General features: G+C 36.7%; 1 protein-coding gene across 10 annotated transcripts; it reads left to right on the forward strand.

Moving 5' to 3' along the window:
- Nucleotides 1–17,177: 17,177 nt before the first annotated feature.
- LOC107873396 lies at nt 17,178–32,911 on the forward strand. Of its 10 annotated transcripts, XR_007056415.1 has the most exons (6): nt 17,178–17,661; nt 21,176–21,410; nt 22,011–22,093; nt 23,741–23,961; nt 30,658–31,443; nt 32,213–32,911. XR_007056415.1 is itself a non-coding variant. In XM_047413507.1 (5 exons), exons 2-4 carry the CDS (start codon nt 21,242–21,244, stop codon nt 30,871–30,873), a joined length of 606 nt encoding a protein of 201 aa, XP_047269463.1. In that variant the 5' UTR covers nt 17,178–17,661; nt 21,176–21,241; the 3' UTR covers nt 30,874–31,443; nt 32,213–32,911. The 10 variants fall into 10 exon arrangements, 4 of the variants coding, with proteins under 4 accessions (XP_047269463.1, XP_047269464.1, XP_047269466.1 ...); XR_007056414.1 differs by lacking the exon at nt 21,176–21,410; XM_047413507.1 differs by lacking the exon at nt 22,011–22,093.
- The last annotated feature ends 39,178 nt before the right edge of the window (nt 32,912–72,089 follow it).

Consider the following 72,089-nt stretch of genomic DNA (forward strand, 5'->3'; position numbering starts at 1 on the left):
ACTTCATGATAGTTGGTCATTTAAAGTTGGTTTTATGAGCTTATTGAGATGATTAATACTTGTTGGAATAATTAGATTGTAATGGGTGCCTTGTTTCACTAGTTTGCTTCATGATACTCTCTTAAATGAAGCTAGTGCACCATGTGCTTGATAAATGTCCATTAAATCCTTTCTTACTTATTTTGTGTGGTGGGTGGATCAAGTACGATAGTATGAACACCTTGAATATATTTGGAGATAATTTGGTGAGATGAGCTTGCTCTCTTGTGCTCTTATTCTCTTTCTCCAAATTCTTGATTGGCATGCCCACTATGTGTTTGTTGAAATGACAATAAGAGAGGAATGTGTTGTATGCTTGTGATGGCCAATGTGACTTTCCTTAGGATATGGTGTGGTCAATTTTTATGCATCGTTTTGGGTTCAATTGAACCTAATAATGAAATAGTTGGTAGTCATTGGTTGAGGGAGATTGTTGAGAAATAGGGCATCCATGGTTTTTGTTGGTCATTAAGCCTAACCGGAAAACATGAATTTTTGCCTTGCCCTATGATAGATTGGATGACATCATTCTTAAGGGTATTAGTCATTCTTGTTTCCATTGGAGGTTATGGATGTCCGATGAGCTAGTTTTTAGAAATATGAAGAATATGAGACAATGTCGTGCCTAAACAATTAAGTGTTGTAATAAATGAAACCCATGGACTCTAGTGATGAGTTACCTTGCATCTTTCAACAATTTTCTTTTCTTATCTTTATTTTCTTTCTTAACTTACAAAATTCCAAAAAAAAACATGTTTTACCTTTTGTCTTTTGTTTTGGTTTTGTTTTGTTTCTTTCCCATAGGTATGTCTCCAAGTAAAAACTTACACCGAGAAGCTAGAAAGGGTAATGCCCAGGATAAAGGCAAGGCAAAAGCTACGTTTGGGAGGGGTAAAGCACCGGTCTCCAAAGATACTCCAAAAGTTCCAAATGCCAAAGCTATCAATGATCGTCCATGGGAGGTAGGAAAGGAAGCGAATCAAATTTAGCTTGGTGTAGAAGGTTCAAAGGATTTATATGATGAGTGGGTAACTACTCGGGGGTTCAATCCTAAGAAGATATTTAGCATGAAGGAAGTGGACAACCATTTCCTCGAAATCATTGCCAAAATTGAAGAGCGGGGTTGGGAACTCTTCATGGATATGACGCCCCCTTCTCACCCATTATGCTATTTCCCAGCAATTGTTCAGGAGTTCTATGCTTCTTTGTTGTTAGGTACAATGAACAAAAATACAAAATTCCAATTGCCGCACAACCTTGGCTCGAGAGTGTATTGGTTCGAGGCGTGAAAGTCCCTTACATTGCATCAGAGATCAATGAGATCTATTTTGCTTGTGACTTAGATTGTGGTGCAGTGTAAGAGGTTGATAATTAGCGGATGTCAGAGTTATCCATGGCTTGCTAAGGTGATTTTCAAGGGTCTTCCTCAATGGGATAATGGTGTGGGTCAAATCAAGATGAGAGATCTTTTGGTTCAAGCCAAACATTGGCTTGGATTTGTGGGTAACTGTCTACTTTTCTCTAGAAATGACCAAGATATCATGGTTGATAAGTCCATTATTGTTAGGTGCATCATGGATAAAATTGCTATCAATTCGGGAGAGTTGATAGTGGAGATGATTAAGTTTAGGGCGAAGCAACAGGGTACTTTATGAGGATAACCCTACGGGCTTAAAAAGGAAAGCTTTAGTTTTGGTAGAATCGGGTACGAAAGGATTGCCGAGCTCAGAGGGGGTAGAGATTCCTTTGAATACAACACTTAATGTCGAGGCCCATCAAGACTCTACCGAAACTCCTCCATCACCGAGCACCACACCACCACCTCGGTCCACACAATTGGCACGATCTTCTACGATGATCTTTGCTAGGGTTGTTTCCATGACTTTGGCAAACAATGCTACGCTTACCTGATTAGTGGCGGACATTCCCCAATTTATTTAGGCTACTATAGCACTTTTTTGTGAACGTGTAGTGAAGTTAGAGCAGAGGGTGACCACGCTTCAGGCGAGGGGATATTGTGAGGGGGTAGCATCTGTGAGGGTAGACCGACCTTGATAGTTTACTGGCAGAGATTCACTCCAGACAGCCCTCCTTCGATCTTAATGAGGTGGAAATTGCTTTTCCACCGGAGACTTCAGGCCCAGTGCTTCCATTTGATGATTTGTTTGGAGAGGGTCATGAGGAAATTGATAATGAGGTCAAGGTTGATCTTTTAGAAGGGCTACCTAAGCTCGACAGGTTGAGCTCGCCATGCAGTTATCCAGGAATGGGGAGTATACACGAAGGGTTGGGGCTAGTTCTAGAACTCGACATGATGATGAGTCACCCATCATAGAAGATTTGATGAGAGGAGCCCAGTCTGACGAAGCTCCCATTGAGACAGTGTGATCATTCACCGACAGGGATCTGAGCACCTAGTGTGCCACAGGGAGTCTCTACCCTCCTTTACTCTCTTTTACTTTTGCATTGGGGATAATGCAATATTTTTAGTGGGCGATCGGGTATGGTTATGATTCATTCGATTGTCAGTACCTACTGCCTCAGTTTATGGCATGTGGTTTGATAGATTGTGGAGACATATTCTATTTTATTACTTTCAATGTTTATGGCATTTTTTTTATTTTACTATTATTGACATTGTTCTAGATGGGCCCTTGTCGAGTATTTTGATAATGATGTCAAATATTGTCGTTTTGTTTCTGAATTGGTGTCATGCGCTTAATTTAAATGTGGTATCCGATTGTTCGCATTGCTTTTGTTGCCATGTGTATATACATGTCTAGTACACTTCAAGGGTTTTCTTCGAAACTCAGTTCTTTCCTAAGGAGCAAATTTTTATTTTCTCTTTCTTTTGATCTTTTATTTTTAGTTTAAGTTTAGTTTCTTTGCTGAACCAAGTGATAATTCACATATGGAGGATGGTGAGGCGACATCCTTAGGTGAACTATCTAGTCATTTTGGTTAACTAGGAAGAAGTAAAAAATTGAAAATACTTCAAAAATGTCATTGGCAAGGAATAAAATATTTTTGAGAAAAAAAACCAAAAATATAGGTGTAAGATTAAGGATGTCTTGAGTTTTCTTTTGGGTGAGACCATTAAACTCAATTTTGGCTCTCTCTTTATGAGAATGAGTCGGTGACTCAGAGTAACTTATGAAGCCCAATTTGCTCAAATTGGTTGGGAGACGCACTTTTTGCTCTATGATTACGATGCCATGAGTGGTGAGATTTTTGAATAATTCTTGTACATTTTTGTAGTCTAGAACTTGCCCCGAGTGTATTCAAAGCAAAATTCTACGAAGATGACCCGAGATCCTTTTTGACCCATCTCATAGCCAAATTCTCACCTTAACATTGTTTCCTAGTTAACCCATTCGAACCTTTTTGCCCTTTGTTCTTTCTTATTGTAATGATAACCATGATAAAACACCTAAACCTTTTTTAAAACCTCTCTTTTGGCACTTAACCTCCTTTGATGCATTGCATGATTCTAAATAATGGATTATAGGCAAAAGCCTAAGTTTGGGGGGTCGTGTATTTGGAAGGAGATGATCAAAGAAAAGATAAGAAAGGTCTATGTAAGGATGTCAACACATGTTCTTAAAAGACGAGATGTGCTTGATGATAAAATTAAATAGCCTAGCCCGTAAAACTTGGAAAAAAAAAGAAAAATTAAATGAGTGAGGGGCTAAGAAAAGCTTATAGGTTGAAAATCTCTTTAAAAAGTCAAAGAAGTGAAAGAAAGAAAATGGTGGCTTTGAATGGGTTGGTAAATGCTAAACAAATAGTTAGAAAAATATGGGAAATGATTTGAAAAAGAATAAGGTGGGTGGTTTGAAACTTTTGAGGGTTGAAAGGATTGAGCGATTGCATTGAAGGAGGCCATTTAGTCACTTGATCCATATGGATTCCTTCCCGTACCTTAAACCTTTATCTTGACCCATAAGACCTTGGTGATTCCAAACTAAGTAAATCTACATTAGTGGCAAAAAATACAAAGGGCAAGCCTATGGTTCTATTCAATGTACTTGAATTTCTTTGTGAGAGTGAGTGTGAATTCTTTCTTTATTTGAGCTCCCTTAAGTATTGAAATGTCTTAGGTGTGTGGAGCTAACTCTTGCATATAGCGGCATCGGTACTTTTGGATAGAGGGTGATGTTTTACTATCGGTTTGGGTAAATGAGTAAAGTAAGTTGCATTGTGAAGATTGAGACAATCTTTGATGATTTTATGTCTTATCTTAAGATGTTTTGTGATTTGAAAAATTCATTTCATACAAACTTACATCCTTGCTTCATAAATATGTGTTTATTGAAAAGTTTTGATTTACTTGTTGCATGACATGTGTGGAAAGTGCTTGTAGAGTTTTGTTAGCCTATTCCTTTAGTATAGCTATCTTCTAGGTGGATTTGAGTTAAATACCCTATCTCATTGAATTATTCTTGGTTGCTTGAGGACAAGTAATAGTTTAAGTTTGAGGGGTTGATAAGTCATCAATTTGACGATTTGCTAGAACCCTTTTGAGCCTAAATTATCATACTTTTCCATTGATTTGATGGTACTCTCTTACGTAATGCCCATTTATGTAGGTAAAAGTAAAAAGAGAAGATTGGATAAGTCATTCAAGTCATCAAGAGGCCAAATGTGAAGGAAATGAGTCATCTGCTTTGCATCCGCTTCACATCTGCTCTCTGTCTGCTCTTCATCCACTTTGGATCTGCTCAAGAAGATTAAGAATAAGGTTTCAGTTTTTTAATTTTCATCAAATGTAGAGTAGGGTTTAAAAAGAGTCTTTTAGCTTATTTTTCAAGACCTAGTTTTCATCTCTTAGTAGGATAGCCTCCCTTTTAGCTCTTAGCTTCTCTCTTCTCTTCTCTTTAGCACTTATCTTTTCATCTTTTGAGAATTTTGTACTAAGCTTGAAAGAAAAATACATGGTAGTGATTTTTCTTTGAAGAATTATTGAAACCCCAAGTGTGGAATTACATTGTCTCTATCTCTTATGGATGAGATTAATAATAACTTTGGTATATTTTTATCCCTTTTTTCTATGAGTAGCTAAATTTCAATCTTGGGTCATGATTTCTTGGGTAGTGGTAGTACATGGGCTTTAGCTAATTATTTTTCTAATTAGTTAGTTGTGATGAGTGTTGCATTTATTTCATAAATTAATTGAGAGTTGGGGGTTGCAAACTCCAACCACCCTAGAACCCATGTCATTCTTAAAAGAGAGGACATGGGTGAGGAATAAATGCAACCAATAACTTGATTCATTTCATTTAATGATATCTCTTAGACATAAGGATGTCAATTGAGGCAATAGATGTGGAGAATTACACACTTGTGAGGTGTTCGAAAAAACCCATTTGTGAAATTTGGTGTTGTAATTAAAAGATTGACACTAATACATTGACATCTAGCCTACCCATGACTTTTAGCTAAAAGTTGAATAAATGGCCAAATACCCATGCATGATCCCATACCTATAATTGCAAAATCCCAACGCTTATTCTCAATTGAATTCACTCTTGGCATTTTTCAACATCAAGCTAGTGCACTAAAATTGAAGTAGTTGTCATTTATAAATACATTCAAACTAAATCCCCTATTTTAAATTTATGCTTGCTTTATTCACACTACGGGTCATCTTTTTGTAAACTATTAATACTCTTGAGTTTTGAATTCCATGCTTTCACTCCTTGTGTATTTGACCCCAACTTAAGTTGGGTTATTATATTGACAATGATCGCTTACACCCATTCAAGAGTGTAATTTGAGCGTTATCAAGTATTTGAGTGAAGGAATGTTAGTTTGTTCAGTTTCTTCTGTGGGTTTTAAAGTAGAAATCCAATGCTAGATATATGCTGCGCTATTATGAAATTACGGAATGATCAGGGCTAAAAAGGCTATTTCCGTGACAATGATGATCCTCCAAAATCAAGGACAAGTTATGTTCCACCTCTCGACGACTCAAGAATTGTTAGTTTAAAATAGTTTGAAAGATAACTTTTCTTCAAAAGAATTTGGTTGCAATTATGCTTTCAAGAGATTGTTGAAGACATGTTTTTTTAGATGTATGATGAATATATTTGTTTTGGGTTATGGAAAAATTAATTATATTGTATTAGGTTTTATTCAAGTCACTAATGTATCTTCTTTTATGTTTGTTCATTATGTCAGTAATATGTATGTGTTTTAATTTAACATTATAAAATGTGAAGTATGTCCAGTACATGATAAAAAGTGAAAATCTTAAAAATTCCACGTGTACAAAAGTGGATTCATCTTTCAAAGAAAGCTTCTAACACTCTTGGGACAATTTCAAACTAGAAAAATGTACGGGGTATTTCATTGATATTGTAACTCTTGTGATGTTTAGGTTGTTTGACTAGCTCCCTTAGGTTAGCACTTTCAAATTTAGTTATTCCTATCTTATATGATAGGTTTCCTTTATACAATTATTATAAATATGTCATTTTCTTCGTATTACTACTATATATCTCTTATATACCTTTTCTTTGTACTACTATTGTATATTTCTCAACTGCCTAATGTATAGAACTTTTGGCCATAGTTACTAGTAGAGCGTGGTAGTTTACTTTTACCTCTTTGTTAACCTTAGTGCATTTCGTTTCTTAGTTAGTTGCATGTAGTTTATATTCTTGTCTGACATATTATTTATACTTGCACTATCTTTAGATCTCAGTCGGTCGATGCCTACTAAGTATCTTGTGTTTGGTACTCATACTATACTTATTCACCCTGCAATTATTATATGAGTTATCGATTCTAACATTTACATCATGTGGAGTTGCCATAGATCAAAGATTTGAGGTGAGCTCCTAATGTCTGGGATTGTTCCTACTATCCCTCTTTTATTGGACTAATCTTTATTTTGCATTCAGAGACAGTTTTTTTTTTTGTGTGTATATATATATATAATGCTTATCTTGTACTCTTGTTTTATTAAAAGCTCTTATACTAATTTCATCAGTTTTTGGGGTTGCTTCTCTGTGTTAGTCTCTTTATTGAATTCACTTTCCACTTCTTTCTATTTTTATCTTAATAGTTTGTTACTCACTGTTCCAGATTATGGGTTAACTTACTACAGGTAAGTTATGATAAGTGCAATCATAACCTGAGAAATTAGATTGTGATAGTTATAGAGAAATAAAATATAATATAAAAAATCGATTCTAGCAAAAATCAGGTTGATATAGTGAAATGTTTTTATAGTGAAGTGTCGTTATAAATAGGTTTGACTATATATGAAAATATAGAGTTGAGCTAATTTAATAATAAAAAATAAAAAATAAATTTATTACTAAAGTGAGCTGGTAAATGGATTAATTATTCTTTCATACATATATGGAAATTGAGCAAACCCATTTCTTCTGATCGAATATTACAGGGCCAAATTTTAAATAATTCCTCTGTTTTATTTTATGTGATATATTTTGGCATGGTATTTAAGAAAACAAAGGAATACTTTTGATATTTTTGATCTAAAATAATCTTTAAATATTTGTGTGGTTTTTAACTCATTACATTAAGGGTAAAAAGAGAATTTAAAGTGAAATTGTTTCTAATTATAGAAAGGTGACATTCTTTTTGGGACGGACTAAAAGAAAAGATATCTCATAAAATGAGATGGATGGAGTGACATGTTTACAATTCTGACTTTTAACTTATTAAGAATAATTTGGTAGCTGGTTAGAATTTCACGGTATTAATATGCAGATATTAATTATGTGAGTATTAACTATTTCATCTTTTTCTACTCCATATACTATTATAAGATATCACCATAACTTGTACATATACTTTCTCTGCTTTATTTTACTTGACTCCTATACTAAAAAAAAGAGATGTTTTAATTTACTTGTCCATATTATCAAATCAGAAGAGTTATTACCTTTTTTTTTCATAATACCGTTAGCATCAAACAAATATATAAAGCAATAGTCGGCAAATTTAGAGTTCTAAATTAAAGCATCATTAATAAGGTTAGTTTAGTAAAATGTACCTCTAGTTAATATATTCTTAAAGGGTGTGTCAAGTTAACACGAGTCACGTCATATGAAACAGGGAGAGTGTTAATTAGATAAAATTACATGGAGTACAAAACAACAAGTTATAATTAGCAAGCATAGCTAATTTTTAAAATAATTATCATTTGCAGCTAAGGTTTAGATTAAACAACGAAATATACATTTCTTTTCTTTTGTATTTTGGGAGATCATATACAAATCTCTAATTTCAAGAGCTTTCTAATTTCAGGACCTATACGTTTGTATTTGAATACAAAGCGAATTTCGTAGATCATATACAAATCTCTAAAGGAAATTTATATTCGTATATACAATCTCTAATTTATATATCTAGCTACCAAATTGTATCTACATCATATAATTAGACAAACTACAGCTATGACACCTCATTTAATGCCTAAATGTTAGCTATTTCTGAAGCAATTTTTTAGACTGCAAACCAAATGTGTATTAATTTTATACCTTATTTCCTACTCCCAGTGTTCCATATTCGTTGTTCAACTTATACAAGTAGTTGTCCCATATTACTTGTCCATTTAGAAACTTAAGATATAATCAATTACATTTTCCTTATTCACCCTTACAAATTATTTGTTTTGCAAGTGTAACCAAATTATTTATAAAGTTTCATCAAAGTATATAAAAGGAACAACAACAACAATAATAACATACCCAAGGACGATAAAGTGTAAGCAAACCTTACCATTACCTCAAGGAAGAAGAAAGGTTATTTCCAAAAAAACTATCAACTCAAGTGTAGCACATTCAGATACATCGAAGAAAAAAATAGTGAAGAAAATATGACAACTAATCTGCCACATAAAGATAATAACCAATCACAAAATAGTGTGATAGTTGAAACACAATAGACAATACAATGATAGATATCTATAGCTAAATCCTAAGCTATCATACTACAGTGCACAATAACACTCCTACCCAACTAACCTTCTACTCTCCTCCACATTTCCTTATCTAAGGTCATGTCGTCTGTAACCTAAATATGTGTCATGTCCTGTCCAATTACCTCACTCGATATTTCTCTAGTTTATTTCTACCCCTCTTCGTACCTACGATATTCAACTTCTCGCACCTTCTCATAGGGGCGTCTGAACCTCACCTCATCACATGTCCAAACCATCTCAATCTTGCTTCCCTCATCTTGTCGACCATGAAGGCCATACCCGTTGTATCTCGAATAAGCTCATCTTTGATACCCTTAGTATGTCCGCACATCCATCTCCGCAATATGCATCTTCAGAATATGAGAGTTTTTAACTGGACAACACTCCATCCCATATAGCAACATCAGTTTAATAACAACTCTACAAAATTTACCTTTAAGTTTTTGCGGTATCTTTTTGTCACATGAGACTCCTGTGGCAAGCTCCACTTTATCCACGCTGCACAAACACAATGGGTGATATCATCGTCTATGAGCCCATAGAGCCAAGATATTTAAAATGATAGGTCTTAGGGAGAGCCTATATGTCCAGGCGTACATCTACAGCTTCCTTATACAACTTTGATCCTCACTGAATTTGAACTCTAAATATTCCGATGTGATCCTACTCAACCTAAACCCTTTAGTTTTAAGAGTTTGTCTCCGTACCTCCAACCTGTCATTCACGCTACTACGCATTTCAACGATCAATACTAAGTCATCTACAAATTTTCAAATAACAAACACTAAGGCACCTTATCTTGGATGCCCCACATCAATATATCCATCATCAGAAAAAAGAGAAAGGACTAAGTAGGCATTTGGCCCTGAATATTATTAACAATATTTTGGAATACGTTTTCACTTTATTTCAGAATAGTTGTTTGGCCATAAATATTTTGGAATGTGTTTTCACAATATTTGAATTTTTGAAAAACTATTTTTGAATTCACTTTTTGCACTTTCTAATTTATTTAAAAAAAATTCTAAACTTTTTTATTTTCATAAAATAAATCAATTTTTGTAAACTCAAAACTTTTGTAAGATTCATTTTCACATTTTATAAATTTTAACTTTAAAAATACCACATTTCTAAAATACTATGACTGATACGAGAATAATGGCCACCTTAGCTTTCGCCGATATCATTCAAAGTTACTATGTAAAGAATCAAGCTTTGGTCGCATGGAGGGCACGGGATTATACTTGGAGGGGACGTTTTGAGCCTACTATTGATCAAACCCGAGTGTTGAAGATTGCTTGGAGAATTGAATACTTAAGGACTCTCAAGTTTGGACCACCTTTGTTGGTTCACGGTTTTGGTTCCCTTTATTAAGGGCATTTTGGTCACTTATCTTTGTCCAAATGACACTCCATGACCGTCCCTCCTCATTAAGGGCATTGGAGTCATTTTGTGTTCATTTTGTAATAGATTATAAATAGGCTCCTTTAGTCTTATTTTCATCAGTTTTGAATGATGAAAGATTGAAACATTGAAAATCTTCTCTCTTGAGAGTAGACCACCTTATTATAGTCTTAGTTAGGACTTGGAAAAGTCATCCTTAGTATAGGACTTGAAAAATCCAATATTGTTCTTTGCTTGAAAATGGTGGATCTTGAGGTGAGTCGATTACCTTGGTGGTCACTGTAAGAGTGTGGTTTTGATTGTTACATTCATTAGGGGTTAGTGTTGAAATACACTTAGTTCTTAATCTTGTAATAATCTTGGTCTCACTATCTATCTTTATTTTTTATGAAATTTCCCTTGTATTTGTGTTGAATCCATGTCTTGTTTTATCTTGTGTCATTGTTATCATCTTTATCTCCTCTCTTTAGTTATAATTTCATTTTCTAGCTTTGCTTCCCGTATCATTTGGTATCATAGCATGGCTTGATCTTGTTCCTACAAGATCAATCTTGGGCTTGCTTGTTAGGAAATAAAAAAAAAGTGTTAAAAACTGAAAATTCTAGAAAAATAACAATCTGTCCGTGTTTGTGTTCTTGGCCAAAATTGTGTTCTTGTTGTGTCTTGGCTGAGATTTGTTTGTTGTGTGACTAGATCTAGTAGTGTTCTTGTTTGTTTTGTTGTTTCTAGTGTTAGTTTTCTTGTCCACTAACACTTTGAGTCTAGATCTAAACTTGAGCTTGAACTTGTTGAAAGTTGTTGTTGTGAACATAAGCTTGGCCCATTGTTGTTGACCATTGTTGTGGTGGACTGTTTTGGCCATGTGGTTTCTCCTTGATGTTCTAAACTTGACCACGTGATATTGTTGTTACTTGGTGGCTTGAGAACTATTTTGTTGAAGTTGTAGTTGTCTTGGCCAAGTGTTGGAGATATTGTTATTGTAGATTGGAGGTTGCAGATGGAATTGTTGTTGTTCTTGAAGATTGTTGTTATTGTTCTTGGTGTGGTTGTTGTTGTTCTTGAAGTTCTTCACCTTCCTTTATATATTATTAGAACATAAAGTGAATGTTAGATCCTAAAAAGTAAAGGAAAAAGGTGTATGTACTTGTTAGTCTTGAAAGAGCCCCTCAACCACCAAAAGACTTTAGCCTTTGAGAATAACCACTTGATAAAACTGAACCAATACGTGGCTGCCACATCATCACTGCTACTATTCAATCAATATTTTTTAGCTCAAATTTTAGATTCTCAGTTTCATCTTATTGTTTCATTAGTATCATGTCTTGATTCTAGAATTAATTAACAACTAGTAATCACCTACTTAGTTGTAGATTAATTATTGAATTCGTTTCTTCGTGTCTTCGTTATTTGTGTGCTTTTCTTATTTTTAACTCGTAGTAACTTCTTTGTTTCAAGTTCGTAAGTAAATTTTATTTTGTATCTTGAGTCGATCAAACAAGAATCTATTCCAGCCGTCAAGTAGAATTGACATCTTATTGACTACCGGAGTATAATCAACTTTCAATATTCGCCGCTCTAAATTGTGAGGATCACAAAAGTGAGTGAATACGAGTGTTAGTGAGAAGCTTTTACTACTAATCTTGTTTGTTCATTTTGTAGGTTCAAAAGGTGATATAAGGGGAATATGTCTTCGATAGCCGGGGATTATTATGACTATAACATGGGAGACTATGGTTGTAGTGAGGGGTTTTATGGCTACGAAGTTGAGGAAGATTGCGGAGGCTATGAAAATAGTCATGATCAAAACTTAGGCAGATTTGAAAGTTACAGTTTTGAGGGAGAAAATGAGGTGAATAAAGTACCTAGTGCTTATGGTGACTTTGGAGATGATATAGGACCTCGTGATGGATCTTATGATGATGCTGGGGCATGTGAGGAGTCTTACACTTCTTACATCGAACCTAAATTTGGTGTTAGGTATAACCCTTTCGTTCGCAAAGCTTATGAGAGCTATGATGAGAGTACACGTGAGGAGTATGAAGATCCATATTCTCCACCTTGTAGTACTTCTTATCAAAGTCGATATAGTGTGAATGGTTATACTAGCTATAGTGGAAGTTGTCCAATGAGAAGAAAAGGGTATGTATCTCCAAAATTAAGGGGTATTCGTATGCTTTATAATGTTGATCCGAGAAGGAGTGTACACTCTAAAAAGGTGACCATCTGTGGGATACCAAACTACCTTGTTGTGTTAAATGATAGGTACTATAGAAACTACATCGTTCTATCCATGGTTGAATACTTGGGGTTGTTTTGCGAGCCTTTACTTGTTCCATACTTCTTGGACGGGGTTAAGGTTACCGAGAGGGTAAAAGTTGTCTTCTCCCAATATGAATACCATGAGGAGCTGTGGTGTGATATTCTTCCCTTGGCCTACGATCATGTATACTTAGGTGCCGATTGGTTTGCACGACATCAAGTTCCTAACGTGCAAAATTGGCCTAATGTTGTAAGAGACCAATGGGGGAATCGCCTTATGACTTACTTGCTGCCCAAGCCACGAAGAGTGCCTACCTACTCTAATCCAAATTATTATGAGAGATAAAATATTAAGAGGAGTAAGGGAGTGCAAGGTGGTAATTCGAGAGTGAAAAAAGGAGAGGTTGTGTGGAGCGAAATGAGGGAATGACCACCAAAACGTGCTAACATTAGTTGTCCTACTATTTCTAAGGGCATTTGTGTAGGTACCAACATGGCAAGCGAAGGTGAACAATGCCGAAAGAAAGTTTCTATCCAAGATTGTGGAGAACCTTGACACCATGACAAAGAAAAATATACTCAAGGACTTCAAGGTAAAATAGCTAACTCTTACACTTTTGTGCGTGTGAATGATAATTGTGTGACTAGTAGCCCATTGAGTATGAGTTGTAGCTTGCCTATATGTGAGTCTATTATTTCCTTTCCACTTGATGATAATGACATGTTATGAGTGTGGATACACTAGTTGATCCTATTGATGACCGAATTGACTCTTCTTGTAAGATTGATTTATGTCCACCTAGTGTTAAAACCATTGTGTTGAATAAAAGTACATTATCTTGTGAAATTTGTGTTGATCAACTTATGTGTGAAAATTGCCTACCACTTGAGGATGTGTATGATGTGATTAATGAACCTCAAGTGTGTGATGATGTTGAACTTGTTGATCAAAAGAATAGGAGTGAACCTGTGAGCTTACCCTTTGACTCTAATATTTGCTTGGATCATAGGGATAATCATGTGCTTAAGACATCTTTAAAACTTGATAATGAACTTTTAGAGAGTGAACTTACTTGTTCCAAATCTGCCCGTGGGATAGATCATTCTCTATTTAGGTATAATATCTTATTTAAAGATGATATAAACACTCCTAATGAACCTAGCGGTGAAAATGATGGTATAGCTTGCTTTGGAAGCTATAGCTGATATGCTAACCCACTATGCTGTGACAACATTCCTCCTAAATATGGAAATCTCTTTTTGAAAGATGAGAGTACTCTTAAGGGTAAGGAATGTGTAGTCCTTGAAAAGCCGAGGGCAAGGGTGTCATTGACTTCTTGGGGTAACATTCCTAAATGTTCATCCTTGTTTGACACACTTGTGCCTAAATTACATGAATTCTAACTTGTGGATGCCAAGTTGTCTAGTTGTTTGAAGGAAAGAATGTGTATGTGTTTAAATACGTGATTTTTTCCTATACTACCTCTTTGCCTATGATGATGTCCATGCTAGTTTTGGATTTGTTTTATGTCGAGGTAGGAAGTTTGTTGGTCTGCTATGTGTGTGTGTGATAATGCTATATGGATTTTATGGACTTTAGAAACAATCGAAACACCCCCCTTAGTGTTGTCTTTTGACGAGATAAAGAAGCAATGGTGTCTTATGGATCATAAGATGAAGGAGTTCTACCTTGTGGATTATTTGATGCCATTAGGACCTATGTAGTTTCTTTATCTCTTGCTAATTCCCTTAACCAAATCCATTGTGCACCTTTTATTGGGTTTTTAATATTTAATTCAAAGTATCCTTGATTATATTATAAATATGTGCAACCTTGGCATGTTGAGATGATTTATTGTGCTAACCCTAACCCTCGTGCCATGAGGAGTTTGTATTTGTTTCCCCTCTCTTCATTTTTGCAAAGTTTGGATTCGAGGGAGAATCCTTTTCAAGAAGGGGAGGATGATACGAGAATAATGGCCACCTTAGCTTTCGCCGACATCATTCAAAGTTACTATGTGAAGAATCAAGCTTTGATCGCATGGAGGGCACGGGATTATACTTGGAGGGGACGTTTTGAGCCTACCATTGATCAAACCCGAGTGTTGAAGATTGCTTGGAGAATTGAAGACTTAAGGACTCTTGGGTTTGGACCACCTTTGTTGGTTCACGGTTTTCGTTCCCTTTATTAAGGGCATTTTGATCACTTATCTTTGTCCAAGTGACACTCTATGACTATCCCTCATCATTAAGAGCATTGGAGTCATTTTGTATTCATTTTGTAATAGATTATAAATAGGCTCCTTTAGTCTTATTTTCATTGGTTTTGAATGATGAAAGATTGAAACATTGAAAATCCTCTCTCTTGAGAGTAGACCACCTTATTATAGTCTTAGTTAGGACTTGGAAAAGTCATCCTTAGTATAGGGCTTGGAAAAGCCAATATTGTTCTTTGCTTGGCGGTCACCGTAAGAGTGTGATTTTGATTGTTACATTCATTAGGGGTTAGTGTTGAAATACACTTAGTTCTTAATCTTGTAATAATCTTGGTCTCACTATCTATCTTTATTTTCTATGCAATTTCCCTTGTGTTTGTGTTGAATCCGTGTCTTGTTTCATCTTGTGTCATTGTTATCATCTTCATCTCCTCTCTTTATTTATAATTTTAGTTTCTAGCTTTGCTTCCCGTATCAATGACCAAACACAACTTTAACTCTATTTTCAACTTCAAAAACATCAAATAAAGTGAATATGTTTTTTATTTTCATGAACAAACGGGTCCTAAGAGTTGATCCCTATTGCAATCCCATTTCCACCGGAAAATGCCTCGAGTCTCCTCCTACTGTCCTAACTCTTTTCTTAGCTCCATCATACATGTTCTTTATCAAAGAGGAAATTTAGTAAATTTACTCTTCTTATTTATGATTTCTCAAGAAAAATGTAAAATAGAAAGTGGACAACTAAATATGGGACCTAGGGAGTAACCATCAACTATGGGTGTTCATGGGGCGATTTATGTCGGTTATTGGCCCAAACAAAATCAATATAATCACTTTTAAAAATTATTGAAACCAAACCAAGTACAGAATATATATCAATTTGGTTGTTATCAGTTTATGTTCGGTTTGATTTGCTTATTCGGTTATCAACCGACACAAAAAATTTTAAAAAATGGTTCATAGAAAAGACAACTACTCCTACAAGTAAAGGAATTTAAAAGAGATTAGTTGTGCTCTAGCCAAGAATATCAACAAAAATAAAAAAGACGTGTTTATTTGTCTTGATTTTGTTCTAAAGAACAATTTCAAAAAGAATAAATAAATCTTGAGATTACCATGTAAAATAGTAAGATGAAGTATATTACAAGATATTTAATTATAAACAAATTTCAGTAAAACATATATAAGATAGTTAAATCATTTTAAAAAACAATTTATTATGTATATATAATTATATATGTATATTTTGTCGATCTTATTCAGTTATTTCTTCGATCTTTTTGAATAAAATCAAATATTATCGACTTTTAAAATATAAAATCAAACTAAACCAAATCAAATAAAAATAAATTTATTTAATCAACTTGATTCAGTTCTTCAATTAGCAACCATATGTTACACTTATAATTAATTATACCTCAGGATTTAAAATTAAAAGTGAGAAATAAATTTTTCAATTAAGTAAAGGTCCTTCAAGTTTTAAAAATTAGGCAAAAGTTATTAAAAAAAAATTAGCCTTTTATTTTAATCCCTACAACAATAAAAATTATCTCAACAATTATAAGATTTAACCCAATAACTATATAAAATTATTGAACAACTGAACTATTATCAGGTCAGCTTATACAATTGTGAATAATTATCCGCACATATTTGAAGGACTTGACTAGGGGTGTGCATCGGTCGGTTCGATTCGATTTTTCTTATCGGTTTCGATTTATCAATTTTTGGTCCTTAACTATTCGTTTTTCGATTTAACCAATAAGAAAATACTTATAAAATAGAAATAGTAACAACTAACATAAAAAAATGAAATCTTCATTACCGCCAAAACCTACGCAATGCATTTTTTTACAATAATCTCCAAACTTGAATTGAATGTTAGTTAGGAAAAAAATTGAATCCTAATTGTTGGAAGCTATAAATGCATCAAACTTTTTATTATGATAATAGCCGAATTTTATATTGTGTCTTTATTGCCCTGAATAAGTTAATACTTTATGAATAATTAGTAGTGCATATAATCTATGTATATACACATATCTCTCCATATAGATAGATAGATAAACAGAGAGATTTAAATATATAATATAAATAGAGATAAAACAATAACTTAGTGTATCCTTATTGGATTATCAATTTAACCAATAACTCAATAAATTAAAATTGATATCGAACAATTTACTCAACAAAATTTTTTATAAAATTAATAAAAAATCATTAACCGATAATCCAATATCAATAATCCAATAATATTTTTATCAGCGCCACGATACGGTGGGCTTCACTGGTCACTTTAATCGGAGACTTGGGGACATTCTTTAACCTAAATTGACTCCCTCTTTAATGGTACCAAACTACACTTGAATCATTTTCCTTCGCCATCCTTGTGAGCTTGGAGCAGTTCATCTGTCCGAATCGAGCATGAACTAAGTAACAGAGAGAGGGGACGACAGAGAAGAAAAATGTTCCTACGGAGGATAGCAAGGCCATTAATGATGATGGCGAAAGTGAAAGAAACAACAGGTATAGTAGGTTTACAGGTAGTACCAAATGCAAGGGAAGTTCTAATAAATCTGTACAGTAAAACCCTAGAAGAGATCAAGGCGGTACTTGAGGACGAAGGATACCTCTAGGCAGTGGAGAGCTTCACCCGCCACCGACTCCATGTCTGCGTTGAGGAACAGGAATTGGAAATGATCGAGAAACGGATTGGTTGTGGTCAGGTTGAAGAGCTCATTGAGGAAGCTCAAGATGAACTTAAGCTCATTGGTCATATGAACGGTATGTATAGTACAGTCCTAAGTTCTGCCTTTTGACTTTTGATAACCGGGCCAATGGTCATGCACCTCGACTAAATCCAAATAATGTCGCCCGAGCTTTGTCCAAATTAATTAGCATTTCAATCACACTCATCTTATTAGGTTTTAGAGGCCCGCATTCACTCTCATATAATATCACTAGTATCACAACCATTATATGAAACCAATTTTTTCCCTTCCGGCAAATTTGAAACTTCAACTTTCATTGCATCCGATCACTATTTCACATCACTATTTCACCAAGCAGATACTCCCTCTGTCCCAATTTATGTCCACAGTGAATTTGAAAGTCAAACAGTTAAATTTTGACCATGAATTCGAGCATGGAAACTTTAAGCTTTTGAAATGAAATTTACATAGTTGGAAACTAGTAAAAAGTATGTGAGTAACAATAAGTGACAATTCAAGATGTTTAAAAAATATAAGAAAAAATTACGGGCAAAGAAATACTCATTTGAATCTCAAAATTTAGAAGGTGACTCTTCCCATCTGTCGTAGACTTAGTGGACAGAGTTAACTCGCCTTCAACTAGTAGAAGTAATGAGTAAATCGCCGCGCTAAATAGAGCATTGTGCCTCTTGATTAAAAAATTACATTACTGAGAAGGTTGATCCTTTCTTTTTAAGCAAAAGTTCATGAAGTTGAATTCCCAAATTTACAATTTTGATTTGTTTTTGAACTCTGGTCAAGAATACATTTTCTTGAAACGGTTCACTTGACTCAAGAAACTTAACTTGGACGTTCTAGAACTCATTAGGCTCAGATAGTGGGAGAGAACAAAGAGGCAATCCCTTCTCCAATAAAAAAACTTTCTCCTTACATTTGTTCTCTGTGTATTTGGAATGTTGAGGGTTTGTCTCACCTTTTATTAGCAATCCCGTGGAATTAGTTTTGTACAAAAAGATCAATGTTAGAATATGTTGTGATCTATTAGGTTCAATATGCTCTAGGGAAATTCAAAAAATTGGACAATTACCTTGAATAAGACAAATTCCTTAAGAATCGTGTTCTGAAATAAGCAAGATTTTGTTATGGTAAGGTTCACTGTAAGGCAACATTATGACTAAAATATGCAAGTGCTAAGAGATTATGCTATGATGCTATCATCGATGCACACTGGCTTATATCCAATATCATCAACTTCTTCCTTCTTTTGGAAAGTCCGAAGTACATAAACATCTACTTTGCTCACGCTTCCTGGCAGACCTTTATTGGGTCAATGTTTTCTCTTTCCCCTTCCTTGTTTGTCATATTTTCCCTTTAGAAATTTATTGAAACAAAAACCAGTATGCTTACACTCTACAAACTGGAAATCAACCTGATTGATTAGCAGTTTGTTCTGAAAAAAAAAATATTGTTGGAATTTAAGTGAGTCTCACATTGTAACTGGATCTGGAAGACCAGAAATATAGCCACTTCGTCTTCTACAGTGTTAGAGATTTTTTGAAGCAAGAAATCCTTTGTTCTTCCCTGCAGAGATGGAGCTACTTGTGTTCTAAACAGATTATTGCTTTATCTTTCTTCAACTTCTGTCTAAATTTTGTGTATTTCTTTGTGACATGTTGAAAAGAATAACAGGAATACAGAGTGAGGATGTGATGGTCCACTATTGATGAGACTTGAGAGTCTTACTTTTTTATTTAAATACATACTTTTTGTTAATAATAATAGTACAATGTAGGTGCCCAAAAGTTTGCAGAATACGTTGGATACATTCTCTTTTAAATATGCTGAGAGTCTAGCAAATCCAACATAGAATCAGTATCATATACATTTCTCATGTACTCCAAAATTTCGAAAACTGTAAGCTTCTGTATCTAAAACAGAAAGCTGTTGTTGCTCTTCCTTCAAGAGTCTTCACTTTTCTCCTGCCATACTGCGAAACAGTTGCACATAGTAACTGTTTTATACGAGGTTTTTATTTTCTATGGTGATCCTTTGTACCTCTCAATTGTGTACTCAGGGTGTCTCACATTCCCTCGTCGTGTTCCAAAAATTTTAAGTTGCACCGTAGTCAAATTTGAGTTCAATGCAAACGCAAATGTTTTTTTAAATAACTATGGTGTCTGGGCAAGCTTGCCCCCATCTCGACCATTTCCACATGATACCTCCCACCAACAGCAGGTACCAGGTAACTATTGGATATCAGGCACATGCAGTGGAAGCAAATAGATAAGAGCTCTTGCATGTAATATAGACAACCAACATAAACACATATTTTATGCAAAGGATGCTTGAAAATAATCAGGAATACCATTTGAAGTGTGAGCAGATATCTTGAAGCGAATCCGTCTTTGTTTCACATCGTTGTAATACCCGATCCGATAGTTTACGATATAGATAGATAGAATCTGCGGTCTTCTACAATGTTTCTAAGTTCACAACCGAACTTTCTCAATACTTGGGTGGGCAAGTACTTAATAGAATACTCTATTCTTTCTATTGTTCCTCTTGCTATATTATTAATTTCTAGGCTGGGGAAATTCCTATTTATAGAGATAATTCCCTAGTCCAAGGAGGAAAGAAAAACACACGCCTATTTCTACTTGAACAAGGATAGGTGGTGACTTCTCCTTTTCTCATAGAAAATAGGATTGCGAGTTCTAAGTATAATATGGGCACCGTAGGGACCACAGAATTAATTACTGAGGCTCTCTATTATGAAAATAATTCAAAATACCAATTTGAATTACAGATACTAATCAATATAATGATTAGTTTCCTATAGAGTAATGCTTAACTTATTTCATATGTTGGATTCATAAATTCACCTGTCGGGTTTACACATGAAAATTTATAAGCTTCTCACAAAAGGCGTATCATCAATCTCTATACCGAGACATGGATTTCGTTAACTAACTTATTATTTCGCCAATATATATTATTATCATCCAATCTACGTGGAATATTGACCCATCTCAAAATCTCACCTTTTAATAAATCAAAACGATAAATTATATATACAGATCATAATAGTTATATCAGGATTAAGAATATAAGTGCATTTAACATTTTAGAAAATATGTTTCTTATCGGCCAGTCCAAAACAACTATCTCCACTCGGTCCGGTTCAATACATACAAAATACACAAGCGCGAGAAGGTAGAACTACGCCGTTCTCGTAATCAAGATAAATTACATTTAATCTTGTGCTACAATCATTCTGATGGTTTGTCCAAATTCCCATCTACGATTGTTAACTATAACTTATAAGAACCAATGATTTAATCTTCTGTGTATAAGCTAAAACTCTATACACCAAATCATCTACTATATAAGTTGGGGACACATATATGACAATGATCTATTTAATGTAACGATTTATTGAATTGAATAATAAACAAATAAATAAATAATGATTCAATAAATAATACTATATCAAAACAACATGGTTTATAGTATATCCTAACAGTGTAACTCTGTCCTCCAAGGCTTGAAAAGATGGGAAGAAATCACCTAATGTTTGTCTCTGTCAGGAATTGAACTTGTAACCTCATGGTGCTCAACCCACTTCATTGATCACTGGGCACACCCTTGGGTGCATGCATAAGGAAATGTTTTGGGTTCTCTTTGGACATTTTCAATCGTATAACATCTATTGCCAGTTTGAAAATGCATCTACAGCACAGGGTGAATCCTCTCTTCTGCGGACTGTCTGGTGTTTAAGCAAGTATGTTCATGGTTATCCAACCGAAGCAGGCCACCTTAGGGGTACATTTGTGTTCCAGATTCCTTCTTTACAATGCATTATTTAGTCACTTTTAGCAGGAACTCAATGTGAATCTTCCCTCTTGCCTTGCTCCCCATCCCCACCCTCCACCTCGCCCCACCCAAATATATGTTATCTGAGTCTGAAGTCAATTATCTTAGCCACCTGTTTACTCAAATTTTTTATTACCCATCCACCTCTTTGTCTTATAAGTTTTTTCTGAGTTTATGCTCTATAGTCTATCCATTCCATTTCTGCATTCTGCAATTGTGGCCACATTATTTAAAACAAGACTGTATTAGGGAATAGCTCTGTCCATGTTGACTATTCCAACCATGTCTTGCCATAATCCTGTCTTTTTGCTATTTCCTACTTTCGGTTTTACCAAGTTATGGTTCACCCAGATAATTACTGGTTTCTTTTCATGGTGCCACTACATCAGACGTTATTGGTTAGGTGCTGGGGGTGGGTGTCAGTTGGTTTGGTTCGTTTTAATAACATTTGGATCAGTTCAATCGGTTCTGTTTTTTGGTTTTAAGCCTGTCAAATCAACCTTCTTTTGAAAAACAAAATTGAGTCTCAGAATTTTTTTTTTTAAAAAGGGAAAATGAAGCTGTGACTGGGAGTAGCGGCAACTGGAAAGGTGGCATCTTTGGGCAGCAGTAGCAGAGACACAAAACACTGAGTAGGTTTTTTTTGAATACCCAAATTCCTACACCTTGCCTCTTTTTCACTTCCTCATAAGTTTTAAGGACAAAAATAAAAATTCAAAAGAATTTAAGACATGTTAAAGAAGAAAATGAGTACTTCCTTACTCTAAGGGTAAATAATGAAAGAATCTGAAATTCTCACAAAATGGAAGACGGTGAACTCTTCTCCTTTGAAATCCTTCTTTCACTCCTCCACCTTCTTCAATGCCCCATCTCTGATTTTGGTCATGATTTGCACTATAGAATGAACCCTAGTCCCTAGCAACATTATGGATTTGGGTGTCAGTGTGGGCATTTGGTTTTGGTGATAGGGATTATGTTGTCTCAATCGTCTCTGTAAAGGGAAGAAGCATTTTGGGGATCCATTTATGGGGTTGGAAGTTCAATGGTAGATATATCCCATTTGTTGCATATTATTTATTAGGAATACTGATTTTCAGGGTCATAAGCTTTGTACAAGTTCAAATTGCACACAACTTCAGCCTCCTCTTTTCTCATTTTTGAATCTAAACCCTCATTTGCGACAAGTAAAGCATACATTATTCGTCTCTCTTGGCTGGGTGCATTTTGAGTACCTATGATTATTTTCTCTATCACCATTTTCCCTTTCATTAAAGATCGTTGCCATGACCCATCATGTTATAAGATCTGCAAATGGACTTATTGATCTGAACTCTCCTTGTTCCATTGCTCCTTAAAAGTTACTTTTTGGAATGTACTCTCCAGATAGAAATGCTTAGATGTCCATATGTTCTTTTACCAAGATTGGCCGACAAGGCAATAGTGAAGCCGTTAGGCCCCGGCGCTTTGTCTCTTATGTGATCTTTGTTAGCCAATTCCACTCACACCTCAATGAAATGCCTTTGTATTCATTCTCTCCACTCTAAAATTGTATTCAAATTCGTATGTTGTCATTCCACGTGGCCTCCAGCTTTCTGTCTCTTTGTGATAAGGTTTTATAGAACCTCAAGATATATTTATCTACTCTGGCACATCAATATGCAATCTGTCATGCTATTGTATCGTCTATTAACATTTCCCAATTTGTGGAAGAACGTTATGCTTTTTGGCTTCCTCCTTTTGCAGAGGTTTCTTCTGCTTTAAACCTTTTTTCTAGTTCTGTGTGGAGTATTTTTTTTGCCGTGTCCCTTCTTTGCAACTTTCTGTGTTTTTTCTGGGTCTGCTGCCTGAGAACTGTTCTGGATTGGGGGAAATTGCTGTTGTATTTTTTAATTTCTGTTGACAAAACAGGAAGTTTCAATGGAGGGACAAAGGCAGAAACAATACTTCCACCAAGATAACTTTAAAAAAAATCTCACTTTGATTTAATGTTGGAAATGCAATTCATGTTCAACTTTGTCCTATGCTAGGTGTTTCAGTGACTTCAAGTATTAGGAGGGGTTTGATATTAAGATTCTAACTAGGTAATTGGGAGTGACTTAATTTAAAATTCTGACAGTGAAATTTGGCTGATTTATCAACCCCTCGAGTTGGGAGTTATTTGTCAATTCGAGCTCCTAAAGATGATGTGTTATCGTACTTTCTTTCAAGACTTTGAATCACTAACTTTGTTATGCAGAGTGGTATTTAAAATTAAATTTAATAATTACTTTGTTATGCAGAGTGGAAACCTTGGGGTATTCCTAATGACTATGAATGTGAAGTCATTGAAAATGATGCTCCAGTACCAAAACACATTCCCCTGCCCGTCCTGGTCCTCTCCCTGAGGAATTCTATAAGACAATGGAGGTTATTTCTGGAAAATTGGACTCTGGTTCAAAAAAGGATGAACCTGCAATTTCTTCGGGTGAATCAAAGTAGGGTCTTCCAGAAGCTCCCTTTGGTAATTGATTAGGATATGCCAAATTTTATAACTGAACATGTGTCTACCATCCTTGTTTTCTTTGTGGATCTTCTATACCGGTTTACTGGATTGACCTGGTGAACACAAATGCTTGAATCAAATAAAACCTTTTTTTTTTTTTTTGTGGGGGGCGGCGGCAGAAGACAGTTGCTATTTTTTTTTTCCGGTTGTTTAAAAAGCATCAACGTGGTGTATTTGTTATGAGGGGAGTCATTTCCATGAATCATATATTTCTTTTAAAATGTTTTCTGGTGTTCGGTTGCTCAGAGAATGCTGTATAAGAAAAATGTAGCATTATAGATCATAATGATGTCAACACATTCTTTTTGATGAATTTATTTGGAGCAAGTGACATTAAATTTATAAGTTATGACAGCGAAAAGGGAAATGAAATCCATCCAATATCCATAAGTTGGAAAATGCCGTCTTAAAGAATCTTTTTCTAGTCCAGGTCATTGTAATAAATTGAGAAGCTGGTTCTTGGTTGATGAGTTGATCACTTTATCCTAGTGGTCAAAATTCAGGATAACAATTATATATTTCTAGAACTCCTAGGAGAATAAATGAATGACCAAATCATTTTACAATAGTTAAGGCATTGTATAAACCTACCAGTCCTATTAATTTCAGTAGTCTGCCCTCCAAATTTCTCGGTAGATGTAGTGACTTCATTAAAATCACCTCTTAGTAACCAAGGACCAGAGTGACTATCCGACACCATCTTCAAGTTGTTCCAAAGGTTCACCCTACTAGTTGTATTATTGCAAGCATAAATAGCAGAAAACAACCATTGAAAAGGAGAGGGTATTACCTGAACCATGCAGTGAATCTCTTGATGCGTTACAAAAACATTTGAGATATTAAGTCATCATGCCAGAGAAGTGCCATGCCACCAGCTCGTCCCTCAGCCGGGACAGCTAGGACATTCGAAAAGGTAAACTCGTGTGGCAGAGACTGATGGCTTTTCCTATGCGTTTCAAGCAGCACTACTAGAGCAGGTTTATGATTTGCTATGAGCTCCTTAGAAGCTAGCCTAAAATCCCTAGATATAGAGCCTATGTAGTTCCAAATTATGAAATTCATAGGCTTGTAAAAACGGTGCTGAGCATTAGCACGACATGCAAGTTTAGAGTCCCTCTCTCTGAGAGAGGGACTCATTATCACAGCATATTTCCCCACGCCCGGATTCAATGTGGGTCTCAGGTGAACCGAGCATTTGAACATATTTTGGGGACAATTTACGTTTATTTTTCTTGCATGGTGCTCTTTGAGCAGGAATAATCGTACCTGCCTCAGATGAGTAGACGTCATAGTTCCCGCCTCTTGTATGTCGTCGACTAAATCGATTGGCACAAAGATGGGTTCCAGCGGGTTTTGCGCTGGTGTCTGCTGCTCCACTGTTGGCGTTAATGGCTCCACCACCACTGGCGTAACATGCTTCTGTATCCATGGTAGTATTTCGTCCTCTGGAGATGGCTGGGGATAGAAAGAAAGGCCCGGCATCATCAAGTTGTTGAGAGTCGGAGGGTCTACGTTCGAAGTCGAAGCTTTGAACGGATTTGGATTTGGTTGCGGGTGAGCAAACCAGTGGAACTGTCCATAAGCCTACAACCGAGGGTCATCCCCTCCGTCACTATTTGGGCAAGGTCTTTAGGATTTTATATCTGTATTACGCTCTCCTGCCCGTTGATTATCATTGTAAACGTTAGTGCATGACCCGGCAGACCCACTTCCAACCATGACGGGGGTGGTCGGAGTGGGATAGGGTTCATCAAGGAAAATATTGGACGTGGGTTTTCTGTATTCTCCATTGCTGTTTGAATTAACGATGGAAGAGGAGATGTTGGTTTGAGGTGTAAGTGTACTCCCAGGTAAGGACAATTTGGGTGGGTCATTTAATTTATACTGATCTGGCAGGGGTGTCGATGTTGGGGGTATAGGGGTATCAGGGGTTATGTTTATGTTGGTAGGAGAAATATCAGATAAATTTTTACCTGATGGATAAGAATTAGAAGGGTAATGATCTGGGAGATTTATATGAAAATCATTGGCCGGCAAAGAGGTGGACAATAACTGCATGTTGTTTTCTATTTTGTCCACGTAGGAAGGGAGGTCACTGCCAACAGCAGGGCTGACGTGGCCGTCCACAAGAGATGGCTTTGTTTTGGCGGCTGCTTTTAGTTGGGTAGGATTGTAATTAGGAGAAAAATCACTACCATTAATTGAGTCTAAGTTGGCGTCGTTACTAGCGTCATTGGCGGCGTTGAGAGACAGACAATAAAGTCCTTTGGTTAAAAAACTTAGGCGCAGAGGTCTCGGGCTGCGTAATGGAATTAGGGCGATGAATAGACGTACCTGGATTGAACGTTGAATTTGAAATCCTACCTTTTCCACGACTATTACCTTCACCTGGAGGTGGGTGTTGCTGACTTCTTACTGGGGGTATTCTATTTTGCCGTTTAGGGAAGTGCACCAAATTCCATCCGTCTTTTTCCTTCGTAGAATGGTTATTTTTTAGGATAGACGATGGTCCGGTAGTCTCATCCTGCTTTCCGACTAAGTTAGGTATAGCGAACTGGTAGTTCCTCACTACGTGTCCCAACCTTCCACATTTTGTACATAGCAAGTTCGCTCCTTCATAGTGGATAATTTGTGTATGAGTTCCGATGTATATGTGGTGCAATAACGGTTGTTCGAGTGGAACTTGTAAACACAACCTAGCATACCGTTCTCTAGTTGTAGAAAAGGTACATGTATCTATCTTGAGTAGGGTTCCAATTTTATTTCCTACTTTAACAAAGATTTTCAAGTTGTAGAATTCGGTTTTATGGAAGCACATTACTCTCTCCACAGGGGGAATTCAACTCTCTCATCTCCTTTTCACTGACGACATTATTCTGTGTGGAGAGTTAGATAATGAGACTATGGGCACAATCCCTACCATAATGACTCACTTTGGAGCAGTTTCGGGACAAAAAATCAACTACTTAAAATCAAAAATCTTTTTCTCGAATAATTCGCCGGCTACCAAAAGGAAACTCGCTGTTGACTCCCTAAATATATTGGAAGGCTTATCTTTTGGGAAATACTTGGGTTTCCCAATCTCAAATACCAAATTAGTCAGAGCTGATTATCAATTTCTCATTGACTACTTTAGGCGTCGGCTAACTAACTGGAAAACTACCTTCCTATCTCCTACGGGTAAATTTACCTTAATCAAATCCACCCTTAACAACATTCCGAATCACCTCATGCAGCTTTTTCAAATCCCGAGATACATTACCAAATGCTTAGAGCGCTGTGAGAGTAACTTCTTTTAGGGATCCACCACAGCCAGGAAAAAGATACATCTCTTCAAATGGTCGACTCTTACAAAACCCAAGGACATCGGGGGATTGGGTATTCAAGATCTTCGGATAAAAAATAAAGCACTTTTGGCGGGCACGGCTTGGCGAGCTTTCCACTCGAATACTTTTTGGGCTAGCCTCTTAAAAGGTAAGTATTTGCACCATACTCGTCGTGCCCCCTCCTCTGTAACGTCTTTAACTACTTGGAAAGCACTAAAGATTGGTTGGAACCACTGCCAGGTCGACCTTCGATGGCAACCTGCCAGTGGGCAGTTCATCAATTTCTTCAATGACGCTTGGGTTAAGCCAAACTTCCTTATTCGTAACCAAATTCATGGGCCTTTTCAAAGGCAGGAGATGTCCTACCACATCTCGGATGTTAGAAGGGAAGGCACATGGGATTTCTCTAAATTGTCGGTCCAACATCGGAATCAACGACGTCCCAAACTCAACAAGTATACTTCCCCAGGTTCTTGAGCTCTTATGATCGTATCTCTTGGGACCTAACTACCACGGGCTACTTTTCTATTAAATCATGCACAACAGCATTAGAAAGTGCTTACAGTACAAATCCTCCAACCACACTTCCATCTGAGAACCTTACCTCTTTTACTTGGATTTGGAAGCTTCTGCTCCCTCCTAAAGTAAAGTATTTTCTGTGGCTCCTGAATCATTGAAGAACGGCTAACTCTAGCTTACTTTTCCACATCAAAGTTGTAGAGTCTCCTATGTGTAAGCTTTGCAATTCAATGACTGAAGAAACAAATGCGCACCTATTGGTGCTCTGTCCAAAGGTCGCACGGATATGGACCAGCTTAGGAGTCACGAATTAGGTGACTACTCTAGTTTCTGCTGATACTCACCCATCCCGTCAGCTACTTGATTTCATTCACCTCCATTTAAACCCCTCCCAAGGGGTGTTGTTACGTATGCCATCCAAGATCTACATTAGTTTTTGTATCTAGCATATCTGGCTTGCTCGAAACAATTTCATATTTAAAGGCATTCCATTCTCACCCCTTCTAAAGGATGTCTCTCAATTGGCTGAAGAATTTTGATTTTTAGCGGGCCCTACAGGCCCCAATAAAACCTACATTACTATGTACACCAAGTGGAAACCTCCTGCGCAAGTAAACTACGTGCTCAATACTGACTGAGCTGCCGAGGGTTCATCTATAAATCAATACCAATTCGGTGTAGGTGGCGTCTTCAGAAATTATAGGGGAGAATGGGTATTAGGCTTTCATGGTAATTACACTGCTACGGATGCTCTGGAAGGAGAAACCCATGCCTTATTACTAGGACTCCAACTAGCCCGCCAAAACAACCTCCTTCCTCTGAAAATTGGAATAGATTCTCAACAACTAGTTCGGTTACTTGATCCTAATGCAGATTCTAACTCTACTTTGATATCTGATTGCAAGTACCTCCTGGGCGTACTGGATAGTCTCCTGCTACACCACTTCTTCAGAGAGTAGAATCAGTTAGCTGATGGATTAGCTAGATTATCTAGTACAACCTCTACTACTACGTTGTTTTGGACTCCACCACAGTCACTTCGTGATATTTTGTATGCAAATATAAATGGAGTATTATCAATTAGGAGGGTGAAAACTGTCTGTTCACCCGAGTGGGTGCTATATTAGTTCTATGCAGGATATAAATAGGGCTTCTACTACTATAATTGTGACCGGATCACAACAAGGCTTGTAAATATATTTTGTGTTATAAATAAAACCTCGCTTGTTTACCAAAAAAAAAAAAAAGAAATCTGTCCTCATTTTAGGAAGTTCCTGAAAGCCACTTTTCATTTTCTTGAACAAACTTTCCACTTCCTTTTACACCTTTGTGGCTCCTTTTTTCACACTGCTTTTGGTTACTCTTAAACAAACGGCACTTTCCCTGATTGTGATTCTATTTATCACAAAGAGATACCTATAATCATTTTCATCGTCTATAGAAGGAAAAATAATATTGATTAAAAAAAAAGGTTTTTCCCGAAGTTCAAAAGAGCAAAACCTGGAATGAAGTGAATCTGAAATTGATTCCTTTTAGTAACTTTTAATTCTATCTAGAGAAAATACCCTATTTCACCGTTGAACTATATCCGAAATAGCTGAGACACACCTCAACTTAACGGGGATTTTATTACCTCTAAACTAATTAAAAGTGTAATTTTGGCACTATTAGTGCCTACATGACACATACGTGGCACACACGTGTGCCTACGTGGACCCTTCAGTGTGTTGTGCCACGTAGGCACTAAGGGTGTCAAAATTACACTTTTAATTAGTTCAGAGGGGTAATAGGACCCCGGTTAAATTGAAGTGTATCTCAGCCAATATAGTTCAAGGATGAAATAGAACATTTTCTCTTTTATATATATTAGAAAAGGTAGTTTCAATGCTTTCAGTCAATGATTTAAAAAATAAGGGTAGTTTAGTCATTTAAGTTCATTAAACTTATAAGTAGTACTAGAGGAGCATGGCCCGTGTTAGCACGGCCAAACATTAAGATATTTATTTATCTTTCCAATTTTGATATATTTAAATTAAAATTTTTTAATAAAAGTATGCCTATGTTTTTTAGGATTCATCCGGAATCTAGCATGAGTTTAACATATGTTATTTTAATATGTATTTAGATAATTTAAGTTAACTATTGTAATTTATAATATTTTTATGTAATTTTCAAATTAATATACGTTACTTTTCTTGTCCAAATTTTCGTGGCATTGATAGTCAATTATATTTTAAAAATAATTTAATTTTTTAATTATTGTAATTTATAATACTTTTCTTTTATTCCAATTTTATTGACACTAATATAATTTTAAGAGTCGATCAAATATTTTATATCTTTTAAATTTTTTAAGTTGTTAATTATTGTGATTTCTAGTATTTTTCATGTAATTTTTTTTGAAATATATAACATATTAAATTGTTTTTAGATAGTTTAAGTTGTTAACTATTGTAATTTATAATACTTTTTATGTAATTTTTGAATAATATATGCTACTCTCCTTATCCAGAGTTTTGTGTCGACGATAGCCAATTATATTTATTTAAATAATTTAAATTTTTGATAATTGTGATTTATAATATTTTTTCTATTTCAACTTATGTGCACAATGCTTAAATGACCATAATAATCAATTAGGGGTGATATAGTAAAATGTAATTATTATTTATTATTTATTATTTTTATTATGTGTATGTGTTGATTTAAGAAGAATTTGGAAACATTTAGAAATGTGTTGAATGTTACAAATGTTAATAATTCATTTGGTGCTTCTTGATTTTTCTACATTTATCTCGTGTGTTATCAGGAGTTTGGCATGATTCGTAGTGGAGCTGATCATTCAGTGTTTTATCGCCATTCTGAACCAAATCTGTGTATTTATTTGGTGGTTTATGTTGATGATATTGTTATCACCGGCAATGATCAAGATGGTATCACCAACTTGAAGCAACATCTCTTTCAGCATTTCCAGACTAAAAACCTTGGCAGATTGAAATACTTTCTAGGTATTGAGGTTGCTTAGTCCAGCTCAGGTATTGTTATTTTTCAACGCAAGTATGCTTTAGACATTCTTGAGGAAACAGGAATGATGAGATGTCGATCCATTGACACTCTTATGGATCCAAATGCTAAACTTTTGCTAGGACAGGGGGAGCTACTCAGTGATCCTGAAAGGTAAAGACAGTTGGTTGGAAAGTTGAATTATCTCACAGTGACTAGACCTGACATCTCTTTTCCTATGAGTGTTGTAAGTCAGTTTATGACTCCCCCTGTGATAGTTATTGGGATGTAGTTGTTCGAATTTTGCGATATATAAAGTCATCTTCAGGTAAAAGAATACTCTTCGAGGATCGAGACCATGAACATATCATTGGATATACAGATGCTGATTGGGCAGGATCACCCTCTGATAGACGTTCTACATCTGGATATTGTGTTTTAGTAGGAGGTAATTTGGTGTCCTGAAAGAGTAAGAAACAGAGTGTGGTTGCTCGATATAGTGCCGAAGCAGAATATCGAGCCACGACTGCAGCAACTTGCGAGCTGGTTTGGATCAAATAATTGCTGAGAGAATTAAAATTTGGAGAAACTGGTAAGATGGAACTTGTATGTGATAATCAAACAGCTATTCATATTGCATCTAATCTAGTGTTCCATGAGAGGACCAAACACTTAAAGATTGATTGTCACTTTGTCGGAGAAAAGATACTCTCGGGAGATATTGTTACAAAATTTGTGAAGTCGAGTGATCAACTTGCAGATATCTTCACCAAGTCCCTCACCAGTCCTTGTATTAATTACATTTATAATAAGTTTGGTACATATGACTTGTATGCACCAGCTTGAGGGGAGTGTTAGAATATGAATAGGAATAACATATTGAATTCTACTTAGGAAGGGATTGTAATGTAGTGTTCTATTAGGAATAAGATTGGAATGTAGTGTCTATAAATAGGGTCTCAATCTAATAATTTAGATACAACAATTCAATAATATTTTCCCTCATATTTTTCACAGCATAGACAATGAACACACAAAAAATAGAGCCAAAGTATACCTCCTAAAACTAAATAGTAATCTGCTGATATGAGTTTCTCACCTGTCATATCATAACCGTGATTGCTAAATACCCATATCTTTCCATTACAGTCGTGGACTGCCTGAGACATCTTCAATCTTGTTATATTTATTGATTATTCTACAATGTTGAAAAGGTTCTACTACAGTTACAAAAGCAAATTTATGAAAATTATGCAATATTTGTACCTCTTTGAAAAGCTTTTTGTGACTTTATCGATCTTATATTTCATATGAAGGCTTTCAACATTTAGACCCTTGCTTAGTAACCACCTTCCTTTTAGGTTGGACCCTGACAGAAAGAAGTGAATCACTATTCCCTTGTTTTTCACTTTTCCTTGCTGATTTGGTTGCCTGTATAACTCTTGGAGAAAGGTCACCATCTCTGAATATTTGATCTTCATTATCCTTTACTTATTCTTCCTCACTCTCTGATGTTTTTTTATCTATTTCAGGAGCATGGGTTATTGTGCTATGCAAAATCTTATTAAGAGATTCAATTTGTTGCAGCCTTATTTGCGTGTCATCAACTTGCACTGCTGCGGACATCTCCATAATAACTAAGTTCTCTGACCTTTGAATTTGCTTATATGAATCTTTAGTAAAAAACCCTACCTACTGCTATACATGTAGGAAATTTCTCCTGATTGCTAGTCTGTAACTGGCATCCTGCAGATATTTTCGGATCTGCTTTTGGCTGATTTCCAGCCATTTATGGACTTCATTCATCTTCCATTGTTATCAAATTATTATGGGAATCTCCATGGGCATCATATTTAAAATGGTTCTTCAACCTGCACTTCTGTGATCATCTCCACGCTGCTCATTATTTGATCAGCTTCAGCTATTTATTTAGGCTTCCTATCACCTCTTCCTTTTATTGGTGGTTGTAAATGGTAAAATGGCTGATTAAATCATTCTTTGGTGGACTGTTGTTGTACTTCGGAATTGTTTATATGTTTTTCTTTTATTGGTTGTTGCTATTGGTTGCCCCCTCCTTCCGCCCCTTTTTTCTTTACTCTGGGGGGTTGTTTGTCAGAGGCATTTGCCTCACGTGAGGTAAATTCACCATCTGCCTTAGCATCCTCCTCATTTAGGGCATCAAATTTATTAGTGGTGTTGATAGCCTTGCCAGGCATTACAGCCTTACCATTGAACATCACATCAACAATTGTCATTTAAAATTTGAATTGAAAAACAAGTATTATAAATTATAATATTTAAAATTTTAAATTATTTTAATAATTAATTATTTAAATTCTATTTATGTCACATACATTGAGATAAAAGAATAATATATAACACAAACTCGTCGATATCTAGTTTTAATATAAAAGAGGAAAAGGATGGCGGGGACCTTTGATAGAAGCTACCAAAATGGACAATAGTCGAGGAAGACTTTGAAAAATAGACAGGAAAGGAAGTGCTGACATTCTATTCTATAAAGGATATTATTAAGATATTGGAAATCTCTTACTGATCTAAGAAAAATTAATATCAATCATTTATGTAAGCACAAGGGGCATCTGGCCCGTGTTTGCATCGGCTCAATATGAAGATATTTTGAGTATTTTAAATTAAATAAAAGTTTAAAAATATAGATTGCATATGCATTCTAATATTTATTCGGGATCTAGTATGGATTTAATATATATATTTTTTTCTCAATTTATACGACACAAATAGAATTTCGATAATCAATCATATTTTTAAGATGTTTTTAGATATTTTAAGTTGTTAACTATTGTAATTTATAAAAAAAAATTAATGTAATTTGTAAATAATATATGTTGTCTTTTTGTCCAAACTTTTGTGGCATTAATAGTTAATAACGTTTTTAAAATAATTCAAGATTTTCTATTGTGATTTATAATACTTTTCTTTTATTCCATTTTAAGTGGCAGTGATAAAATTTTGAAAGTCAACCAAATATTTTATATTTTAAAATTTTTTTAAGTTGTTAAATATTGTGATTTATAATAATTTTTACATATTGTTTTGAAGTATATAAAAGATTAATTTTTTTTAGATATTTTAAACTATTAATTATTATAATTTATAATACATTTTAGGGAGAATACTCACAAAAATACCTGAAGTTTGATCGTATTACCAATTAAACATACTGAACTTTAAGGGGGTCCTATTATCCCAACACTTTTTTTTTCGTATTTTAATGGCATATATCTGCCACTTGGCACATTGCGTGTTAGTCATGCGCATTGAGCACGTGAATAGTGTTAAAAGCGTTATAAAACTCTTTTTTTTTTTGCCAAACAATCGCTTAATTTTATAATTATTTAAAGTTTTATATTTTTATTTATTTTTTCATTCTCTTTCTTCTTTCTTTCTTTCTTTTCTTCAACAATGGTTGCTCCATTGTTGAATTGAAATTGAATTGTTGAAGATTCTGCTTCGAACTCGCTAATTGAAACTCAATGGAAGATTCGAAAGATTCAAACTCCGAAACTCACTAATTGAATCTTCCGAGTTCCATTTATAGAAATTGAATCTTTCGAGTTTCATTAACGGAAGATTGAATAGCTTCATACATGTACAGTTCGTATTTTTGTCTTCATACATGAAATTAAATTTTTTGAATTTTCCGAGTTCCATTAATGGAAATTGAATCTTCCATTGAGTTTTCAATTAGCGAGTTCCATTCAATTAGAAAGTTTCATTGAATCTTCCACTAATGAAACTCACTATTTGAATCTTCCGAGTTTCAATGAAAAATTAACGGAAGATTTCATTTAATACTTTGAAAAAGCTTTCTTCATAAACTCAATGGAATTCAAAGTTTGAAACTTGAAATTGAATTTAAAAACTTTTGGAGTGATAAGAATGGACTTGAAATTTGAAATTGACTCAATGAAATCACTTGGAATCTTTAATATGGTTGTAATGGTGAAAAAATATTGAAAACTGGTAAAGCGAAGAATAAGCAGCGGAGAAGAAGCATCGCGTGTACTGTACCTCAATTTGATCTCTATAAAAAAATTCTTAATAAGTCACTTATATCAGACTAGAGTAAATAATATTTAACTAATTCCCATCCCAGCTAGCACGTTTCGAATTGGATCGGAGTAACAATCTCTAGTGTAATTCTTTTAACGGGATAAATGAGTGGTTGATTGCTGGATGCATGTTTACTAGGAGTAGTAACTTTGAAGAATTCTTTTTTTAATAATGTCAAGTGTGAACCACCAGCTTTTGAATGAGATAGGTACTAGTTGACCCAACGTTATTGTCATTCAAAAAACAAAATAAATACCCATTATAGCGTTTGTCAGTTTATTTTCCAATTGATAACTTAATTCTAAATGGATCCTCCGTCGCCCTATTAACTAAAGAAATAATTCTTATACTATAAAAAAAGTCCTATAAAATTATTTTTCTTTCATATGGAACAAATATCGATTTACCTCTCTCTATATCAAATATTTTTAAATAGCAGTTCATACTCATTTATCTTTCAACTTCTATTTTTTTAATTTTATTTTAATTTTAATTTTTTTTCTTTTTTTTTTAAAACAGTTTTTCTCAACCGTACTCCTCTCAACTTCTATTTTTTTCTTTGATTTTTATTTTTATTTTTTTTTAAAATGTTTTTATCTGAATTATTATTATTATTTTTTTCTTTTTTCTTTTCTTCAATTCCTTACAAACAACAAGATACGCCTCATGGGCAAAAGTTGATACGACCATATTGTGTTTTGATTTATGAGATGCTTTATAAATCTTGTCTTAGGGGCAAGACGTTGCCCAAGGACGTTCAAAAAACAAGTTAAGTCCCACGAACAAGAGTTGACACTACCACATTGTGTTTTTAGTTATGAGATTTTCTATAACTCTTGTCTTAGAGACAAGACTTAGCCCATGGACTTGCAAACAACAAGTTATATCCCACGGGCTAGTGTTGACACTACCACATTGGGTCTTGATTTATGAGATGCTCCATGACTCTTGCCTTAAAGGCAAGACTTAGCCCAAGGACTTTCAAACAAGAAGTTATACCCCACGGGAAAAAGTTGACACTACCACATTGTGTTTTGATTTATGAGATGCTCTATAACTGTTGCCTCAGAGGAAAGACTTAGCGTAAAGACTTTCAAACAACAAGTTGGTCCATTGGGCAAGAGTTGACACTACCATATTGTGTTTTAATTTATGAAATGTTCTATAACACTTGCCTTAGAAATGAGACTTAGCCCACGAACTTTCAAGCAACAAGTTATATCCTATAGGCATGAGTTGATATTTCCACATCGTGTCTCTATTTATGAGATGCTCTATTAGCCCTGCCTCTAAGACAAGACATAGCCAAAGAATGACATGACCCAAAATCGGGCCTTGTCATATGAACATCTCAAGCCTAACAAAGATCAGAGATTGCCCCGTTAACCCATCCTAACCATCATATCAATCCACAAGCGCAGGATGAACTCCAAACATATAATAAGATAACTGAAACAAGTATAATGAACATAACTTAAGAATTTCTAATATTTCCATTCATGTCAACATACAACATCTAACCTACCCAGTCTGCAGTTATCCACAAGCCTCTACCAATCTGATGTTTATAATATATCGAGACATGCCCCCGACAGTAGCCTAAAAACTAAGTCTAATACAAGTCTATGACATAAGATAGAAAGACTATGAAATGTATGCCTTCCGAAGTATAGAAGATCACCATTTTAAAGTCAACACACGATCCGCTCGAACAACTGGTCACTGCACAGGAAGAGAAGAAGAAGATCCGACTCCTGTGTTACGTGGGGAGACAGCGTCCAGAGACAGTTCACGGTTGGTGCGCTAGCATGTAAATCAAGGGCAAGGATAAAATAGTGTCATTATTCAATACCAAGTCAAACAATCATAAGCCACCACATTCATAAACATAAACATGTAGATATATGTAAATATATCAAGTGCCAAAAAGATAACAAGGCCATAGCATACATTTCAAGTACCCAATCATGAACCATGAAGTGGAGGACTCTAACCTTCCACCCGCATAGGTTATATCAAGCAAGAAGACTCTAACCCCAAGTTGTCTTATTGTGCAAGTGGACTCTAACCACAAGCCTTTTGCTAGAAAAGTGGACTCTAACCATAAGCCATTTAGTTAGAGAAATGAATTCTAACCACTACCCCATCTTAGCAAATAAGTAGACTCTAACCACAAGCCATCTTATCACATAAGTGGACTCTAACTGCAAGCAATCATGTACATTACTAGTAGACATTGGGACTCTAACCCTTTGTCCATGCATTCACATCCACTCAATTCAACATTTAAGGAATTTAACCCACTTAGCCATTTTAAGCCATCAAGGCCACAATTCAACACCACACATGACCACAAGGTCTTTATGAATCATTTATCAATGGACAATGCCTTAGTTTCAACTACTATTCAATTCAATTGTGGTTATCAAGACCTTTATCAAATCATTTATTAGTATTCTTACCCCAAGCTTTAGTTCAAACATAATTCAATTTCATGCTTAGGAACTCAAACCCTTTTTAAACCAAAACAACTACCAAGGTCACCAATTATATCATTAAAGGGCCAACAAGGCCTTTACAAGGTCATTTACCAATCATTCTTACTTATTAAGCCATCACCTTAGTTCAAATCACCATCAATATGTGACTAGTTATTTCTAGTAGACATTTTCACAAACACCTTGAGGGCATACCTTTACCATGACCAAACCCCAAGTGAAAACCATCAATATTAGGGTTACTCATGACACATTTGTTAAACCACAATCAATAAGCACCCACATGAGCCAATCATCACCAAAAACATGTATAAACACAAATTTAAACAAGAGTAAACATTAACCATCACTATACATCAAAACCCTCAACATTTGTTTCAAAACCACCATTAAAGATTCATAAAAAATATTTAAATAAGATGATATTTGAGAAATAATAATAAGGGAAGAGTCACATGCGTAATACAAGATGATTCATGGAAATATTCTTGAGCCCTTTAGCCTTTAGATGAACACTCTTGAAACCCTAGCCTCCAATCTTGTTAAAGAATGTTTGAGAGTGTTTTGGAATGTTTTAGAAATTGCATATGTGAAGAATGAAGGGATAAATGAGGTTATAAGTTGTGGGTTATAAGGGTTTAGGGGTGGGAAATGCCTAAAATTCCCTCACTTAAAAGCTGAAAGTTGCACCTAAAAGGGTACAAGTTCCACATCCAAGCTATACCCTAGGGTATGAGTGACACCCTAATTAGTACCCTAGGATTCACCATGGACCCATAAACTGTTCAACATACGACCATGCTAAGCTAACTCATATCTTGGGGAATGAATGGTACCCTAAACCGTACCTCGGATAGATTTAACTAGGCTAAGCATTTGACATCCTACGACTAGGAAACATACGACTTTGGAGAGGCTAAACCTTACCTTGGACAAAATGTAATCCCCACTGCACTACCTAACATACGAGTGATAGGACCCCAAGTCGTATCCTAGGGTACGACTAGTACCCTTAGTCGTACCTTTCCCAGAAACTTCAACTAAGGGAACTTTTCTAAGGGTCCAAAGCCTAGGTGTCTCAATTCTCCCCCACTTGGATCATTCGTCCTCAAATTATGGTAAGGCAAACACAAACATGAGTTAACACATTATTACACATCAAACTAACCTTTAACCAAGTTAGAACACAAAGACATACAACAAGGATAAGACATATGCCATGATCACTATCAATCGATTATTCATTCAATTGACTTTGGGACTCGAATCCATCGTCTATCAAAACACTTGCTCAATTCAAAGTTTAGGGACTTGAACCCATGGCCTATCAAAGACATAAATCAAGTTAAGAAGATTAATACATACCTCAAGCACGATTTTCCAAAATAGAAAACAAATGCGGATACTTGGACTTTATGTTCTCTTCCGCCTCCTACGTAGCTTTCTCGAACTTTTGGTTCCTCTATAGAACCTTCACCAAAGCTACCTCTTTCTTTTGTAATCGGCAAACTTGTCGATCCAAGATCTTCACCGGTACCTTCTCATAGTACAAAGAGTTTGAAATACCAATATATTCCAAGGGAACAACTAACGAAGGGTAACCTATACATTTCCCTAACATAGACACATGGAATACCGGATGGATGGAGCTCAAACTAGAGGGAAACTCCAACTCATAGGCAATATTACCAACCCTCTTTAAAATCAAATATGGACTAATATAACGAGGACTAAGCTTCCCCTTCTTACCAAATCATATCTCTCCCTTCATGGAAGATACCTTCAAGAATATCCATTCAATAACATTAAACTCCAAATCCCTATGCCTAACATCCGCATAGGACTTTTGTGACTTTGAGGGGTTGTCAACCTATCACGAATCACCTTCACTTTCTCCAAGGCTTGGTGAACCAAATCAGGGTCAAGAAACTTACCCTCACCAACTTCATACCACCCAATAGGAGAACGATATCTCCTACAATACAATGCCTCAAAAAGGGCCATACCGATGCTCGAATGGTAACTATTATTATAAGCAAACTCAATCATAGGCAAATGGTCATACCAACTACCATCTTAATCAAGCACACAACATATCTTCCAATGTTTAGATAGTCTTCTCCGCTTATCCATCCATTTGCGGGTGGAAAACGGTGCTAAGGCACACCTTAGTTCCCAAATATTTTTGAAATGGCTTCTAAAAATGCAATGAGAATGGAGTACCATGATCCAAAATGATAGAAACTAGAGCACCATGCAACTTCATAATCTCTACAAGATACAACTTAGCATAATCCTCCACCCAAAAACTAGTCCTCACTGGCAAGAAGTGAGCGGACTTGGTCATTCTATCCACGATGGCCCAAATAGAATCACATTGATTTCGGGACTGGGGAAGATCGGCGACAAAATCCATATTAACACTTCCCACTTCCATTTGGGTAACTCTATCTCTTGATACAAACTACTAGGTCTCAAGTGCTCAACTTTCACCTATTGACACACTATACATTTAGCCACATAGCTAGCCACATCTCACTTCATATTAATCCACCAATAAAACTCTCTAAGATCATGATACATCTTTGTAGAATCAGGATGAGTAACATACCGAGACCTATGAGCCTCAGCTGTATTCCTTTCCCTTAATCCATCAACATCGGGAACACATAACCTACCTTGGTACCTCAAGATACTATCATTACTAATCGCAAAATTAATAACTTTTTGTTGACCCATATTACTCTTAATGGTCATCAAATCGGGATCAAAAATTTGATTTTCCTTTATCTCTATAATAAGACATGATTATTCTACCAAATGCACAAACACACCACCATCATCATAGTCCATGAGATGAACTCCAAGATTAGCCAAAGGATAAATGTCCTTCAGTAATTCCCACTTATCCTCATCCATATGAGCTAAACTCCCTATGGATAACCTGCTAAGAGCATCAGCAACTACGTTAGCTTTATGTGGATGGTAATGGAAGCTCATATCGTAGTCCTTTAGTAACTCAAGCCATCTTCACTGCCTGAGATTCAACTCCTTTTGAGTGAATACGTAATGTAGGCTCTTATGATCAGAGAATATGTTAACATAAAACCCATAGAGATAGTGCCGCCAAATCTTCAATGCAAAAAACTTCGACTAATAACTCCAAATCATAAGTAGGGTAGTTCTTCTTATGAACTTTCAATTGCCTATAAGCATAGGACACTATCCTACCATGTTGTATCATCACACAACCAAGCCCAATACGAGAAGAATCATAATACGCTACAAAACCATCATTACCTTCAGGCAAGGTCAAAACTTGAGCCGAAGCCAATTTATCTTTCAACTTCTCAAAACTACCCTCACACATATCTGATCATAAAAAATTGACCTTCTTCTGGGTCAACTTAGTCAATGGAACAACTAAAGTCGAAAAAATTTCCACAAATCTCCTATAGTAATCGGCTAGACCCAAGAAGCTCCAAATATCGGTTAGAGTCACAGGTCTAGGCCACTTCTTAACCACCGCAACCTTTTGTAGATCCATTATGATCCTTTCACTTGAGATAACATGACTAAGAAAAGTTACAGCCTTTAACCAAAACTCACACTTTGAGAACTTGGCATACAAATGATTATCCTTCAAGGTTTATAACATAGAACAGAGATGATCGATATGATCCACCTCATTCTTCGAATAGACCAAGAAGTCTATAATACCCCAAAGTTTTTTAACTAATTTCATCCCAAGAATGTTTAGTATTATCTTCTAAATTGAATGATGTTTATTCCATGGGGAATTTTAAAGATTTTTAATTTTTTCATGTGGGAAATTCAATAAGAGTTCCATAAATATAAGATTTGCCTAAATTCGATAACCAGGTAAGAAGTTATGACTATTTCAAGTTCTCCTCATAAAATAGCACCATATTAGTCAGTGGAGCACCGCGCCACAAGAGAAAATGGCATTTGTCAAATTCCAGTAGGGGTCCGCGATAGTGGCGCATCACGCCAAACTTTCAAGTCGCAAACGAAGTGGCAATGCAATGGCTCCGCGTCGTGCCATTCCCCTATTTCCTAATTGTCAAATTCCACTGACACAGGGCGATAGTGCCGAGTCGCGCCAGGGGTCCAGATTAGGAAATTTTCACCAATTTTAAAAGATGCATCTAGGGTTAAAAGAGTTAATTTTCCACGCCTATTTAAACCAAATAACACGTGATTTAGCCATTCTTCACCAAAATATACTAGTTTCTCTTAATTTTCTCTCAAGAACAAACTAGGGTTTCAATTGGGGATTCAATTTCAAGAAAATCTCTCCATCAATCTTTGCTAAATCAAGAACTAATGTGTTGTGTTGATTTATGGATTCCTTTCATCCATAAAGCTCAAGAACCCTATTTTAAATTATGAATCATGATTATTATGTTGTGGGTTGCTCAAGTTATGTGATGGTTGTTGTTTGATTCTCATTTTGGGATCCTTATGTGAAATTATAAAAATTATGTTAGCATATAAATTGAAATCCATGAATTTGGTGGTTTATAATTTGTGAAATTTGATGATTTCACCTGTTCCTTAAGTTGTGCATGTAAGGTGTTTGATAAAATGCCTAAAGGAGTAGAAATTATGTACTATAGCTAAGTTGTAACCCAAATGACAATGTATGCTTTAACCTTATGTTCAAAATAACTTCCATGTCATTCTTATGTATTGAAATTGCTTATGAGATTGCTCATGAGTTAGCCTTATGAAATTATGCTTTGTATATATGCTATCTTATTCATGTACCAAGCTATGATAATCAAATGCCCATGAAATGTCTTCAGTTATTGTATTATGGATTGTTAATGATTGGTCATGCATTCAAGAATGTCATGCCTTGTCAGTTATCTTCCATCAAGTTCTGGGGGTACTTATACCCTAAAAATATAGTTGTGTGCCTAGAGTTAGTGATATTTTTCATGATATCCTCAGTCAATCCATGATCTATAGAACTCAGTCAGTCGTATGACTCAGGAAATCTCAGTAATTCAGTAATCTCAGTACTATTCCATCAGTCAATGAAATTCAGTTAATTCAATTCAGTAATTCATGTTCAGTGTCTATTCAGATAGGAGTAGAAATTAGCACCGAGTAAATCCAAGGATGGGAACACACACTGTCAGATGAGGGTGTGATTCTTAAAAGTCATCCTTGCATTCCAAAACTATGTAACCAACATAGGTTGAGACATCAACACTGTTAGATAAGGTGGATAAGCACTGTCAGGTGAGGAACCCACCATTCTCTTTTGGGGACACTATCAGATGAGGGTCACTCATAACTTGTCCTTACCGGTGGTGCGGTATTAACACTCTTCCAATTGGTGTTACAGATTGGACCCCAACTCATCCATATGGTGTATTAGGGGCATGTCGGTTAGATAACTACTTCCTACAATTTCAATTATAGAACTCAGGTCTGTCAGATACAGTCAACTCAGAATTGTATGGAACTCAGCTAGTTCCATCAGATTTAGGACTGTCAGATACAGTCACTCATGTTATCAGTTATATCAATCATAAGAACTCTGTTATCAGTCATGTTAGTTATCAGTAAATATATTTAGCCAGTATTGTTCATGCATATGAACCCTATACATTTAGCCTACCTCACATGCATATCAGTACATTCAAAGTACTGACGCATTTGCGCTATGGTGTTTTATACCATAGGTTCTGAAGCACGAGCTCTAGAGCATCAGTAAATTCCTGATATCAGTAGTCAATTAGCAGTGAGTCCTCATTCTTCGAAGACATGACTATTTCTTTATTATCTTATTAATTAGTTTATTTGTTGGAGTTAGTTAGGGACATATCACATCATCTCCTTATTTATAAAGTTATGTTTTAGAGGCTTTTCAGACAACAGTATATTTAGACAGTTTTGTTTTAGGCATTATACCCCATCCCAGATGTTCTATTTTATTGGATACTATGTTACAGTTTGAACCTTATGGCCTTTTAGTTTATGTTTCTGCATTATATAGTATATCATACAATAAATAGGTACAGATATCAGTTATAGGTTAGCTCATGGTCCTTCGGGGTTCTGAGCATCGTATAGCATTTTGGGTACCAGATTCTAGGCGTTATAAACTTGGTATCAGAGCCTAAGGTTCAATAAAGTCCTAGAAAGTCTGAAAGCCGCATCTAGTAGAGTCTTGTGCATGGGTGTGTTGTGCGCCACATTTATGTAAAGGAGGCTATAAGATATTTTAGGAAAAGTTTCCTTTCTTTCAGTATTCATGTCATGCCAGTGAGCATTATCTCAAGTCAATCTCAAGGTCTAATCTGTTTCTCCCTTTCTTCTACATAATATGCCTCCTAAAAAAGAAATAGGAATCAGTCAGCCCTTAAGCCCTAAGAACCTTTGGGCGAATTTGTTTCTTATGCAGAGTTAAGAGCTGCATTCACTACTTTTGCTCAGTTAGTTGCTGCTCAAAATGAACAATCAGTTGTCATTCCGACCAACCCAGTAGCCAATTTAGCTACAGCCAGGATTCGAGACTTTACCTGAATAAATCCTCCATCCTTTCTTGGGTCTAAGTCAGATGAGGACCCTCAAGAATTCATCGATCAGGTTTAGAAAGTTACTGAAGTTATGGGGGTGTCAGCTATTGAGAGTGTTGAGCTAGCTATATACCAGTTGCAGGATTTGCTCACACTTGGTTCAAACAGTAAAAGTCAGATAGGCTAGTTGATGCAGGGCCTATTGAGTGGGAGGAGTTTGCCTCTGTATTCTTAGATAGATTCTTCCCCAAGAGCTGAGAGAGGCTAAGGTTTTAGAATTCATCAACTCAGGCAGGGCAACATGATGGTGAAAGAGTATTCTCTTGAGTTTACTCAATTAGCCAAACATGCTCCTCATGTGGTTGCAGATAGCAGGGCCAAGATGAGTAGGTTTGTTTCTGGGGTGAATGATAGTGTGGTCAAAGAGTGTAGTTATGCAATGCTAGATAGTGACATGACTTTAGCCAGGCTTATGACTAATGCTCAGCAGATAGAAGATCAGAAGGTTAAGATGAGGGAGAAACAGAATAAGAGAGCAAAGACTGGTAGTTTTAACTTTGCTTATCCTAAAATAGAAAGAGCAAACCACTCTCAATTCTATCGTAAGTCATTAGTTCTAGCTCCTTCTTCAGCCAGTGTCTAGCTCTTAAGTTCAGGGATGGAAATAGAGATAGGGCACCAGGCTCTAAGTCTTAAGGCAGTGTCAGCAATGCCCGAACTAATCCACTTTGTCAGACTTATGGTAAGAACCACAAGGGTGCTTGCAGAGCTGGTAGCGATATCTATTTTAGATGTGGCAAGCTAGGCCACAGAGTCATAGATTATCCCCAGTCAGGTTATCAAGGCCAGTAGAACCGTTCCTCAGGTCAGTTCAGTCGCCCAAATCAGCAGGGTGCCACTTCCAGTGCTACTAGTGGGCAACACCCTAATTGACTGTATGCTCTCCAGTCCTGGTAAGATCAGAAAAATTATCCTGATGTGGTTACTGGTACGTTACAAATCTTTCACTTGCATGTTTATGCTTTGCTAGATCCAGGAGTTTCCTTGTCTTTTATTACTCCTTAAATAGCAATTGATTTCAGAGTTAGTCCTGAAGTTCTAGCAGAGCCCTTTTCAGTCTCTACCTTAGTGGGTAAGACCATCATAGCCCGGCGGGTATACAAGAACTGCCCGATTATGATATTTCAGAAATTCACCTCAGCAGATTTAGTCGAATTAGAGATGACAGATTTTGATGTCATTCTCGACATGGATTGGCTTCATTCCTGCTATGCCATAGTCGACTACAGACACAAACTAGTCCAGTTCCAGTTTCTAAATAAACCCATCCTAGAGTGGAAGGGTAGTGTATCCTCTTTCAGAGTTTAGCTTATTTCCTACCTTCGAGCACAGAAAATGATATCTAAAGGATGTGTCTATCATCTTATTTGAGTTAAGGAAACTAGTTACAAAACTCCCAATCTTGAATCAGTCCCAGTAGTGAATGAATATTCAGATGTCTTTCCTAAAGATCTTCCAAGAATTTCTCTCGTAAGGGAAATAGACTTTGTCATTGATTTTTTTCCAGATACTCAATCTATATCTATTTTGCCATACAGAATAGCACCTGTAGAACTCAAAAAACTGAAAGAGCAGTTGAAGGATCTTTTATATAAGGGATTCATCAGACCTAGTGTGTCCCCGTGGGGTGTACCAATCTTATTCATGCATAATAAAGACGGTTCTCTTAGAATATGTATTGATTACTTTCAGCACAATAAAGTCACGGTAAAAAACAAGTATCCTCTTCCCAGAATCGATGACTTATTTTGCCAATTTTAGGGTGCCAGTTATTTCTATAAGATAGATCTCAGATTCGGCTATCATCAGCTCAGAGCCATAGAATGTGACATTCCAAAAATAGCCTTCCATACTCGGTATGGTCACTTCAAATTCCTAGTCATATCCTTTGGTCTTACCATGCCCCAGCAGCTTTCATGGACTTGATGAATCGTGTGTTCAAGTAGTACTTGGACATGTTCGCCATAGTCTTCATAAATGATACTCTGGTCTATTTCCGCAGTAAGCGTGATCATGCAGACCATCTCAGAATTGTATTTCAAACCCTCAGAGATCATCAGTTGTTCGCCAAATTTAGTAAGTGCAAATTTTGGCTAAGGTTAGTATCATTCCTTGGTCATATCGTTTCCAGAGATAGCATTAGAGTAAATTCTCAAAAGAACAAAACAGTAAGAAACTGGCCCAGACACGTCTCTCCATCATATATTAGGAGTTTCTTGGGTTTGGCTGGCTGTTACAGATGGTTTGTTGAGGGATTTTCTTCTATTGCATCACCTATGTCCAAATTGACTCAGAAGAAAGTCAAGTTTCAGTGGTCAGATCCTTACGAGAAGAGTTTTCGGGAGTTGAAGACTCGACTCACCTCAGCCTCAGTCCTAGCTCTTCTCGATGGTTCAAATGGTTTCTTAGTGTATTGTGATGCATCCAAAGTAGGTTTAGGTTGTGTTCTCATACATCATGGTAAGGTCATAACCTACTCCTCCAGACAGCTTAAACCCCATGAGAAAAATTATCCTACTCATGATCTTGAGTTAGCAGCTGTAGTCTTTGCCTTGAAAATTTAGAGGGATTATCTATACGGTGTTCATGTAGATATGTTCACAGATCATAAGAGCCTTCAGTATGTCTTTTCTCAGAAAGATCTCAATCTTCGTCAGAGAAGGTGGTTAGAGCTCTTGAAAGATTATGACATGAGTGTCCTTTATCATCCGGGACAAGGCCAACATAGCGGCCGGCGCTCTCAGTAGACTGTCTATGGGTAGTGTTGCTCATGTTAAGGACAGTAAGAAAAAGTTAGCTCAGGAAATCCATCAGCTTACCAGACTAGGCATTCTCTTAGTCGATACAAAAGAGGCTGATGTACAGGTTCAGAGTAGTTCAGAATTATCTCTAGTTTCCAAGGTGAAAGAAAAGTAAAATAGAGATCCCGGTCTAGTCAAGTTGAAAGAGTCAGTAAAGGAACAGAAAGTAGAGGTTTTCTCCCAGGGGGGAGATGGTGCTCTGCATTATCAGGGTCGTCTGTGTGTTCCAGGTGTAGATGACTTAAGGCAGAATTGCCCAGGTGCGACGGCCAGGTTGACAGACTGTTGATCTAGCGATGGACCATCGCAGCTAAGGCAGTGAGGCAACCTTCTGGATAAGGTATGATGGACAGGTTGACGGACCATCAAACTTGTGATGGACCGTCGCCCAAGCCGTCACTACTTAGGTAGTGAGTCCTTTTCCTGGTCCACGTGCGATGGTCGAAACGACTGACCATCGAACAAGTAATGGTCCATCACACCCACCGTCGCACATCCCCTCCTGTTATTTTTAAGTTATTTTAAAGGAGATTTTTGGTCTTTTACCACCCGTTAATATACCTAGTAATATACGACCAAGGCTCCAAAAAATTCATTATTCACAACATTAAAATTTAAGGGTTTCTCTCTAAGAACAATCCTTAAGCAACAAAATCCAAATCTTCTTCAAGAACTAAGAGATTCAAATTCTTCAAGTTCAAGAACTTCAAGAAACTTACTACCAGGTATGCATAGTGTTCATTCATGGACTCCTTTCGTCCATGAAGCCCAAAAATCTCTTTTCAAAGTTCAAGTATATGAATTTCTTTATGAATTTCATGTTGGGTTTGATTTTGTTCATGTTGATAATGGCCAATTGAATTCTAATCCACGTTGGGTGATAAATTTTATGTGGAATTGATTAGTATAGGTGTAGATTCATGTGAACCTATGATTAAATCCTTGGATGATGAAATTAGAGTTGAATCATGATGTTTATTTATTGTATAATATTTTCTACATATACTATGCTTACCATGTGTTTGATTAAATGACTATATGAAGAAAAAGTGCCCAACTAGTATGATATTATGCAATCCTCATGCATGTACAAGTTTATGCATATCACATGTTTGATGAAATGCCTCAATAAATGAATTATGGATTGTGATGTTGGTCATGTATTCAAGAAAGTCATGCTTTATCAGTTTCTTTCCATCGAGTCTTGGGGGTACTTATACCCGACAATTTAGCTGTGTGCCTAGAGCCAGTGTCATGTTTTCACGATATCCTCAATCAAGCCATGTTCAGTAGAATTCAGTTAGTCATGTAACTCAGGAAAACTCAATAAAGTTTAGAAATCTTAGTAATCTTAGAAAGCTTAGTAATACAGAAATCTCAGTAATATTCCGTCAGTCAACAAAACTCAGTTAACTCAGTCCAGTTCAGTAATTAATGTATAGTATCTATTCAGATGGGAGTAGAAATTAGCATCGAGTGAACCCAAGGATGAGAGCACACACTGTCAGATGAGGGTGTGATTCCTAGAAGTCATCCTTGCATTCTAAAACTATGTAGCCAGTAGAGGTTGAGGCATCAACATTGTCAGATGGGGTTTGATGAGGTGGATAAGCATTGTCAGATGAGGACTCCATCGTTCTTTTTTAGGGACACTGTCAGATGAGGATCACTCACAGCTTGTCCTTACCGGTGGTACGGTATTGACACCCTTCCAATTGGGGTTACAGATTGGACACCAACTCAGCTATAATGCATTATTTGGGGTATGTCATTAGATAACTACTTCCCATAGTTTCAGCTACAAAAATTAGGACTGTCAGATATAGTTATTCAGTCTCAGTAATAGAACTCTGATAGTTATATAAAATTTAGGACTGTCAGATATAATAAACTCAGAACAGTACAAAACTCTGTTAGTTCCATCAGATTTAGGACTTTCAGATACATTCACTCATGTTATCAGTTATATCAGTCATCAGAACTCAGTTACCAGTTATGTTAGTTATCAGTAAATTCATGTTATCACTATCTCAGTTATAGTTACTATATATTCATGCATGCATTCTCACGTTCATATCAGTTAGTTAGTCAGTATTATTCATGAATATAAACCCCATGCATTCATCCTACTTCACATGCATACCAATACATTCAAAGTACTGATGTATTTGTGCTATGGTGTCTTATACCATAGGTTCATAGACACGAGCTACAGAGCATCGGTAGATTCCAGTCTCAGCAGTTAGAGTTAGCAGTAAGTCCTCATTTTTTGAGGACATAATCATTACTTTATTACCTCATTAATTTATTTATTAGTTAGAGTTAGTTGGGGATATGTCCCATCAACTCCTTATTCAGACAGTTCAGTCATGATTTAGAGCCTTTTCAGACTATAGTATGTTTCACACAGTTTATTTCAGTTGTTTTGGGTATTTCATACCCTACCCAAATGTTATATTTTTATTAGATATTATATCTCAGTGTTGAACCTTATGGCCTTTCAGTTAATGTTTTTGTATTATACAACATATTATGTAGTATATAGGTAAAGATATCAGTCATGGGTTAGCTTGTGGTTCTTCGGGGTCATGAGTGCCTGTAGAGTTTCGGGTACCAAATTTGGGGCATTAAAAACTTGGTATCAGAGCCTAAGGTTCAATAGTATCCTAGGATATCTGAAAGCCTCATCTAGTAGAGTCTTATGCATAGGTGTATTGCGTGCCACATTTATGTGCAAGAGGCTATAAGTTGTTTTAGGAATAGTTTCCCTTCTTTCAGTATTTATGTCATGCCAGTGAGCATAGTCTTAAGTCAATCTGTCAGCCTAATATATTTCTCATTTTCTTCTACAGAACATGCCTCTAAAAAGAAGAAATGAGAATCAATCAGCCCCTCAGCCTGAAGTACATTTGGGCAAACATGTTTCTCATGCAGAGTTCAGAGCTGTATTCACTACTCTTACCCAATCAGTTTATGCTCAGAATGAATGAAAAGCTGTCGTTCTAGCCAACCCAATAGTTAATTCAGTTGCAGCCAGGATTCAGGACTTCACTCGAATGAATCCTCCATCCTTTCTCGGGTCTAAGTTAGATGAGGATCCTCAAGAATTCATCGATCAGGTTCAGAAGGTTACTGATGTTATGGGGGGTTAGTTGTTGACAGTGCTGAGCTAGCTACATATCAGTTGCAGGATATTGCTCACACATGGTACAAGCAGTGAAAGTCAGAAAGACCAGATGATGCAGGGCCTATTGAGTGGGAGGAGTTTGTAACCGCATTCTTAAAGAGGTTCTTTCCCCTAGAGCTGAGAGAAGCTAAACTATTAGATTTATCAACCTTAGGCAAGGTAACATGATGGTGAAAGAGTATTCTCTTAAGTTTACTCAATTAGCCAGATATGCTTCTCATGTGGTTGCAGATAGTAAGGCAAAGATAAGTAAGTTTTTTCTGGGGTGAATGATAGTATGGTTAATGAGTGCAGGTCCACGATATTGAATAGTGACACAAACATAGCCAGGCTTATGAATCATGCTCAGCAGATAGAGGGGAAAAAGATTAAGATAAGGGAAAAGCAGAATAAGAGAGCAAGGATAGGTAGTTTCAACTTTACTCAGCCCAAATCAGAAGGAGGAAATCGTTCTCAATTTCATCCTAAGTCAGCTGTTCCAGCTCCTTCTTTAGCTAGTGCTCCAACTTTGAAGTTCAGGGATGGTAATAGAGATAGGGCGCTAGGATCAAAGTCTCAAGACAGTGTCAGCAATACCCGAACTAATCCTCTTTGTCAGACTTGTGGTAAGAACCACAAGGGTGCTTGCATAGCTGGTAGTGATGTTTGTTTTGGATATGGCAAGCCAGGCCACAGAGTCAAAGATTGTCCCCAGTCAGGTTATCAGGGTCAGTAGAACCGTTCCTCAGCTCAGTCCGGTTGCCCAAACTAGCAGGATACCACCTCCAGCGCTACTAGTGGGCAATTCCCAAACAAAATTTATGCTCTTCAGTTCTGGCAAGATTAAGAAAATTCTCCTGATATGGTTACTGGTACATAATAGATCTTTTATGTTCATGTTTACACTTTGCTAGATATAGGAGCTTCTTTGTCTTTTGTTACTCCCTATATAGCAGTTGATTTCAGAGTCAGTCCTAAAATTCTAGTAGAGCCCCTTTTAGTTTCTACCACAGTGGGTAAAACCATCATAGCTCAGCGGGTATGCAGGAACTGCCCAGTTATGATATTTTAGAAAGTTACTTCAACAGGCTTAGTCGAATTATGGATGACTAATTTTGATGTCATTCTCATCTTGGATTGCCTTTATTCCTACTTTGCCACAGTCGAATGCAAAAACAGAATAGTTCAATTTCAGTTTCCAAATGAACTCGTCTTAGAGTGGAAAGGTAGTGTATCTGCTTTTAGAGGTCAGCTTGTTTCCTACCTTTGGGCATGGAAAATGATATCTAAAGGATGTGTCTATCATCTTGTTTGAGTTAAGGACACTAATTATGAAACTCCCAGTCTTGGATCGGTCCCAGTAGTGAATGAATATTCAGATATCTTTCCCAAAGATCTTCCAGGAATTTCTCCCGAAAGGGAAATAGACTTTAACATTGATCTTCTTCCAGATACTCAGCCTATATCTATTCCTCCATACAAAATAGAACCAACAGAACTCAGAGAATTGAAAGAGCAGTTGAAGGATCTCTTAGATAAGGGATTTATCAGGCCCAATGTATCCCCATGGGGTACACCAGTTTTATTCGTGTGCAAGAAAGCCGATTCTCTCAGAATGTGTATTGATTATCGTCAGCTCAGTAAAGTCACGGTCAAGAACAAGTATCCTCTGCCTAGAATTGATGACTTGTTTGACCAACTTTAGGGTTCCAGTTATTTCTCTAAGAAAGACCTCAAATCCGGCTATCATCAGCTCAGAGTCAGAGAATGTGATATTTTAAAAATAGGTTTTCATACTCGGTATGGTCACTTTGAGTTTTTGGTTATGTCCTTTGTTCTTACTAATTCCCTAACAACTTTCATGGACCTGATGAAGTACTTGGACATATTCGTTATAGTCTTCATAGATGATATTTTGGTCTATTCTCATAGTGAGCATGATCATGTAGACCATCTTAGAATCATACTTCAGACTCTTAGAGATCTTCAGTTGTTCGCCAAATCCAGTAAGTGTAAATTTTGGCTAAGGTCAGTAGAATTTCTTGGTCATATCATTTTCGGTGATGGCATTAGAGTAGATCCTCAAAAGACCAAAGTGGTAAGAGACTGGCCCAGACCTATCTCTCCATTAGAAATCAGGAGTTTCTTGTGTTTGGCTAGCTATTACAGATGGTTTGTTGAGGGATTTTCTTATATTGCATCCCCTATGCCCAGATTGACTCAGAAAAAAGTCAAGTTTCAGTGGTCAGATCCTTGTGAGAAGAGTTTTCAGGAGGTTAAGATGCGACTCACCTCAACTTTAGTTTTAGCTCTTCTAGATGGTTCAGATGGTTTCGTAGTGTATTGTGATGCATCCAGAGTAGGTTTGGGTTGTGTCATTATGCAGCATGGTAAGGTCATAGCCTACACCTTCAGACAACTTAAACCCCATGAGAAGGATTATCCTACTCATGATCTTGAGTTAGCAGCCGTAGTTTTTACCTTGAAGATTTGGAGACATTATATTTACAGTGTTTATGTAGATGTTTTCACGGATAGTAAGAGCCTTCAATATGTTTTTTCTCAGACAGATCTCAATCTTCATCATAGAATGTGGTTAGAGCTCTTGAAATATTATGAAATGAGTGTCCTTTATCATTCGGGCAAGGCCAACATAGTGGCGATGCTCTCAGTATACTATCCATGGGTAGTGTTGCTCATGATGAGGACAGTAAGAAAAAGTTAGCTCAGGAAGTCTATCAGTTTTCTAGACTAGGCGTTTTCTTAGTCGATTCAGAAGAGGGTATGTATGGGTTCAGAGTAGTTCAAAATCATCTCTAGTTTCTGAGGTGAAAGAAAAGCAAGACAGAGATCCCAAACAGGTCAAGTTGAAAGAGTCAGTCAAGGATCAGAAAGTAGAGGTTTTCTCCCAAGGGGGAGATGGTGTTCTGCATTGTCAGGGTCGTCTGTGTATTCCAAGTATAGATGACTTAACGCAATGAATTCTTGTAGAAATACATGGTACGCACTACTCTATTCATCCAGGGGCTACAAAAATGTACCGCAACTTATGAGAGATCTATTGGTGGAGTGGGATGAAGAGAGATATTACTGATTTTGTGGCTAAGTGCTCTACATGTCAACAAGTTAAGATAGAGCATCAGAAGCCTAGTGGGTCATTCAAGAGTTTAGTATTCCTATTTAGAAGTAGGAAGAAGTGAACATGGACTTTGTGACGAGCTTGCCTCAAACTCGTCATCAACATAATTCAGTGTGGGTTATTATAGACAGAATGACCAAATCAGCTCATTTTCTTCCAGTCCATACCTTTTATTCAGCTGAGGATTAAGCCAAACTCTATATCAGAGAGTTGGTCAGATTTCACAGTGTTCCATTATTTGTCATCTCAGACAGAGGTACTCAGTTCACTTTTCATTTCTTTTAAGCATTCCAAAAGGGTTTTGGTACCCAAGTTCATCTCAGTACAACCTTTCATCCTCAGATAGATGGTCAAAAAGAAAGGACCATTCAGACCCTAGAAGATATGCTAAGGGTGTGTGCAATTGATTTCAAGGGTAGTTAGGATGACCAGTTACCTTTGATTGAGTTTGCATACAACAATAGCTATTATTCCAATATTCAGATGGCTTCATTTGAAGCTCTCTATGGTAGAAGGTGTAGATCTCCAATTGGTTGGTTTAAAGTTTGTGGGGCCTCAGTCATAGGGCCTGACTTAGTATTTGATGCTTTAGAAAAAGTCCAGTTAATCAGAGAAAGCCTCCGAGATGCTCATAGTCGACAGAAGTCTTATGTAGATGTGCATAGAAAGGATCTCAAATTCAAGATTGGTGACTATGTCTATCTAAAGATATCTGCCATGAAATGAGTGAAGAGGTTCGGCAAGAAGGGAAAGCTCAGTCCCCAATATGTTGTTTCTTTAAAATTCTCAGTCGCTTTGGCAAGGTAGCTTATGATCTCGAATTGCCTTCAGATCTAGCCACAGTCCATCCAGTCTTTCATGTCTCCTTGCTCATGAAGTACACAAGTGATCCATTATTCGTAGTCCCTATTGAGGGCATCGACATTCAGAACAACCTCTCTCATGAAGAGATTCTAGACTATCAGACTTGAAGAATGAGGAACAAAGAAGTCCCTCTAGTCAAGTTCTTTGGAGAAATCAGTCCATTGAGGGAGATACTTAGGAACTAAAAGCATACATTTATACCAAGTATCCTCACCTCTTCTCTGCTAACTCAAATCTAGCTCAAGGTAACAGTTCTCCTTAAGCTTTTCGGTTTTCATGTCCAAATTTTAGTTATAACTTGGTATCCATCTCATGTTCAGGATTTCATTTTTTAAACTTGGTACTAAGTGCCATTGCATATTTAGTCATATGTTTATGCATCAGATTAGTCATGTGTTCATGCATCAGACATGTATTCTTATTGTGAGAAACTCAGTTATCAGAAATCTCAGTCATGTGATCATAAGTCAGTTAAGTCATGAAATCATGCATCAGATATGCATGCTCAATATAAATCTCATACATGTCAGTCATGCTTCAGTTGTTCATGTTCAATATTTACTTTATCTTATTATTTCTCCCATCTCAGTCAGTCTCATTTGAGGATGAATGTTCCTAAGAGGGGGATATAGCAATACCCCAAAGTTTTCTTACTAATTTCATCCTAAGAATGTCTAGTATTATCTTCTAAATTGAATGATGTTTATTCCATGGGTAATTTTTAAGATTTTCACTTTTTATCATGTGGGAAATTCAATAAGCTTTCCATCAATATAAGATTCACCTAAATCTGATAACCGGGTAAGAAGTTATGACTATTTCAAGTTTCCATCGTAAAACAATGCCATATTAGTCAGTGGCCGCCGCGCCACAAGAGAAAATGGCATTTGTAAAATTCCAGTAGGGGTCCGCGATAGTGGCGCGTCGTGCCAAACTTTCAGGTCGCAAATAAAGTGGCAACATGATGGCTCCGTATTGGGCCATTCCCCTATTTCTCAATTGTCAAATTCCAGTGACACGACGTGATAGTGTCACGTCGCGCCTGGGGTCCAGATCGAGAAATTTTCACCAATTTTAAAAGACACATCTAGGGTTAAAAAATTCAATTTTCCACCCCTATTTAAACCCAATAACATGTGATTTTGCCATTGTTTACCCAAAGTATACTAGTTTCTCTCATTTTTCTCTCAAGAACAAACTAGGGTTTCAATTTGGGATTCAATTTCAAGAAAATCTCTCCATCAATCTTTTCTAAATCAAGAACTAATGTGTTGTGTTGATTTATGTATTCTTTTCATCCATAAATCTCAAGAACCCTATTTTAAATTATGAATCATGATTATTATGTTGTGGGTTGCTCAAGTTATGTGATGGTTGTTGTTTGATTCCCATGTTTGGATCCTTATGTGAAATTATGAAAACTAAGTTAGCATATAAATCGAAATCCATGAATTTGGTAGTTTATAATTTGTGAAATTTGATGATTTCACCTGTTCCTTAAGTTGTGCATGTAAGGTGTTTGATAAAATGCCTAAAGAGATTGAAATTATGCACTATAGCTAAATTGTGACCCAAATGACAATGTATACTTTAACCTTATGTTCAAAATGACTTCTATGTTATTCTTATGTATTGAAATTGCTTGTGGGATTTCTCATGAGTTAGCCTTATGAAATTATTCTATGTATACATGCTATCTTATTTATGTACCAAGCTATGATAATCGAATGCCCATGAAATATCTCCAATTATCGTATTATGGATTGTTGATGATTGGTCATGCTTTCAAGAATCTCATGCCTTGTCAGTTTCCTTCCATCGAGTCCTGGGGGTACTTGTACCCAAAAAATATAGCTGTGTGCCTAGAGTCAGTGACATGTTTCATGATATCCTCAGTCAAACCATGATCTATAGAAGTCAGTCAGTCATGTGACTTAGGAAATCTCAGTAATTCAGTAATCTCAGGACTATTTCGTTAGTCAACAAAATTCAGTTAATTCAGTTCAGTAATTCATGTTCAGTGTCTATTCAGATGGGAGTAGGAATTAGCACCGAGTGAACCCAAGGATGGGAACTTAAATTGTCAGATGAGGGTGTGATTCTTAAAAGTCATCCTTGCATTCCCAAACTATGTAGCAAGCATAGATTGAGACATCAACATTGTCAGATGAAGGTTGATGAGGTGGATAAGCACTGTCAGGTGAGGTCCCCACCGTTCTCTTTTAGGGACACTATCAAATAAGGGTCACTCACAGCTTATCCTTAACGGTGGCGCGGTATTGACACCCTTCCAATTGAGGTTACAGATTGGACCCCAACTCAGCCATATGGTATATTACGGGCATGTCGGTTAGATAACTACTTCTCACAGTTTCAGTTACAGAATTTAGAACTGTCAGATATAGTTAACTTAGAACAATACGGAACTCAGCTAGTTCCATCAGATTCAGGGCTGTCAGATACAGTCACTCATGTTATCAGTTATATTAGTCATTAAAAATCAGTTATTAGTCATGTTAGTTATCAGTAAACACATGTTATCACGATCTCAGATATAGTTACTATGTGTTCATGCATGTATTCTCACGTTCATATTAGTCAGTTAGCCAGTATTGTTCATGTATATGAACCCCATGCATTTTGCCTACCTCACATGCATACTAGTATATTTAAAGTACTGATGTATTTGCGCTATGGTATTTTATACCATAGGTTCTAAAGCACGAGATCCAGAGCATCATTAGATTCCAGATATCAGCAGTCAGTTAACAGTGAGTCCTCATCCTTCGAGGACATGACTATTTCTTTATTATCTCATTAATTAGTTTATTAGTTGGAGTTTGTTGGGGGCATTTCCCATCATCTCCTTATTTAGACCGTTATGTTTTAGAGGCTTTTCAGAATACAATATGTTTAGACAGTTTTGTTTTGGGCATTTATACCCCATCCCAGAAGTTCTATTTTATCGGATATTATGTCACAGTTTGAACCTTATTGCCTTTCAATTCATGTTTTCTTATTATACAGTATATCATACAGTATACAGGCACAGATATCAGTCATGGGTTAGCTCATGGTCCTTCGGGATCATAAGCACTGTGTAGTATGTTGGGTACCAGATTCGGGGCGTTACTAAGTCATCAATGAATACAAGGACAAAAAAATCCAAAAATGGATGGAAAACCCTATTTATCAAATCCATGAATGCTGCTGGGGCATTGGTCAACCCAAAAGACATGACTAGGAACCCATAATGACCATACTGGTTCCTGAAGACAATCTTAGGGATATCCGCTTCCCTAATCTTAAGCTGATGATAACCCGACCTAAGATCAATCTTAAGAAATACTTCGCACCTTGAAGCTGATAAAATAAATCATCGATCCTAGGAAGAAGATATTTATTCTTTATGGCCACCTTATTCAACTGACTATAGTCAATGTACATTTGAAGGAAACTATTCTTCTTACGAACAAACAACACAGGAGCACCCCAATGAGACACACTAGGATGAATAAAACCTTTATCTATGAGATCCTTCAATTTCTTCTAAAGTTCCTTCAACTCCACCCATTCTATAAGGAGGGATAGAAATCGAATGAATGTTCGGAACAAGATCAATCCCAAAATCAATTTTCCTATTAGGAGAAATACCAGGAAGTTCATCGAGAAAGACCTCAGGGAACTAATTAACCACGAAAACAGATTCTAGAGAAGGAACTTCCCGAGTTAGAATCTTTAACTCGAACCAAATGATACAAACACCCTGTACAAATCAACTTTTAAGCCCTAAGATATGAGATGAACCTCCCGTTAGGCACTAAAGAACCCTCTTCTCATATAATGATCGGCTCATTAGGGGATTTAAACATGACCTTATGGGCCCGATAATCTAAAAAAGCATAGCATGATTGGAACCAATCCATCCCTAGAATAACATCAAAATCAACCATATCTAACTCTATCTCTACTACCAAAAGATACCACACATCCCCTATAAACTCTTTTAACAACCATAGATTCTCTTACCAGGGTAGAAATAGAAAAAGTAATAGACAGACACTCAGGACCAAAACCAAAATACACTACCATAAATGGAGTCACATAAGAGAGAGTGGACCCCAGATCAATCAAATAATACACATCACGAAAGAAAAGTCTAAACATACCTGTAATAACATCTGAAGATGCCTCAGACTCCTGGCAAGTACCAAGTGCATATAAGTAATTCCAGCTAGTACCGGTACTATAAATAGAAGTAGAAGAAGCACCCTTTGATGCAGAAGTAGATAAAGTAGTATTAGGGTCTTTGTTGGCCCAAGAATCCACTAGAGAGGGGTACTCTCGCTGTACGTGCCCAATCTGACCACATCTAAAATATATCTTCCTCCCCTTCTCACATTGTCCATGATTATACTGGCCAATAAAATCTACAAGGAGGGTAGGACGAAGTTGAATGGGCCCCGCTAGCCTGAGATAGGGCACCTTGATCCCTAGGAACATTACCAATCTAAAAATATCTAGACCTTAACGTCCTCGAGTAGGGATTACTATATGTAGAATAGGAATTAGGACTCACCCAATTCTTTCTCTTAGACCACTTACCACTAAATTATAGGCCTCCACTTTGATCAGAAAACCAAGACCTCATGTGTTGCCTCTCATCAATCTTAACTTGTTTTTTTTATCTTCCTCTACTTATTGCATGTAGACAACCAATCTAGATATATCCATATATTTGATCAACAAAGCTGCCTTACTCTCAAGGAATAACTCATGAGATAATCTCGAGGTGAACTTCCTTATCTGAGCCTATATATCTGACACCATCTTCGTAGCATACCTAGATAGTTGGTGAAACTTTATGGATATTGCTTGACTGATATTTTTCCTTGCTTTATATTACCAAACTCCTCCGCTTTTGGTTCCCTTAACTTTAGAGGTAATAAGTAGTCCAGAAAAACATTAGTGAAATCCTTCCACAAAGATGATTCATCAACATCACCCCTTGTCCGTTCCTATTCCTCGTACCATTGGAATGACACGTACTTCAACTGATAAGATCTAAACTCTACCCCTTCAACATTAGTGGTATGCTGTAATACCCCATACTTCTACCTTGCTTAAAAATCATCCCAAAAATATTAAATACTTGATTTAAAGGATGAATCCACTTTTATACATGTGGAATTTTCAAGATTATGACTTTTTTTTGTGTGGGAAATTTAATAAGCTTTCCATCGATACCAAATTCGCCTAAATCTGGTATTGGGGTAGAAAGTTATCGCCGAAATACAGAAAGTAGTCTGAATTACCCAGGTACGACAAAAAAGACCAACGGACCGTTGATATAGCGATGGACCATCACCCAAATCATCGTAGTGAAGGTAATGAGTCGACCTTCTGGGCAGGCACGATGGAAGGGCCGACGGACCATCGAGCTAGTGACAAATCATCACCCAAAATATTGCAAACAAGGCAGAAAGATCACATTCTGGCCTAGTACGATGGGAAAGTCGATGGGATATCGAGCCAGCAACGGACCATTACCCAAGCCATCGCAGATCCTATTTAGAAATTTAAAGCCATTTTATAAGGGTGTTTGGGTCTTTTCCACCCTTTTTAACACCTAATTGTACCAGACCAGGGCTCATAACTTCATTATTCATCTACAACATCAAATTAGGATTTCTCTCAAAAGATCAATCCCCAAGAACAAAATCCCAACCCTTCTTCAAGAAACTAAGAGATTCGAGTTCTTCAAGTCCAAGAACTTTAAGAAACTCACAATCAAGGTATGTCAATTGTTGATTCATGGGTCCCTTTCACCCATGATGCTCAAGAATCTCTTTTTGAATTCTAAAGATTGTGTATTTATGAATGTTCATGATTTAGTTGAATTGAAATTCATGTCCATGTTGTTGTTAGGTTTTGATTCATGTTTTAAATTACATGTTTCAATGATTGATCCTAGTATGTGATGATTTGCCTAATATTAATGATAAACCCTTCAAATTGCAAATTTATTTATGCAACCATGATAATTAGATACATTGATGATGGTATAACCAAAGTATGCTCCCCATATGTCTGATTAAATACCTATGTAAAGGAAAAAGTGCCATTATAGTATGATAGTATGAAATCCCCATTCATGTACAAGTTAATGCATGTCAAGTGTTTGATGAAATGTCTTAGTCAATGAATTATGGATATATGTGTAGCCATTGTTGTGCTTTTAAACTTGTGCAATGAATTACTTTTATGATATCGAGTCCTGGGGGTATTTATACATGACAATTTAGCTGTGTGCCTAAAGCCGATGTCAGTTTCATGATAATCTCAGTCACGCTATGATCAGTAGAATTTAGTCAGTTACATAACTCAGGAAAACTCAAAAATCCCATGAACTCAGTTAGTTAATAGGATTCAGTAATATTCCATCAGTCCATGGAACTCAATGAACTTAGTCCAGTTGGGATTAGGATTTAGCACCGAGCGAATCCAAGGATGAGGGCACACGCTGATGGTAGAGGGTTTGACATTTAGAAGTAATCCTTGTATTCCAGAACTTTGTAGCTAGCATAGGTTGAGACATCAATACTGTCAGATGAGGATTGATGAGGTGGATCAACACTGCTAGATGAGGATCCCACCATTCTTATTTGGGGACACTACCAGATGAGGGTCACTCACAGCTTGTCCTTACCAGTGGCGCCGTATTGACACTATTCCAATTGGGGTTACAGATTGGACCCTAACTCAACTATAATAGCTTATAAGGGGCATGTTAGTTAGATGACTATCTCCCATAGTCTCAGTCTCAGTAAAAGAACTCTATAGTTTTTCAGATTTAGGAATATCAGATACAGTCTCCCAGTTCAGCACGGGACTCAGCTAGTTCCATTAGAATTAGGACTATCAGACACAGTTACTCAGTTAATACAAAACTCATGTTATCAATATTCAGATTCAGTATTATCATGACTTCAATTATAGTTCACGTATTCATGCATGTATCATCACGTAGTTATGTTCGTGTTTATGTCAGTCAGTTATAGTTCATGCATATGAACCTTTGCATTCAGCTTACCTCTCTTGTACATTCTCGTGTATTGGCACATACTTTTCTTTTACACTATGGTGTTTTATACCATAGGTTCAGAAGAACGAGCTCTAAAGCATCCTTAGTAGATCAGTCGTTCAGCAAATAGACTAGCAGTGAGTCCTCATCATTTGAGGATGTTATTAGTTGACTATTTCGTTCTTTCAGTACTTTGATTATTTCAGTAGCTAGAGTTAGTTGGGGACATATCCCATCAACTTATTATTCAGATAGTTTGGTGGCTTTCAGACTAGCATGTTCACATAGTTATTTTAGTTATTTTGGTGTTGATATATTGTATCTCTAGATGTTATGTTTTAATAGATTTTGAACCTTATGGTTTTTTAACCTTTTATTCTACATTTATATAGTATATTATGCAATGCTCAGTTACAGATATCAGTCATGGGTTAGCTTGTCATCCTTCAGGGTTATGACCATCGTATTGTCTTCCGAGTACTAGATTTGGGGTGTTACAAACTTGGTATCAGAGCCTAAGTTTCAACAGTGTCCTAGAAAGTTTGAAAGGTGCATCTAGTATAGTCTTGTGCATGGGTGTGTTGCGCGCCATACTTATAGACAAGAGGCTGTGAAATGTTTTAGAAATAGTTTCCCTTCTTTTAGTATTCATGCCGTGCCCGTGAGCATTTAACTCTTAGTCTAATCTATTTCTCCTTTTTTCGTTTACAGAACATGCCTCCCAAAAGAAGAAACAAAAATTTGTCATCCCCTCAGCCCATCCAAGCAGACCCCTTGGATGAACTTGTTTCTCTTGCAGAGTTTAGATCTGCATTCATTACTCTTGCTAATTTAATTGCTACTCAGAATGAACGACCAGCTTCTGTTCTGGCCAACCCAGTGGCCAATACTGCTGCAGCTTAGATTTGGGACTTCACCCGAATGAATCCTCTATTCTTTTTTATGTCTAAGTCAGTTGAGGACCCTTAGGAATTCCTTGATCAGGTTCAGAAGGTTACGGATATCATGGGAGTTACTACTAGTGAGAGTGCTGAGCTAGCTGCATATTAGTTGCAGGATGTGGCTTACACTTAGTTTAAACTGTAGAAAGAAGAGAAGGCTATAGATGCACGGCCTATTGAGTGGAAGGAGTTTTCCACTGCCTTTCTTGATAGATTCTTTTCTATAGAGCTGAGGGAGGCTAAGGTGTTAGAATTTATTAACCTTAGAAAGGGCAACATGACAGTGAAATAGTATTGTCATAAGTTTACTCAACTAGCTAGATATGCTCCTCATATGGTGGCAGATAGCAGGGCCAAGGTGAGTAAGTTCATTTCTAGGATGAATAATAGTGTGGTCAATGAGTGTAGATCCACAATGCTGATTAGTGAGATGGACATAGCCAGGCTTATGATCCATGCTCAATAGATAGAAGAGTAAAAGATTAAGAAGAGAGAGAAGTAGAATAAGAGAGCTAGAACCGGTAGCTTAAACTTTAATCAGCCTAAGTCAGAGGGTGGTAACCATTCTCAGTTCTGCCCAAAGTCATCCATTCCATCTTCTTCCTCATTTAGTGCTCCAACTTCTAAGTTCAGGGATGGTGACAAAGATAGGGTGCCAGGCTCTAAGTCTCAGGGCAGTGTTAGAAGTGCCCACACCTATCCTCTTTGTTAGACTTATGGTAAGAACCACAAGGTTATTTGCAGGGTTGGTAGTGATGTGTGTTTCAAATATGTCAAGCCAGGTTACAGAGTTAGGGATTGTCCTACCCAGGATTTCAGGGTTAGTAGAACCGTTCCTCAGTTTAGTCCGGTAGCCCGAATCAGCAGGGTGCCACTTCCAGCTCAACTAGTGGGCAGTACCCAAATAGACTTTATGCCCTCAAGTCTTGACAGGATTAGGAAAAGTCTCCTAATGTGGTCACTGGTACCTTACAGATCTTTCACTTGTATGTTTACACTTTGCTAGATCCAGGAGCTTCTTTGTATTTTGTTACTCCTTATATAGTAGTTGATTTTAGAGTCAGTCCCAAAATTCTAGCAGAGCCCTTCTTAGGCTCTACCCCAGTGGGTAAAACCATCATAGCCCGACGGGTATACAGGAACTGTTTGGTTATGATATTTCAGAAAGTCACATTAGAAGACTTAGTCAAATTAGAGATGACTGATTTTGATGTCATTCTTGGCATGGATTGGCTTCATTCCTGCTATGCCTTAGTCGACTGTAGAAACAGAGTGGTCCAATTTTAGTTTCCAAATAAACCTGCCCTAGAGTGAAGGGGTAGTACTTCAGCGTTCAAAAGTCAAGTTGTTTCCTACCTTCAAGCATGGAAAATGATATCTAAGGGATGTGTCTATCATTTTATTTGAGTTAAGGAAACTAGTTCCAAAACTCCCATTTTGAATTAGTATTAGTAATGAATGAATACTCAGATATCTTTCCTGAAGATCTTCTAGGAATTCCTCCCGAAAGGGAAATAGACTTCGGCATTGATCTTCTTTTAGATACTCAGCCTATATCTATTCAGCCATATAGAATGGCACCAGCAGAACTCAAGAATTGAAGGAACATTTGAAGGATTTCTTAGATAAGGGATTCATCAGACCCAGTATGTCTCCGTGGGGTGCACCAATCTTATTCGTGTGAAAGAAAGATAGTTCTCTTAGAATGTGTATTGATTACCGTTAGCTCAATAAAGTCACGGTAAAAAAAAAGTATCCTCTTCCCAGAATTGATGATTTGTTTGAGAAACTTCAGGGTGCCAACTATTTCTCAAAGATAGACCTTAGATTAGGCTATCATCAGCTCAGAATCAGAGAATGTGACATTCTAAAAATATCTTTCTAAACTCAGTATGGTCACTTTGAATTCTTACTCATGTCCTTTGGTCTTACCAATGCCCCAGCAGCTTTTATGGACTTGATGAACCGGGTGTTCAAGCAGTACTTGGACATGTTTGTCATAGTTTTTATAGATGATATTGTTGTCTATTCCCTTAGCAAGAGTTATCATACAAACCATCTTAGAATAGTATTGCAGACTCTCAAAAATCATCAGTTGTTTGCCAAATTCGGTAAGTGCAAATTTTGGCTAAGGTTAGTAGAATTTCTTAGTCATATCATTTCTGGTGATGACATTAGAGTTGATCCTCAAAAGACCAAAGCAGTAAGAAACTAGCCTCGCCGTGTCTCTTCATCAGATATTAGGAGTTTCTTGGGGTTGGATGGCTATTACAGATGGTTTGTTGAGGGATATTTCTTGTATATCATCCCCTATGTCTAGGTTGACTTAGAAGAAAGTCAAGTTTCAGTGGTCAGATCCCTGCGAGAAGAGTTTTTAAGAGTTGAAGACTCGACTCATCGCAGCCCCAGTTTTAGCTCTTCCAAATGGTTCAAATGGGTTCATGGTGTATTGTGATGCATCTAGAGTGGTTTTGGGTCGTGGTAAGGTCATAGCCTACGCCTCCAGACAACTTAAGCCCCATGAGAAGAATTATCCTACTCAGGACCTTGAGTTAGCAGCCGTAGTTTTTGCTGTAATGATTTGAAGGCATTACTTATATGGTATTTATGTAGATGTGTTCACATGTCATAAAAGCCTTCAGTACGTGTTCTCTCAGAAAGATCTTAATCTCTATCAGAGAAGGTGGTTAGAGCTCCTGAAAGATTATGACATGAGATTCCTTTATTATTCGGGAAAGGTCACTGTAGTGGTCGACGCTCTTAGTAGACTGTCTATGGGTAGTATTGCTCATGTTGAAGACAATAAGAAGAAACTAGATTAGGAAGTTCATCAGCTTACCATACTAGGTATCCGCTTAGTCGATTGAATCGAGGGTAATATATGGGTTTAGGTTGAGGTTTTCTCCCAAGGGGGAGATGGTGTATTGTGTTGTCAGGATCGTCTATGTGTGCCAGGTGTAGATGACTTGAGGCAATGAATTCTTGAAGAAATGCATGGTGCGCATTGCTCAATTCATCTAGGGGATACTTAGATGTACTGTGATTTGAGAGAAATCTATTAGTGGAGTGGGATAAAAAGAGATATTGCAGTGTTTGTGGCTAAGTGATCTACATATCGGTAGGTTAAGGTTAAGCATCAGAAGCCTAGTGGGTCCATGCAGGAGTTCAATATTCCCACTTGGAAGTGGGAAAAAGTGAACATGGACTTTGTGATGGGTTTTCTCATACTCGTCATCAGCATGATTCAGTCTGGGTCATTATAGGCAGGGTGACCAAATCAGCTCATTTTCTTCCAGTCCATACCTCCTATTCAGCCGAGGATTACACCAAACTCTATATCAAGGAGTTGTTCAGATTGCACGGTATTCCATTATCTATTGTCTTAGATAGAGGTACCAGTTCACCTCTTATTTCTGGAAAGCATTCCAAAAGGGTCTTGGTACCTGAGTTTATCTCAGTACAACCTTTCACCCTCAGACAGATGGTCAAGAAGAAAGGACAATTCAGACATTAGAAGATATGCTAAGGGCATGTGCAATTGATTTCAAGGGTAGTTGGGATTATCACTTGCCTTTGATTGAGTTTGAACACAACAACAACTATCATTCTAGTATTTAGATGGCTCTATTCGAAGCTCTCTATGGTAAGAGATACAGATCTCTAATCGGCTAGTTCGAAGTCGGCAAGGCCACAGTAGTAGGGCCTGACTTGGACTTTGATACCTTAGAGAATGTTCAGTTAATCAGAGAGAGGCTCAAGACAATTCAAAGCCGACAGAAATCATATGCAAATGTGCGCCAAAAGGATCTCTAGTTTAAGATTGGTGATTATGTATACCTGAAAATATCTCTCATGAAGGGAGTGAAGAGGTTCATCAAGAAGGGAAAGCTCAGTCCCTGATATGTTGGTCCCTTCAAAATTCTCAGTCGCTTTGGCAAAGTAGCTTATGAGCTCGAATTGCCTTCAGATCTTGCGTCAGTGCATCCAGTCTCTTATGTCTCCTTGATTAAGAAGTGCATAGGTGACCCAGCAGTCGTAGTCCCTATTGAGGGCCTATACATTCAGAATAGTCTCCCTTATGAGGAAATCTCAGTCGAAATTCTTAACTATTAGATTCGCAGACTGAGGAACAAAAAAGTCCCTCAGTCAAAGTTCTTTGGCGGAATCAGTCTATTGAGGGAGCTACTTGAGAAGCAAAAACAGATATGTAGACCAAGTATCCTCACCTCTTCTCCACTAATTTAGACCCAAACCAAGGTAATAGCTTTCCTTAAGTTCATTCAGCTTATGGTTTAAATTTTAGTTACAAACTATGCTCAGTTTTCATTTCAAACTTGGTATCTTTACCTTTACATATTTAGTCGCATGTTTATGAGTCAGTTTAGTCACGTATTCACACATTAGATATACATGATCAACTTATCAGTACTCTTAGTCATGTATTCATGTATCAGCTCAATTATAAAATCATGCATCAGATATGCATGATTAGTATTAATCTCAGTAATGTCAGTCATGTAGTCATGTTTTAGTTGTTCATGTTTAGTATGTACTTCACCTTATCATTTCTCCCATCTAAATCAGTCTCATTCGAGGACGAATGTTTCCAAGGGGGAGATATTGTAATATCCTGTACTTCTACCAAGCTTAAAAATCATCCCAAAAATGTTAAAGACTTGGTTTAAAAGATGAATCACTTTTATACACGTGGAATTTTCAAGATTTTGACTTTTTGTTGTATGGGAAATTTAATAGGATTTTCATCGATACCAAATTCGCCTAAATCTAGTATCGGGGTAGAAAGTTATGGCCGAAATACAAAAAGAAGTCTGAACTGCCCAGGTGCAACGAAAAGGGTCGACGGACCATCTATCTAGGGATGGGCCATTGCCCAAACCGTTGCAGTGGAGGAAGTGAGTCGACCTTTTGGCCAGGTGCGACGGAAGGGCCGACAGACTGCTGATCTAGCAATGGACCATCACCCAAACCGTCGCAACCAAGGCAAAAAGATCACATTCTGGCCTAGTACGATGGGAAAGTCGATGGGCCATCGAGCCAGCGATGGACCATCCCCTTAGCCATCACAGATCCCGTTCAACAATTTAAAGCCATTTTTATAAGGGTGTTTGGATATTTTTCACCCTTTTTAACACCTAATTATACCAGACCAGGGCTCATAACTTCATTATTCATCTACAACACAAAATTAGGGTTTCTCTAAAAAGATCAATCCCCAAGATCAAGATCCCAACCCTTCTTCAAGAAACTTATAGATTCAAGTTCTTCAAGTCCAAGAACTTCAAGAAACTCACAATCAAGGTATGTCAAGTGTTGATTCATGGGTCCCTTTCACCTATGAAGCTTAAGAATCTCTTTTCAAATTCCAAAGATTGTGTATTTATAAATGTTCATGATTTAGTTGAATTTAAATTCATGTCCATGTTGGTGTTGGATTTTGATTCTTGCTTTAAATTTCATGTTCCAATGATTGATCCTAGTATGTGATGATTTGCATAATATTAATGATAAACCCTTCAAATTGCAAATTTATTTATGCAACCATGATAATTAGATGCATTAATGATGGTATAACCAAAGTATGCTCCCCATATGTTTGATTAAATGCCTATGTGAAGGAAAAAAGGTCATTATAGTATAATAGTATGAAATCCCCATTCACGTACAAGTTAATGCATGTCAAGTGTTTGATGAAGTGTCTTAGTCAATGAATTATGGATATATGTGTAGCCATTATTGTTCTTTCAAACTTGTGCCATAAATTACTTTTGTGCTATCGAGTTCTGGGGGTATTTATACCCGGCAATTTAGCTGTGTGCCTAGAGCTGGTGTTAGTTTCATGATAATCTCAGTCACGTCATGATCAGTAGAATTCAGTCAGTTACATGACTCTAGAAAACTCAGAAATCTTATGAACTCAATCAGTTAACAGGATTTAATAACATTCCATCAGTCCACAAAACTTAATGAACTCAGTCCAATTCGTCTCAGTATAATCAGTTCAGTGTGTACTCAGTTGGGAGTAGGATTCAGCATCGAGTAAACCCAAGGACGAGGGCACACACTGACAGTAGAGGGTGTGACCCTTAGAACCAATCCTTGCATTCTAGAACTATGTAGCCAGCATAGGTTGAGATATCAACACTGTCAGATGAGGGTTGATGAGGTAGATCAACACTGCCAAACAAGGGTTCCACTATTCTCATTTGGGCACACTACTAGATGAGGGTCACTCACAGTTTGTCCTTACCAGTGACGTGGTATTGACACCCTTCCAATTGGAGTTTCTGATTGGACCCCAACTTAGCTATAATAGCTTATTAGGGGTATGTCGTTTAGATAACTATCTCCGACAGTCTCAGTCTCAGTCTCAGTAAAAGAACTCAGATAGTTCTTTAGATTCAGGACTGTCAGATACAGTCACCCAATTTAGTATGGGACTCAATTTCATTAGAATCAATACTGTCAAACACAGTAACTTAGTTAATACGAAACTTATGTTATTAGTATTCAGATTCAGTCAATTATAGTTCATGCATATGAACCTTTGTATTTAGCTCATCTCACTTGTATACTAGTACATTCTTATGTACTGACACATACTTTTTTTTTGCGTTATGGTGTTTTATACCATAGGTTCAGAAGTACGAGCTCCAGAACATCCTTAGTAGATCAGTTGTTCAGCAGATAGACTAGCAGTGATTCTTCATCATTTAAGGATGTTATTAGTTGACTATTTCATTTTTTCAGTACTTAGTTTATTTCAGTATTTGGAGTTAGTTGGGGACATGTCCCATCAACTCCTTATTCAGACAGTTTAGAGGCTTTCAGACTAGCATGTTCAGACAGTTATTTTAGTTGTTTTGGTATTGATATACTGATCTCCAGATGTTATGTTTTAATAGATTTTTGAACCTTATGGCTCTTCAGCTTTTATTCCTCATTTATACAGTATGTTATGCAGTGCTCAGTTATAGATATCAGTCATGGGTTAGCTTGTGGTCCTTCAGGGTCATGAGCACCGTATGATGTTTCGGATACCATATTCGGGTCGTTACACATGTATAACTCTAAAAATCTTTACCATATTATCCAGAAAACTTTAGGGATCTTCATATACCTCAACACCAATAAAGGTCGGAGGACTTAACCTCATAAACTGGAAAACCCTTGTGGCCTCAGAATATGGTGTAGAAGATGCACCACACTCAGCCTGAGAAGCTACCAGCTGAGTAATTATATGAATCAACAGACAAAACTCAATATTGACATATCATCCTGAGGAACCGAAGAAAGATTAGAGGGAACCGGTGTAAATCCAAGACCATCAAGTACCGGACCCCTAGACTGGGTATGGACTCCATAAGTAGAGTAAGTCCCATCAACATTGTCCCTAGTCAGGACAAAAGGGTTTGCATGAACTTCAGATCTTCTTGGAGGCATGATGTGAAAGACGAGCAAACAGAGATTAGAAGGATCCAAGACCTTAAATCTATAGCTCGAGATAATACAATAATTTAGTGAAATATTCCTAAATGGCTTATATCCTATCTCTTATAAGTTTGGCGCGCTACTCACCCATAATAGAGACTTTACTTAACACAACTTTGGGGATACCCAATTGACCATTAACCTAGGCTCTGATACCAACTTCACACGATCTAAACTCAAGCCTTTTTGTATGGGCATCTCAAACCCAACAAGGACCGAAGATCACCCCGTTAACCCATCCTAACGATCACATCAATCTACAAGCATCGGATCAACTCTGAACATATAATAAGATAGCAGAAACAAGTCTAATAATCATAACTGAAGAATGTCTAATCTTTCCATTCATGTAGACATAAAACATCCAACCTACCTAAGTCTACAGTCATCTATAAGACTCTACCAATTTGATGTCTATAATAAGTTGGGACATGCCCCCGACAATAGCCCAAAAACAAAGTCAAATACAAGTTATGACATAAGATAGAAAGACTATAAAATGTATGCCATTCGATGTATGGAAGCTCACCACTTCAAAGTCAACATATGATTCACTCAAACACTTGGTCACTGCCCAGGAAGAGAAGAAGAAGCTCCAACCCCTGGGTTGTATAGGAATACAATGTTTGGAGATAGTTGGTGATTGGAGAGCTAGCATGTAACTAAAAGGTAAGGATAAAATAGTGTCATTATTCAATACCAAGTAAAACCAACATAAGCCACAACATTCATACACATAGATAAGTAGATATATGTAAATACATCAAGTGCCAAAAATATAACAAGGCCATAACATGCATTTCAAGCACCCATTCATGAATCATGAAGTGGAGGACTCTAACCTTCCACCCGCGTAGGTTATATAAAGAAAAATCTAAACCCAAGCTGACTTATTGTGTAAGTGGACTCTAACCCCAAGCCTTTTTCTAGACAAGTGCACTCTACCCATATTCCATTTAGTTAGACAAGTGGACTCTAACCACTAGCCATCTTATCAAACAAGTGGACTCTAACTATAAGCCATCTTATCATGTAAGTGGACTCTAACCCCAATCCATCATGCCCATTACTAGTAGACATTGGGATTCTAACCCTTTGTCCATGTATTCACATCCACTCAATTCAATATTTAAGGATTTTAACCCGTTTAGCCATTTCAAGACATCAAGGCCTCAATTCAACACTATACAAGACCACAAGGTCTTTATGAATCATTTATAAATAAATCACCTTAATTGGCGAATGCCTTAGTTTTAACTACCATTCAAGTCAAATTTTCATGATCAATACCTTTATCAAACCATTCATTAGCATTCTTACACCAAACTTTAGTTCAAGCACAATTAATTTCATGCTTAGGGACTCACTCCTTCTTAACCAAACCAACCACCAACATCACCAATTATCTCATTAAAGAGCCCACAAGGTATTTACAAAGTCATTTACCAATCATTCATACTCATTAAGCCATTACCTTAGTTCAAACCACCATCAACATGTGACTAGTTATTTCTAGTAGACATTTTCACAAACACCTTGAGGGCAGACCTTTACCATGACCAAAAACTAAGTGAAAACCATAAATATTAGGGTTACTCATGACCCACTTGTTAAACCACAATCAATAAGAACCCACATGTGCTAATCATCACCACAAACATGTATAAACATAAGTTTAAACAAGAGAAAACATTACCTATCACTATACATCAAAACCCTTAACATTTGTTTCAAAACCACCATTAAAGATTCATAAAAAATGTTTAAATAAGATGATATTTGAGAAATAATAATAAGGAAAGAGTCACATGCGTAATACAAGATGATTCAAGAAAATATTCTTGACACCTTTAGCCTTTAGATGAACACTCTTAAAACCCTAGCCTCCAATCTTGTTAAAGAATATTTGAGAGTGTTTTGGAATCTTTTTGAACTTGCATATGTGAAGAATGAAGAGAAAAATGAGGTTATAAGTCATGGGTTATAAGGCTTTAGGGGTGGGAAATACCTAAAATGCCCTCAACTTAAAATCTAAAAATTGCACCTAAGAGGGTATGAGTTCCACACCCAAGCTGTACCCTAGGGTACGAGTGGTACCCTAACTCATATCCTAGGATTCACCATGGACCCTTAAGCTATTCAACATCCAACCATGCTAAGCTAAGTCATATCTTATGGAATTAATGGTGCCCTAAATCGTACCTTGATCCGTACCGTGGACAGATTCAACTAGGTTAAGCATATGACATCTTAAGACTAGGAAACATACGTCCCGTACCTCAAAATACGACTTGGGATAGGCTAAACCATACCTTGAACAGAATGTAACCCCCACTACACTGTTTGACATACGAGTGAGAGGATCCCAAATCATATCCTAGGGTACGACAAGTACCCTTGAGTCATACCTTACCCAGAAACTTCAACTAAGGGAACTTCTCTAAGGGTCCAAAACCTAGGTGTTTCAAAGAACCTCCCTAAAAAATATGTTATTCCTCATGGGAAAGAGTTAACACTACTTCATATG

Source organism: Capsicum annuum, chromosome 6 (genome assembly GCF_002878395.1).
Source record: "Capsicum annuum cultivar UCD-10X-F1 chromosome 6, UCD10Xv1.1, whole genome shotgun sequence".
In the NCBI taxonomy this organism is placed as follows: Eukaryota; Viridiplantae; Streptophyta; class Magnoliopsida; order Solanales; family Solanaceae; genus Capsicum; species Capsicum annuum.

Excerpts from the sequence above, each read along its gene's own strand:
- LOC107873396 (XM_047413507.1), top strand. The coding sequence starts at position 21,242 with ATGCATAAGGAAATGTTTTGGGTTCTCTTTGGACATTTTCAATCGTAT. Across the intron at positions 21,411-23,740 it reads CGAAGCAGGCCACCTTAGGG|AGTGGAAACCTTGGGGTATT; the intron begins GTACATTTGTGT and ends TTTGTTATGCAG. Across the intron at positions 23,962-30,657 it reads TCTTCCAGAAGCTCCCTTTG|GAGTTTGGCATGATTCGTAG; the intron begins GTAATTGATTAG and ends GTGTGTTATCAG.